This window comes from Mirounga angustirostris, unplaced genomic scaffold (assembly GCF_029215605.1).
Source record: "Mirounga angustirostris isolate CCGP_5_RB_7025 unplaced genomic scaffold, mMirAng1.0.hap1 SCAF_8, whole genome shotgun sequence".
NCBI lineage: Eukaryota > Metazoa > Chordata > Mammalia > Carnivora > Phocidae > Mirounga > Mirounga angustirostris.
Genome location: NW_026991716.1, coordinates 16,081,282 through 16,153,370, shown reverse-complemented (window position 1 = coordinate 16,153,370; position 72,089 = coordinate 16,081,282). Strand labels below are relative to the sequence as shown.

Genomic DNA, 72,089 nt, shown 5'->3' with positions numbered 1-72,089 from the left:
TAGACTCTAAGGTCTGTAAGGACAGATACTATATCTTTATGCATTTTTATATATCCAGTATCTAAAACATGGGAGATCCTCAATAAATATGTAGGAAATCAATCAATCAGTCAATGAATAAATAAAATATTTCACAGTGGCTGAGTAGGGGGAAATATGCTTACCACAAACACCAGGGAACTGCTACATGTAGGTACTGGGGAAACTTATTAATAAACTGTGATTTCTCAGTGAATGAAAAGTTCATGCAAATAGGTTTCCAATAATGGAGAAATAGCTTCTATCAAGTCAACCCACTCTCAGATAACAATATAAACTATCTGAAATATAAAATACAATAATCTAAAGGCACTCCAGAAGAACTATAAGAAACTGGAAGAACATCTACATTGGAAAGAAGTAAACGGCACAGGGTAATTTTCTTGTTTTTAGATAGTTTTTTGTTTGAGGCTAGGCTCTAGTTGCAGCTTGCTGTGTGGCTAAAATTCTAAAAGAAATTCACAGGCTTACTGGCTAGGTGAGCCACAGGACAGAGTTTGGGGAGACAACACAGCTGAAAAGTGATGAGGGAAATCCTGGAAAGTGAAAACCACAGGCAGGGCAGGGAGCGGTGAGGCCGGGCGGGGTGGGGTGGGGGTGGTTCTGTATATAAACTTGACCCAAATCTCTGATTGATCCTTGAACTACATACACCAAGGGTAAACTCCAAATAGGACCATATATATATATACTGAACTGAATTTTCAGCTGCTCCACTGCAGGGAAAACAGAATTAGAGTTTGAGTCAAAGCCAAATTAACTGCCTGCTTAAAAATAAAAAACAAACAGACAATGAAAACTTACTCTTCAGAGAGACATAACAGAATCCAGTGTCTCTACTATGTATTATTCACAATGTTCAAGCCATTCAGAATTACTGGACTTATGAAGCAACAGGAAAATGTGATATAAACTCAAGACAAATGAAATAAGTGGAGACAGATCTTTAGATGTCCTAGATGTTAGAATTAGCAGATAACGGTTTTAAAACAGCTATTATAACCATCTCAAGGGTTTAAAGGAAACATGCTCATAATAAATGAACAAATAGAGAATCTTAGCAGAAAAACTGAAACCACAAGAGAACCAAATGAAAATTCTAAAAGTGGAAAATGCAGTATTTGAAAAATTCACAAAGTGACTTTAACAGCAGACTGAAATGAGAAGAGTCAGAAATTTGAAGATAGATCAATAGAAAATATCTAAGCTGAAAAATTAAAAGAAAAGATCAGGAAAAAATGAAGAGTGCCAGTGAGCTATGAAGGCACTATGGAAAGGTTTAACATATGTGTACGTGCAGTCTCAGAATAAGAGAGAAAAAAAATTAGAAAAATCATGGTGATAATTTCCCCAAATTTGGTGAAAAGGATACATTTACACAACAAGTCCAGTGAATCCCAAGCAGAAAAAAAATACAAAGAAAACCACATCAAGGCACAACAAATAAAACTTCTGAAAACCACAAATTAAAAGAAATTCTTGAAAGCAATCACAGATTAACCACAGATTAATTTATTACATGCAGTGAAGTGATATGGATTAATAATTTCTCATCAGAGGCAATGGACAGAAGAAGATAGTGGAATGACATTTCTAAAATGCCCAAAGAAGAAAAAAGCCAACTTGATGTAGTGAAAATAACCTTCAAGAATGAAAACAATATGAAGACATTTTCAGATAGACAAAAACTAAGAGAACTTTTTTCAGCCAACTTGCAGTACAAATAAATGCAAAAGAAGTTCTTCAGGGGAGAAGAACTGATGCCAAAGGGACACTCAAGTCTTCAGAAGAGAATGAAGTACCAAAAATAGTACACGTGTAGCAATATAAAAGATTGTTTTCTTCCTTCCAATTTTTTTTAACATTTTTAAACATGACTGTTTAAAGCAAAAATTATAACAATTTATTATGAGATTTATAAGATTTGTAGATTAAATACATATGGTAACTAAAAAATGAAGGAGTTTAAAAATTTATATTTTTTAAAAAGGTTATTATACTTTATATGAAATGGTCCAATATTAAATCTAAGTTGACTGTGAATAATTAAGGGTGTGTATTGTGATCCCTAGAGGGACCACTTGAAACAATGCAAAATGATGTAATAATCAAAACCCACTAGAAGGCAATGCTCTCAAAGATTCAATTAAATCAAAGAAATTAAGAAAGTGGAATCCGAGAATCAAAGAACTTGTGATGAGCACTGGGTGTTGTATATAAGTGATGAATTGCTGAATCCAATATTGCACTGTATGTTAACTAATAAAATTTAAATAAAACCAATCAACCAACCAACCAAACACAAAAAACAAATGGAACCAACAGAAAACAATAGTAAAATAGTTGGCCTAAATCCAAACATATTAATAATTGGATTAAATGTAAATGAACTAAACAATCCAACGAGAAGTTAAGAATTCTCAGAATAGATAAAAGAGGGAGACGCATTGTAGTCTCTTCACAAGAGATGAACTTTATTTATATATTTTTTAAGAGAAGAACTTTAAATATAAACACACAGATTTGCTGAAACTAAATGACAGTAAAAGATAAATTATTCAAACAGTAAACTTAAGAAGGTTGGAGTAGCTGTATTAACATAAAATATAATAGATGCCAAGGCAGAGAGTATTACAAAGAGATAAAGAGAGACATAGTAAAACAATAAAAAGATAAATTTCCAAAAAGACATAATAATCATACATGTATATGCCTAATAAAAGAGGTTCAAAATATATTAGATAAAAAAAAATTAAAGGGAAAAAGAGTCAAATCCACAATGATAGTTGGGGTTTTCTCTCAGCAATTGATAGAGCAAATAGACAAAGATCTGAATAACACTATCAACCTCCTTACCTAATTGACATTTATAGAACACTACACTAAAAACTGCAGAATAAACATTCTTTTCAAGTACACATGGCATGTTTTTTTTTTTTTAAGATTTTATTTATTTATTTGAGACAGAGAGAATGAGAGAGACAGAGAGCACATGAGAGGGGGGAGGGTCAGAGGGAGAAGCAGGCTCCCTGCGGAGCAGGGAGCCCGATGCGGGACTCGATCCCGGGACTCCAGGATCATGACCTGAGCCGAAGGCAGTCGCTTAACCAACTGAGCCACCCAGGCGCCCTACACATGGCATGTTAACCAAGAGAAACCATACACTGGACAATAGAAAAGTCTTAACACCTTTAAAAAGATTGAAATAATGCAGATTATGTTTTCTGACAACAATGAAATTAAATTAGAAACAAATGGCAATAAGATATGTAGGAGAAATAAAGCCCAAATATTTGGAAATTAAACAACACACTTGTCAATAATCTATGGGTTAAAGAAAAAAAAATCACAAAATACATTAGAAAATATTTTAAACTGAATTATAATGAAAATATGGCCTATCAAAATTTGTGGGATATAGCTAGAGCAGTGCTTAGAGGGAAATTTATAGCTTTTAAAGGCCTAGATAAGGAAAGGATAAATATATAAATCAATGACCTAAGGTTTTACAGTAAGATCTAGAGAAAGAAGGGTAAAGTAAATCCAAAGTAAGTAGAAGGAAATAATAAAGAGGAGAAATCGATGAAACAGAAAACAAATAATAGAGAAAATGATACGTATAACAGTATTTCTAAAAGATTTATTTATTTATTTATTTATTTATTTATTTATTTATTTATTTATTTATTTATTTATTTTAGTGGAGGGCAGAGAGAGAATCCCAAGCAGACTCCCCACTGAGCACAGAGCCCATGTGGCTTAATCTCATGACCCTGAGATCATGACCTGAGTGAAACCTAGAATTGGGCGCTCAATCTACTGAGCCTCCCAGGAGCCCCTAAAAGTGTTTTTTGAAAGGATAACAAAATTGACAAGCCCTAGATAGACTGACCAAGAAAAAAATGAGAGATATTACCAATATCAGGAATAAATGTGTAAATATACTACAGAAGCTACAGGTATTATGAACAACTTTATGTTAATATATTCACCAACTTAGATAAATGGACACATTCTCTGAACAATACAACTTACTAAGACAGACACAAGATGGAATAATAAATTCAAGTAGGCCTATATCTACCAAAGAAATTGAATTTGTTGTTGAAATCTTCACTCAAATATGAAATCGTTTCCCATGGTTTCACTGGTGAATTCTGCTAAACATTAAGTGAGAGAATATATCAATCTTACACAAATGCTTCCCAAAACAGAAGAGGAGGTATGTGCTTTATGAGGCCAGCATGACCATGATACCAAATCTGACAAAGACATTTCAAAGAAAGAATATTAATACACTAGTCATGTCAAATCGGCCACCTAGCTTGGTTTCCAAATTGCTCTGAGTTTGGTTGGGGGGAGAGGAGGCTGGTGGGCTACAATATCAAACTTTTGCAGAGCCTCCAACTGAACTTGGAAGTGAGTGTAACACAATCTGAGTTTCCTCAGGTTCCTGCGAGGTCTGGACAGAAATAAGAAGGGAGTGAATTAATGTAGGACAGCTGACTTAGAAGATGAAAGTCTTGATCAGCTAAGTAAGCATTATCGCCAGATACTTTGAGAACTCTACGATTCGCAGTATTTATAGGAGAATTCTGTGAGATTATGCTATGCCGGCTATACTTAGCTTTACCAGTCATCTGAATAGTCCACGTGGTAGACATTGAAAAGGAATAAAATAATTAAATAATGATGGATTCAGAACACAAGCAGGAAAAAAAAAACAGTGAAACTTCTGAACAGGAGCAAACACATCAATAAGGAAACAACAGTAAAACTTAGAACTCCAAGGCAGGGGAAGAAGGTAAAGAACAAGATGAACACATTTTATCCCTACACTTGGCAGAAAATGAAAACAAAGATTACTTAAAATCTTTATTTGGCGTTGGATTCTTATAAAGCACATGTGTGGATTAACAGGAAGCTGACAAAATCTCAAAGATCTCTTCTGATGATTTGCTAGCGCTGCTGGAGTACAGACTATCCTGTGAGGCAGCTGTGGGCAAGCGCTTTCAGACAACAGCAGACAACACGTTGATCCCTTTGAAAACACAGCAGAAACAGGTGCTGGAGATCTGCAAGACCTCCACTAGGAAGAAACAGGGAAATGTGAGACACGTCTTTTGCACTGTCACGGACACGGTGGTAGACGTAGCTGGGAAGAGTAATCACCAGTCCTGGTGAAGTTCATCCATGAATCTCAACATCAGAGAGAGGAATATGGGCATTCTACCTTCAGGAACTGCTGTAGACATTTTGACTGCAAAATTTCACACTACACTAACTGAGAAGTAGAGAACTAACCTGGAGCGCTGGCGTGGGTTGGCTTAGGTTGTGTCTGGTGGACTCTCTCCCTCAATACTGGTCATGGTAACTTGATCCTTAGAGAAATACCCCCTACATATCCACACACTCTAGTCTTCCTTCGCCTTAAATACCTAAATGGTCAAAGGTAGTGTCTGTGGTGGGAATATCTGTTGCTTGGGAGCAATTAAAGATGTTCTTTTTTTCTATTGATCGCAACTGCTTTAGAGCTCAGTGATGGACTTCCTGTCCTCTTTCGGAACGACAAAGGAAAAAAGACAAATGAACTGAAGGAAGTTTGCCATTCTCAATGGATAGGCAGGTATGATGCTTTTGAAATTTTTGTAGAACTCCTGCAAATACTTGTTTTATGTTTGGATGGTATAAACAATGACATAAATGTTAGATGGAATAACTTCATAGCTGGTTGAAACTTTGTTCTTTATAGTGCATTAACAGATTTTGTTTTAATTATCATCATTGTTCATAAAAATGTCCTATTTTTAAAAAGAACCTTTAGAAAAAATCTCCATGGCCACACCTCCAAATGTCTTCTTTGCAGCCAGCAGATTGACTAGAGTTGCATTATGTAAAGAGATGGAAAATATTAATGTTTATTATAAATTTTGATTTGAGAACACTACAGATTTGTTACCACTTGATATTTAAATGAAATTTCCTGAGAAATTCCTCAGGGTTTAGCAAGATAATCTAGAACCTCAAGAACCCATTGCAAATTACTATGAAGAAATAGTGTTCTAACAATTAAGGACATTATTCAGGACCCTAAGGCTATTTTCTTAGAATAGCACCTCACAAGTCTTAAATGCTTACCTCAGGTAGTCTCATAGAACAGCTCACACTCAACACCATGCCAACATGTATGGAAGTAACTTATCCAATCCCAACACACTCTCTGCCAACATTCCTTGTTGGAGGATGGAACCAAAACACAGAGAAGACATAGAGCTTCCATCCACCACGTACAAAGCTCTCTGTCTCCCTTCAAGATTTTTCTTAATGTCTATGTATTGCAGAAGGGCCTATATATTCTTCCTTGATGAAGTTTAAGAATGAGAGCTATGAGGGGCGCCTGGGTGGCTCAGTTGGTTAAGCGACTGCCTTCAGCTCAGGTCATGATCCTGGAGTCCCTGGATCGAGTCCTGCATCGGGCTCCCTGCTCGGCAGGGAGTCTGCTTCTCCCTCTGACCCTCCTCCCTCTCAAGCTCTCTGTCTCTCATTCTCTCTCTCGCAAATAAATAAAATCTTAAAAAAAAAAAAAAAAGAATGAGAGCTATGAAATTAGATGAAAACATCTAAAAGCATATCTAAAAAATACTTCAACCTATCAGAGGTCAAATAACTTTGCGTAACAAGAATCTTGAAATTAAAATATGATCTTAATTTAATGGTAGGCACATATATCAAGCTATGTGTTTAAGCCAGAGCTTCCTACAAGTACTTAAAAAACCACTGGAAATACCTAAGAGAAGTTTGCAAATAGCTTTATCCTTATACTTGGTATTTGGAAGAAATATCTGTTATGTGTATGTATGTCACCAAATATTTGCCCATGGACCTTCCACTGAATACAGTAAACACTGATAAACCACCTGTCAAATGGCCACTGTCTGAACTTTCATTCTTTGAAGAACTATCTTTTCAGAAGACAGCATTGAAAGAACATTTCATTTCTGTGTGATTTCTGTTGTGGTACTCTGGAAATATTTTAGTTAAGTCATTTTGAACATAACATTATTACTGTGGTGGATCTAATCATCAGATATTAGTCTCCAATTCTTTGAAGAAGTAAATATATATTGAAGAGGTGTGGGGGAAAAGAGTATATTTTATAAAATATTACAATAAAGCTCAGGACTGACCATTGACTAGTAGGTGTTTTAATATGTTGTTATAAATCTCTAATGGGCAGTTAAGGGCATTACCAACAAGTGGAAGAAACTGTGAGCTCCAAATCGCCAAACAGAGATTTCTTTCAGTGTAGACTTTATTATAGATTCCATTAAATGAGTATAAAGAGAAAACTGAAGTTTGAATAGAAAGCAATTCACTATTGTTTTGTATCTGATTCTTATTTATATTCATTTGTTGAATTTGTACCCTAATGAGTCCTAAACTTTCTAAGAAGAGTACACCAAACACTTTTATATCATGGTCAAGACAAAATCAGAGGCCAAGGATATTGACCACATATTTGTTTTCTTTCGGTAACCATATCTCCTATCTTGTCTTGATTTATAAGAATTACCTGGGGAAAATAGAAATGTTGTTTTTATAAAAATAATATAGTAATTATTGTTATTTTTGGTGAGAAAAAGAAAATTTTACAATGTATGTTAATCTAAATAAAATGTGAATTGTTTTCTTAAATTTTCTATGTTTTCTTAAAAATTATTAAAATCCTTTATTACCTTAACAAAAACAAACCGTTGTCAAACTCTTAACAAAATATCGGCAAGTTAAATCCGGCGATATATTAAAAGAATGATACACCCAACAAAGTAGTTTATGCTGGGAATGCGAAGTTGGTATCACATTCAAAAGTCAATCAATATTACCCATCATGTTGACAGAAAAAAAGAAGCAAAACCATAGAACCTTCTCGATAGATGCATAAAATGCACTCGACATATTAAAAAACTGATTCCTGATATTAAAAAAAAAAACCTTTAAGTAAACTAGAAATAGAAGGCAACTTCCCCCACCAGATAGAGAATATTTATGTAAATCTTACAGTTAATATAATGCTCAATGGTGAGAAATGTTTTCCCTATTGAACTGGACACAGGACAAAGATTTCCCCACTTAATGTTGTAATGGAGGCTCCAGTCAGTGGAATAGGGCAAGAAAATGAAATAAAGAGCAAATGTGTATTTGTGTAGAAATTCTAAGGAACCTATAAGCAACTACAGGAATAATAAGCAAATTTTAAAATGTTGCAGGATCAATGGTCAATATTTTAAAATAATTTGTTCTTTTTATTTCATCAATTTGCTGCTAGTAAAAATTTAAAATTCCATTTTTAATAACAATTAGAAAAAGTACTTAGAAATAAGTTAAAAACATGTAAGACCTCTCCACTAAAAATTACAAAATATTGAGGAGGGAAATTAAGGAAAACTCAAATAAATGGACATATATGCCATGTTTATGGATTAGAAAACTCAGGTAAGTTTGAAAAAGAAGAAAAAGGTTGGAGGATTTATACTATCTGAACTTAAAATTTACTAAAGTTACATCAATCAAGACAGTGTGATATTGGTATAAAGATGGACAAATATCAACGGAACAGAATAGAGAACCGAAAAATAAACTCACACTCATACGATCAATTAATTTTCAATGAAGATACCAAAGAAATTCACTGTGGACAAGGAAAATCTTTTCAATGAAAGATACTGGAATAATTTGATATTGAATTGACAAATGTTTATCCAAAGGGAACCTGGATGTTCTTTAGTGTTGCTCCTGTCTAATACACTAATCTGATATGTCATCATTTTCTATTTACACCTTGGTGATGTGATATCAGCTAATCAAAGCACTGTTTCCATCATTGTAGTAATATCCCCACTGTAGGATTCGTTATCTTTTTTTTTTTTAGATTTTTTTTAAAAATTTATTTATTTGGCAGAGATAGCACAAGTAGGCAGAGTGGCAGGCAGAGGGAAAGGGAGAAGCAGGCTCTCCACTGAGCAGGGAGCCCGATGAGGGGCTCGATCCCAGGACCCTGGGATCATGACCTGAGCCGAAGGCAGCCGCTTAACTGACTGAGCCACCCAGGCACCCCGGATTCATTATCTTTTTAAGTTATAAAAGCAATAGTTTTTCATTAATGAAAGCTCCAATGTTAAAGTATAAAGTAAACAAAAACTACCCATGATCATACAACCCAGACATTTTGGGCTGGTCTTTCTAACCTTCTACATGTGATTTCATAAAATTTGTATAATGCTTTTTTAACCTAATACTGTTTTGCACGTGATTTTCTTTTTTTCAAGACTCCTTAAGAGTTTATTGTTTATGTTTGCATAGAATGTGACAATATTAACTTTGATTTCAACATATTTTCATGACATTTATAATTGCATTCTCTGAAGACGTAAATTTTAACTGCAAACTATATCCCAACTACTCTTCCAATAGACATCTATTTCTGGAGTATACACCAAACCCATAATGACCGTTCTTCTGTGGAAATGGCCCATTTCATAATCCCCCATCCAAAATTTAACTTTGTTGCTCAACAAGCATGGCTCAGAGAAGAGATCATGGAACAAATTTTATTGTAAATTATATTTTAAATTTAAACTTAAAGTTTATTTCAGATGTCTAGTTCTTCTCTTGCCCCAGTGACATTTAGGGGAGGTCACAAACTGAGCATTTCAAAATTAAATTTTATATCCTGTTAGAAGAAAAACCACAGAAGCAGTCTCTAGGCAGCCAAAGTTACAGTAAATAATCTATTCTAAGACCACAGTTGATTGTAAAATTCTGGCAACCTGAACAAAATGGGCCAATTATGCTCTCACCCAGGAATTTCAAAATGAAGCCCAGAGTAAAGTTTGCCTCTTCATGTGGCCTGCAATTAGAAACCACTTTGTGGAATGAAGGACCAGACAAAGGCAGTCTTTAGAGAGAAGGAAGCAGGAGGAAATGCACAAAGGAGAAGCAGATAAGGACCAAGAGCACTTCCTGGATTCTGTCAGCTGTCAGCTGCTGGTTTCATTTCCTTCCAGAAGGCCAGTTGCATTCCTGCCTTTGGGTTCTGTGACACCCCTCAATCATCGCAATACCCAACTCCCAACTTCTCTGGTTTTTTGGTCAAACTGAGTTTCTGTTAAAAAGGTCCCAATAATGCAAAAATAAACATGGCTTACAGGAGGTTTTCTCCTATAAACAGCCAACCCTATTCATGATCAATATATTCTTTGGCTTTGCCCATGGAAGAGGGCCCTTCTCTATTTCCTCAATCTAAGGGTCTGTGTTAGCTTTACATTGCCTGATGCTCACTCACTACTTACACTGCTCCCCAGTCAGTACGTATATGCTCCCTGCTACTCACTACTTATATGCCCTGTGCCCTATTCATTATATATATAGCCCCACTCACTACTTACATGTTCCCCACTCACACATTACTCATACGCCCTCTGCTAACTCACTAAGATGTATAGAGTATAAGAGAAGTAAGAGTATAGAGTCACTCAGATCACCTCTGCTCTTTTGCAGCTTTAATGTCAATCTTTTATCTATATTTTCCAGAGGTGGGAGAGTAGGCTGTCAGAAAATGCACAGGATTTGATATTCAGTGACTCCTTCAGATGAGTTTTTAATTTAAATCCTTTTGTGTTATTCCTAGAAAGGAAATCAAGTTTTATTTGCCTAATATTACTAGTAAGTATTTCTGACATAGTCAATAATTTGAATACTTTGACAATGAAGCACCTGTTTTCTTTGGCTTCTGAATGTCAGTAAGTTCTGTTTTCAGAAATTCTGCCCTGGGTGAAATTCAGATTTACATGTCATATTTTTAGTGACTAAGGCAAAAAAAAAAAAAAAAGGGACATTCACTCACCTTGCTAAATAAAGATGTTTCCAGTATTCCCAATATAATTTGTTTTTCTTTTTGTTGCTTCTTCACAGCTGTGTAGACTCAGGATAGTTAGATCTCTCACGTGAAGACTGGCTTCCAAGAGGTTCTCTTACAGCCTGGGATCACCTTACCAATATAATTTTTACTGGTTAGTGTAGTTCTAAGGCTATGTCTAGAAAACGAAACAGAGTAGAGAATTAGCACAACTCTAAAATGTCCTGATAATTTTTCCTCACATGATTTAGAAAATTATCTTTATAATTCATGTTGCAGACTCTGTCCACCTTGGGTGAAAAATTATTGGCTTAGAAAAGTGGTTTGTAGAACATACTAGGTTTTCAAAACTTGGTCTCTCTGCACTCTCAAACTATTGTGAAACTTTAAGTACATTAATCAAGCAAACATTATTTATCAATAAATAGCCCTGTGCTAAGTGGTATGTGTTATAGAAGCCCCGCCATGAGATGTGGACTTTGCACTCCTATGTCTTGTAAAATAGATGGGAAGAGGGGCACCTGGGTGGCTCAGATAAGGTTAAGTGTCTGCCTCTGGATCAGATTGTGATCTCTAGGTCCTGGAATCGAGCTCTGCATTGGGCTCCCAGCTCAGTGGGGAGCCTGCTTCTCCCTCTCCCTCTCCCCCTGCTTGTGCTCTCTCAGTCTCTCTCTCAAACGAATAAATTCTTAAAAATCTTTAAAAAAAGTAGATGGGAAGAAATATAAAGCACAAGTAATAAAACAGTGTAGAGTGAAAAACATATACTGATTTTTAGAAGTTTTGAGACAGGCGAGAGAGAAATGGAAAAAGTAAACACAGAAGCTAAGTTACAGAGGACAGAGAGAGAGAGAGAGAGAAAATAGTCTGTATCTCTGTCAGAGAGTACATTTGAAACCAAGTTTCGAAAACCCAGTATGTTCGAGAAACCAGGGATTTGATTTGGGGCTAGAAGGAGAAGACCGGATTTGAAAGGCTAAATTGCCACATGGACAACATAGGCCAAAGTGTGGAGATGAGAATACACTCGGTTTTGCAGAGAAGTGGTTAATCTCACCAGAGCATAAATGCATGTTGGAAGCCATGGGAAACAACACTGGGTGAGCATGGTGGATAAAGAGAAGCCAGAGGAATTTAAACATAAGGAACATTGGGAATTGCTCAGCAGAGAAAAAAACAGGATGAAAATTGGGGTTGGGGAGACTAGTTGGCAAAGGTCAAGAAAGATGCATTGGAAGGGTGGAGACTGGAGTCTGGCAAGCTAACTAGGGCATAGCTGGAATAATCCTTCCATGAAGCAATGAGGACATGGACTGGGCAGTGTCACTGTAAATGTAGTGGTTCAGTTTCATTCCTTGCATGAGGCTGTCCAGTTTTCCCAGCACCATTTATTAAAGAGACTGTCCTTTCCCCATTGTATGCACTTGGCTCTTCTAATTGACCACATATGGGTGGATTTATTTCTGGGCTCTCTATTCTGTTTCATTGATCTATGTGTCTGTTTGTATGCCAATACCATGCCATTTGATTATTATAGCTTTGTAATATAGTTTGAAATCAGGGAGAGTGATGCTTTGTTTTTTCTCGAGCTCGGTTCTTTCTCAAGATTGCTTTGGCTATTCAGAGTCCTTTGTGGTTTCATATAAATTTTAGGGTGGCTTATTCTAATCCTGTGAAAAATGCCATTGGAATTTTGATAGGGATAGCATTGTATCTGTAGATTGCTTTGGGAAGTATGGATATTTCAACAATAGTCTTTCTATCCATGAGCATGGAATATCTTCCCATTTATTTGTGTCTTCTTCAATTTCTTTCATTAATGTCTTATAAACTACATACTTCAGAGATTTACTATCTTTCTATTACCCTTCAGAGAAGACACTCTGGAAGGTTAGATTCTTATTCTAATGATGTTGCCATTACTTTGGATACTTCTTAATTTTCTTTCAAACCAAGTTATGAACTATGGAGACAAAGGTTTCACCACTTATGTTACACCTCATTTTTTAAATTTAAATTCCATTAATTATCATATAGTGTATTATTAGTTTCAGAGGTAGAGTTCAGTTATTCATCCATTGTATATAATACCCAGTGCTCATTACATCTAGTGCCCTCCTTAATGCCCATCAGTCAGTTATCCTACCCCCCCTCCCCTCCAGCAACCCTGTTTGTTTCCTATAGTTAAGAGTCTTTTATGGTTTGTCTCCCTCTCTGATTTTGTCTTATTTTATTTTTCCCTCCCTTCCCCTATGATCATCTGGTTTCTTAAATTCCATATATGAGTGAAATCATATGATAATTATCTTTCTCCAATTGACTTATTTCGCTTAGCGTAATACCCTCCAGTTCCATCCATGTCATTGCAAGTGGCAAGATTTTTCTTTTTGGTGGCTGAGTAATATTCCATTGTATATATAAACCACATCTTCTTTATCCATTCATCTGTCAATGGACATCTGGGCCTTTTCCATAATTTGGTTATTGTGGACATTGCTGCTATAAACACTGGGGTGCAGGTGCCCTTTGAATCACTATATTTGTATCCTTCGGATAAATACCCAGTAGTGCAATTGCTGGGTCGTACGGTAGCTCTATTTTCAACTTTTTGAGGAACCTCCATACTGTTTTCCAGAGTGGCTGCACCAGTTTGCATTCCCACCAACAGTGTAGGAGGGTTCCCCTTTCTCCACATCCTTGCCAACATCTGTTGCTTCCTGACTAGTTAATTTTAGCCATTCTGACTGATGTAAGGTGGTATCTCATTGTGGTTTTGATTTGTATTTTCCTGATGCCAAGTGAGGGCTAGTATCCAAAATCTATAAAGAACTTATAAAACTCAACACCCAAGGAACAAATAATCCAATCAAGAAATGGGTAGAAGACATAAACAGACATTTCTCCAAAGAAGACATACAATGGCCAACAGACACATGAAAAAATGTTACACCTTATTTTTGACCAAAAGAAATATTTTCCCAGGCTGGTCATTCAACTGATATTACACCAAACAACTTCTGACTATTTCCAAATAACAAATCCACTCTCAAATGATAAACATTAGTACCATTGATGGCCTTGTTTTTTCTTTAAAGATTTTATTTATTTACCCGACAGAGAGAGAGAGAGAGAGAGCACAAGTAGGCAGAGAGGAAGGCAGAGGGAGAGGGAGAAGCAGGCTCTCCACTGAGCAGGGAGCCTGACATGGGGCTCAATCCCAGGACTCTGGGATCTTGACCTGAGCCAAAGGCAGCTGCTTAACCAACTGAGCCACCCAGGTGCCCGCATAGATGGCATTTTAAAAAAGTGTGCTAACTATTTATCAAAGTTAACCTAAAATATCCCAATGTGAAAGGAAAGATTCTAATTGCAAATAGAAAAGCAACTTTATTGGCATAAATGCTTGACTTTATACCAGGAAAACTTTTTAACATAACTTTTTAAAAGTATATATTATACAGCAATTTGTTCCCAGATACTTAAATAGTTAGCCTTAATTGGCTACTCTTACTGAAGCAATGATGAAATTTTCAAGGATGCATTTCCAATTGAGGTCAACTCAGCAATTTCAAAGTAAGTGACCAATTTAAATACATGCATTTTTTTTCTTCCTCATCTCTTAGGCCTCAGTATGCATGAGAAGGAAATGGCCTTGTTTTTCAAAGGCTCACAAAGACTAGTAAGGAATAAACAATGATTTCAAAATGCTTAATAATCTATTCACATCATGTTCAGACTTTCAGAAAGGAAGAACGACAAGCAAAAGGAAAAAGGGTCTTTAATTTGTCCCCACTTTAAGTAACTTCCCCAGAGTTTCCAGACCACCACCACCAACAACAAAATCATTATAAAACAGTCACTCTGTTTAAAATGTGATCTTTTGAAATCGGTCCCTTAGTACACGTGGACCACAAATTTTTCACTGCTGATCCTAGCCCTGGAGTAAATTAATATGTTTATTCATCCTTCTGTATTTTATGTATCATATTTCACAGTAAAATACTAAACTGCACTTTACTTGAACTTAGAAATCCAGGACAAATACAGGGAGTTGAATTAAAGGGGAGGTTCCCTTGGAAGCCAGACTCTGAGAAGCAAGAAATGTTCCCTGGTTGCAGAGAGGAAATTGCATTTTATTGCGCAACTTGTTTGTTATACAGCACCCTTGGCCTAATTCTGAGAGATGCCACTTCAACTGTTGCCCAAACTCAGTGCCTTGCTCAATCAGTATCTGTCAATTTGATTTTAAGACACTGTCTTCTATTCCTTTGGTCATTGCGAATGAAAAATTAAGAGAGGGAACTGAGTGCTCTAGTTGATACAACCTTTTCTCAAATTTGGAATTGAGTCACATGATTTTGTCTCTGAGGAGGGCTCCGATTTATCCTATTTTTATAATTCCTTCAGCATTTATGAAATATGTACATATATGTATACGTACACTTATATTGTTTATATATATGTAATGTAATATATTTTACTGAGTACACACATATATAATGTAATATAGAAAAGTATATAATGTATATTATTCATATAATGTGTAATATATATATGTATATTACACATATTACTATACATATTGCATAAAATACATATATAATAATATACATACATATATACATAAATAATTTGATTGTATGTTACATATACATGTATAATACATGCCACATATGTATATTTCATATGCACATATTACACATGTAAATTTCATATATAATGTTAGTGTATGCTCAGTCTCAGGTTGTTTTTTACCTGTTCTTTTTTTTTTATTAATTTTTTATTTTTATTTATTTTTATTTTTTTAAAGATTTTATTTATTTATTTGACAGAGAGAGACACAGCGAGAGAGGGAACACAAGCAGGGGGAGTGGAAGAGGGAGAAGCAGGCTTCCCGCTGAGCAGGGAGCCCGACCTGGGGCTCAATCCCAGGACGCTGGGATCATGACCTGAGCTGAAGGCAGACGCTCAACGACTGAGCCACCCAGGCGCCCCTGTTCTTTTTTTTTTAAAGATTTTATTTATTTGACAGAGAGAGACACAGTGAGAGAGGGAACACAAACAGGGGGAGTGGGAGAGGGCGAAGCAGGCTTCCTGCTGAGCAGGGAGCCCGATGTGGGGCTCGAACCCAGGACCCTGGGATCATGATCTAAGCCAAAGGCAGACGCTTAATGACTGAGCCACCCAGGTGCCCCTTTTACCTGTTTCTTTATCGTTTCTAACATATGTTCTGTTCTCCCTTAAACCAATGCTGAGATCTTCAAGGATAGGAATAACAGTTTCTTTTTAAAAAACCATATATGATTAGTATAAGGAAAGAAAAATGATGAAAATTATTGAGTTCAAGGTTGTACTTAAACAATGGGCCCAAATATTCCCAGTTACCCCAGATATTTACTATATGAGCTTGAAAAAGTTATATTATCTAAGATGGCATAAAAAATGGCCACTGAAAAAATTATGTTCGGAGTTTTACTTTTCTTTATTGTGACAAGATATTTCCAGTTGACTTCGATCTATGATAGATTGGTTATGTAACTTAATTGGATGGAAATTTAACATGGACTGGAGTGGTGGAGGTAATGTTCATTCTGTATATGATATAAAAAATTAGGCAGTTGGAATGGGGGAAGGAAGGTGGTCTGGGTGAGTTCTCCAGGAAATGCCTTCACTAGCTGCAAAAGTTTTGCTTGGGTAGAAGGATTTTGTGATAAACAAGATCCACTCAAATTGTTTGGGTCTGATAGAAAATTTGGATCACCTAATTTGATTATTACATTGAATTCACCAGTAGATTCCAAGAAATAGAATTACATTGATTCCAGGAAATAGAATCAGTGAAAACATCAAGTACAAGAGAACGAAGTCCTATCAGAAAAGTGTTGGAATATTAATTAGGTTAGCTAAACTGCCAAAACAAAAGTTCCAAAATTCAATAGCTCAGAAAGTTCAAAGTAGGTTCAGGTCAGTAGGGGTGCTCTATGCTCTGTTCCATGCACCCTTCCTAGAACCTGGGCTGATGACCTCTTTGATGTCTTCAACCTGTGGCTTTCAAGGCTACCTGGGTATCACCATTCCAATGGGATAGAAAAGTGAAAGAGTATAAAGGAACTGTTATGAGAGATTTTTATATACCAGGCCTGAAAGGGGAACAAAGCACATGTGGGCACATTTCCTGGCTGTTCCTAACTCCAAGGAGGGTTGGAGAACATATCCGGCTGTGTGCCCAGGAGGAAGGGAAGAAGAGCATTTGGTGAACAGCTAACATCTCTCCACAATTATCATACAACAAGAAATTTCTTCTCCTATAGTTTCTATAAATTTCAAGTCTCAGAAATATTACTAAAAGGAGAGGGTAGTTTGGGGGAGTAACAGTTAGGTTTTGGGGGTCTGAAGTTAAATGGAATTATGCTAGATGACCTTGGCAAGTTACTGGCTGCTCAGAGCTACACTTTTCTCATTGGAAAAGTAGAATAACAGCTGAACCTTAAAAGAGCATTGTGAGGGTCATAGTCCAGCACTTGGAAGATAGGAAAAGTCAAATGATAGCTTTTAAGCTGTTTGTAAAACTTTCCTCTTTCATTTCAGAGCTTCTTTCAATAATATGAGGAATATCCCTTCTGCTGAACATTACTGTATAACACAGATGTCTTCGAGATTTCTTATTTATTTTTGAGAGAGAGAGAGAGCTAGCACAAGTGGGGGGAAAGGTGGGGGGAGGGGCAGAGGGAGAAGCAGATTCCCTGCTGAGCAGGGAGCCTGATGCAGGACTCGATCCCAGGACCCCAGGATCATGACCTGAGCCAAAGGCAGACACTTAACATACTGAGCCACCCAGATGCCCTAACCCAGATGTCTTCAAATCTCCTGAATCTCTTAGGTTACCCTTGGGATGGTTAATTTTATGTACCAACTTGACTGAGCTATGAGATGTCCAGATATTTGGTCAAATCTTATCCTGGGTATTTCTTTGAGGGTGCTTCTAGATGAGATTAAGGTTTGAATCAGTAGGCTAAGTAAAGTAGGTTGCCTTCTCTAATGTGCGTGGGCCTCATCCAATCAGGTGAGGCAATTAGGGGACCCTTTTCCTGCTCTTCAAGCCACAAGAGGACTTCTCCTGGGGCTCTCTCTGTTGGTACCCTATGTCTCTGTACAGGTTCTGTGCTGTCTTGAGCCTGGGCCAGGGAATACTGGAGGAACAAAACATGGGAAACTCATTGTCTGTTTGGTGGCACTTCAAATTCTCATCCTCTTCTCAAAGCCATCTGCTACTCTTTACTTTTCAAAGTTCTTCCTGCCTTCTCTCTAAGTGTAATAGCTGCATTCCACAGAGGACACCAGGTGAAGGGTTTACTCCATCTTACCTTGAACTGGAATGTGACTTATTATTTTTTTTACTTATTCAAGTTTTCATTTAAGTATGAAGCAAAAGCAACAACAAAAGATTTTAAGGAATTTATTGTATTTTCCATAGACATTCTTAACGTCAATGATGAAGTAATATTGTGCAACTTATAGAAGTTGAGAGGGAAGGGGGTAAAGGGAATGTTTAAACATACAGATTTCCTCATCTTTCATAGCTGGGATTGAAATGATATCTAAAATGGCTAAGATTTAGAAAGAATCCGCAGAAGAGTTAATACCAGTTGATGCCCAAGGAGTACCAAGTGGTTGGGGACCAGGGATGGAAGAAGACTTTTCATTGAACACACTTTGTATGATGAGAGTTTTCAACCATGGGGATGTATTATGTCTAAAAAAGGGGTCGGGGCGCCTGGGTGGCTCAGTCAGTTAAGGGTCTGCCTTCAGCTCAGGTCATGATACCCTCCTGAGATCGAGCCCCACGTCAGGCTCCCTGCTCAGCGGGGAGTCTGCTTTTCCCTCTCCCTCTGCCCCTCCACCTGATTCGTGCACGCTCTTTCTCAAATAAACAAATAAAATCTTAAAAAAAGGGCAGAGGGTGAGGAGAAATAGAGGTAGGTGCTTGCCCATCAAGAGAATTCCTTACAAGTCCTTTTTGCATATTCTTTAGAAGAAATATTGTTCAGAAAGTTGGCATTTCCATATAGATTTGTAAAAATCTATTAATACTTAAATAAAATAATAATAAAAGCTAGCTTTAATTAAATATTTATAGCTCCCAGACTCCATTCTGAGTACTTGTATGACCCTCACATTAGCTCTAGGAAATGTTAAAATAAAATACATAATATATAAATGAATAGTGGAAATATATGTATATATATTTCCCATTATAGGAGGAAATTGGAGATTAGACAGGTTAAGTAATTTGCCTAACGTTAAATGTTCACATCTGGAAAAACAGTCAAACTAGGATTAGATCATGTAGTTTAGCAGTAGAAGTAAAGAGTAGAAAAAATATATAATCTACTATAATCTGATGGGGAAAAGGAGGAAAAACAGATGTGAGAAGTGGAAGTAAGTCATTTTAGGATTACTTAGAGTGGTCAGGAGACACATTCTAAATAGAGGATGATGTTTATATTAGTGATGGTGATAGAGATTACAATAAGAAATAAAAGCAGAATCTACTCTTTTAAATTATAAGAAGCACATAAAGGAAATACAAACCATACTAATTAAATACCTCTTTTATTTATATTTTTTTATTCTTATGTTAATCCCCATACATTACAACATTAGTTTTAAATGAAGTGTTCCATGATTCATTGTTTGTGCATAACACCCAGTGCTCCATGCAGAATGTGCCCTCCTCAATACCCACCACCAGGCTAACCCGTCCTCCCACCCCCCTCCCCTCTAGAACCCTGCCTGCCCTTCAGAGTCCATCGTAAATACCTCTTTTAAAGAGCAACACAAATAGGAAGAATAATATAACTATGATACAACTAATACCACATACGTATTATATCAATGAATGGAAATGGCTTAAAATTTTCTATTAAAAGAGTCTAATGGTGCATCACAAAGTCAAACTCAACCACAGAACTGCTAGAGAAAGGTTGAAAAAGAATGGACAAAATTATGCTTGGCAAATACAAACAAGAACATTTCCTTTAAGGTCATGACCTTAACATTAGACAAGATTAAATTAAATGTTAAAAGCTCCTACAATACAAGTGAAGACTTTTTTTATTATTATTTTTTAAGATTTTATTCATTTATTTGACGAGAGAGAGCAAGCAGGCAGAGCATCAGGCAGAGGGGTTGGGAGAAGCAGACTCCCGATGAGCAGAGAGCCCTATGCAGAGCTTGATCCCAGGACCCTGGGACCATGACCTGAGCCGAAGGCAGATGCTTAATCGACTGAGCCACCCAGGTGCCCCAAATGAAGACATTTTAAATTGAAAAGTGTTCACCTTAAAAATAAAACTGCCAGTTATTTTACCAGCAAAAATGGGTTTATTTGGGAATAGCAGAGAATTGTAACCCTGGACAAGCAAACTAAGGCAAATACCAAAGGCAAGTCCACCGAAGAAAGCAGAGGAATGCTCTTTACAGAGGAGAGGGGGAAGTTGGGAGGCTGATACAAACAAAAAGTCCATTGGAATAAACTGGAAGTTAGAAGTATAGTGGCTCCTCATTGGCTGACGTGTGGCTGGCTCTCATTGGCTGGGCTGTTGCCAGGGGAGGGAGGAAAACCTTTCTACCTCCTGCAGGGGTAGTAAAGTAGTATCCATGAGCAAGGTCTGTCTCTTCCTGTCAGATTTGCAATTGATAAGAAGTGGTACGGCCTGAGAGCTCCTGTCATCCAACCTCCGGATTCCATTTTAGTGAGGTATACCTTTATTAGTTTTCACAAAAATAAAAGTAATAATTAAACTCTAACATACTTGAAAATCTGTTCACTGAAAAGTATAGAATCAAAATTCATAAAGCTCAAACTACAAAAATAGAAATAGGCAGACATATTGAAAGGGTTCTATTCAAAGTCCCCCTACCCCCCAAGCCAAGCTTACAGACAAATCTCACAGGGGTCTGTACTTGGCCCTAACTCTTTTGTTTTTCTAGGTCATGGTGCCTCACATTTTCAGAAAATAGACCACAACTACCAAACATATTCTTCTTTAGCTGGACCACAACCCACATCCTGGACGAACCCTGGACAAAGCCCTTTGTGAAACCTGTCACCTCCTGCTCTACCTGGCCAAGGGTTGACCTCCTCCCCACACACCCTCCCCCATGGGCACAGCTGCAACGCTCTCACATCCATAAATTCCCTTGCAGAAACTTGGGGCTGACTCCTCTCTTAATGTCTGGCCCCTCTCCTCCCTTGGAGAGTGAATAAACTCTGTCCTGCTTGTTGTTCTACTCTTGGTGCAATTCTTTGCTGCCCATGTCACTGGCCACCCTAACACATATATTATTTGTAGGAGACCGACCTCACTCAGCCTGTTTTGGACTGTATTATTTGTTCAAATTATTAGTTGCCTCCATGCACCCATCCTTCCCCTCCTTCCTTGTAGGTGGAATATACTTCTTTTTTCCTATTCATTTTGGTCTTAATTATGCAACTGCTTTGGCCAAAAGAATGTGAGTCTATGTGACATGGACCATATCTGTTCATAAACTTTAAATGCACCTGCTTAGTTTGGCCCTGCCTCTCTTGTTCCTCCTGCCAGCCCTGGGATCAGGGGTGAGGCGGGTGAGGTAGCATTACGCAAGTGCAGGATCAGATTCTGTTTTTATTTAAAACTTCTGGTATTTTGTTCATTGTGGATTTTTTATTAATATTGATTTTTTTTAAACTATTGCACGAGAACATTATTCATCTTGATTACAGAGTTTTTGGAGTCCTCTTGAAATTTGCAGGCAAGGCCAGAGCCTTCTCTGTGACCCTACTTCCTGCCCTAGACCATGAGCAGCATGAACCCAGACAGTGGCTTCTCCTCCAGCCTTGCATCTGAAATGAAAGGACCTGGAGCTGGACTGAGCCAAAGCAAACAGATAGCAGGGGAACAGCAACTGATCGGCAGTCCTTGTGCACCACAAGCAAGAAATGAGATGTGTTGTTTAAACCAATGAAAATTTGAGTTTCTTTGTTGTGTAGCATGGGCTAGTGAAACCTAATGTACAGCCTATGGAGATCTAACAGGTAAAAATAAGATTTGGAAGACTATTAGCAACACAGTAAATACGGTAGATCTTATTTGTGGATACTACACTATTTCATAAAAATAGAACACAGCTTTTTTTGTGCATACTCACCTACCAAAATAAACCATATACTGGGCCACAAAGAAAATGTTAATAAATCTCCCAAAGTAGAAACCCTATAGGTAACATTCTTTGGCAAGACTGTAATTGCATTATGAATGGCTAATACATATAAAACCTCCTCCCCCAAAAGCCAAAAATTAAATTACCTCTTTGAAATAATTTTAAAGTAGAAATCAAAACTATAATGGCAGAATTTTTGGAAGGTAATAATAGAAAATGTTAATGGAACACTACGTCTCAAAAGCTCTAGGATAGAACTGAAGTAGCGCTCAGTGAACACTCAAGCTTACGTACTTATTAAGAAACAAGAACAGCTAATGTAAAATTCATAGAAAATAACAAAACAATACAAAGGAAAGCAGAAGAAAACTGATAATGATAAAAGTAAAAAAAGTGAATGAATATATAGACACATGGAGAACTGATAAATAGCTCTAATACCTAGTAAATTGGGAGAAATATAAAATGATCAGCAAATATAATTAAGATAAAACAAGGGAATGTGTAAATTCCAAAAATAAGCAATGTGTTGGAGAAGTTAAAAGAATTACAGGAGGCACTGGTTAACAATGAAAATTATTTTTTAAAATGGTGTCAGAGAGCTAAAAATAGGTCAGAAGGATAAAAAATTATAAGAAGGAATCAAGAAGAGAAAAACATATCCAAATGGATTGATTGCCACAGGGAAAAAAATATTAAATAGAAAAAGTTGACAAAGAACTGCTTCCCCAAAGCATCAACAGCAGTTTTACAGTTGAAGTTCTCCAAACATTTAAGGAAGAGAGATACCCAAATAAGGACAGCTTCTAATTATTTTATATAAAGCCAATACAAAATTAATTAGAAAAAAAAACCCCTAAATTAAACATGTCTCTAAACAGAGAACTGCAGATCAATCTCACTTATAATATTAATGGCACAATTCTTTTTTTTTAATTTTTAAAGTTTTTTTATTTTTTAATTTTTTAGAGAGCGAGAGAGAGAAAGAGCACAGGAGTGGGGGTTGAGGAGCAGAGGGAGAGGGAGAGAATCTTAAGCTCCACACCCAGTGCGGAGCCTGATGTGGGGCTTGATCTCATGACCCTGAGATCATTACCTGAACCAGAATCAAGAGTTGGATGCTTAACCGACTGAGCTACCCAGGCGTCCCCCCTTCTTTGAAGATTTTATTTTTAAGTAATCTCTACACCCAATGTGGGACTTGAACTTACAACCCCGCAATCAAGAGTCACATGGTGTACTGACTGAGCCAGCCAGGCACCCTCAATGGCACAATTCTAGTAAAAAAATTAGGATACAGGGACACCTGGGTGGCTCAGTTGGTTAAGCATCCGCCTTCAGCTCAGGTCATGATTCCAAGGTCGTGGGATCGACCTTGCTCAGCAGGGAACCTGCTTCTCCCTCTGCCTGCCACTCCCCCTGACTCTGTTCTCTCTCTCTCTCTGACAAATAAATAAATAAAATCTTTAAAAAAATTAAGATACAAAATTGAGTAGCATATTAAAAGAATGAGAGATCATGACCAAGTGGCATTAATTGTAAGAATTCAAAGAGAATGCATTAGGAAATATATTAATATAATTCACCATGTATGGAGAACCAAAGGAAGAATCACATGGTCATATCTACAGATGTTAAACAGACATATTCAACAACTTATCAAAATCAAAATTCTTAAAATAAGAGAGGAAGATTTTTCAATTTCCCCTAAATTTATTTATAAATTTAACATGATTTCACTAAAAATATAACCAACAATGTTTTTAGAATTAGGAAGCTGATTTTAAAGTTCCTCTGGGATAATACATATTCAAGATTAATCTGAAAAAAAATTGAAAACGAAGAATAAATAAGGGGGAATTTAAATATTAAAGCATATTCTACAGTTAAAGACAGTGTAATACTGACACATGGACAGATAGATGGGACAGAAATGAAAGCCTGAAAATAGATCCAAGTATATAAAGTATATAAAGTATCCAAGTATATAAAGTATATAAAGTATCCAAATATATAAAGAATTTTGAACATGAAATAGCTGGCATTTTAGGTGTTTAGATATTTTAGGCACTTAGGTGGGAAAATGATGGATTATTCAATAAGCGTTTTGGGACAACTGAGTGGCCATCTGGAAAAAAAAATTGGATCTCTACCAAACTGCTTACATTAAAACAATTCCAAGTGGACCAAAGTTGTAAACAAAAACACTCATAAACTATTTAGAAAACTTATAAGAGACTTTAAAAATCAAATCTGAGAGAGAGGAAGACTTTCTAAAGCATGGCTGAAGACTCAGATGCCATAAAAGGAAAGCCTGACAATGTAAAGATCAGAAATTTCTGTATGACAAAAGGATTTTATTAAAATTAAAAGGCAATGGACAAACTTTATGGAAAAGATAAATGCAATGCATATTACAAATGGTGCATTTGTTAAATATCTAAAAGCTCTTACATGTAATTTTTAAAAGATATAATACCCAAAAGAAAAATGGGTAAAAGTCCCTAGAAAAGGTAATCCAAATGTTCCTATACACATGATGAAAAAATGTGTAACCTCACTCACAATCAGAAAAACGTTAATTAAAATACGAAGAAATACCATTTTCACCATTTTGTTCTTGGCATACAATGTTTGCTGATGTTTGGCTCAACAGTGAAATAATTTAACAACTGAATGCAGTGCAGATTAGGTATCACAAATCTACAGGTGCTATTCAGTCAACAGACTATTTTATGTGTTATATTTGGCCTTCCACGTATAATATGACCAGGGTGGACACAGGGTAATTTGTAGACACTGGTTTTTAGAGTGAAAACTGAGTCTTGTATGTTGTAAATGCAGGATTTAGTGTGCATGTGATTTTAGCAGTATTCTTCTTTTTATGCTCACATTTAGGCTTCAAAGTATGAATTTTTGGAGTCCAAGTATCATTATGTATTCTCTCTTTTTAAGACTTGGGATAATAAACAAGGTGGTTTGAATACACAGGTGGAGGGAGGGCACAAAAATGAGGTGGAAAATGGAGCTGGAGGCATCTATCTGTCCTTCCATCTCAAACATGCCCCCGACCCTTCATGACTGTGGATGAAGTCATAGCCCATTGCCAATGTGGAGAAGCTCTTCCTTTTCTGGGCAGCTCCGTAATGGTAGCTTGGCATCTTAAGTATGCCATATCTTACTGGGGAGATACAACAGGACACACCTTTGTATTTCCTGGTCCCAGAAATTTCAGCTTTTTAAATTCCCAAGATAGGCCAAGTGGAATGATTCTAATTGTGGTAGGTAGACTACATTTAGGATGTGAATTTCCACAATGTCATTTTGCAACATTGTTTTAGGATTGCAGCTTTTAGAGAAGGAAATACTCTCTACTCTCTACCTGCAATGTTTCTCTGATTTACTGTGATGGAAATGTCTCTCAACTGTGATAGGTGTTCTGAGAAACATTGCAACATGTAAATTTCAGTGCCATAGCTATCTTAGAATAATATATATGACTCCTTCTTCTTCTTACTTCTGTCATTTCTTCCAACTGAATTTTATTTTCTTCAGAAAACAACCAACAGTGCTCTCGCTGTGTGTGTGTGTGTGTGTGTACAAAGAAGATTTGGACAGCTTTGTGTATGGATTTTGAAAACAAAATAGTTTAATAGTGTTGTGAAATTTTAACTCATCCTTGTGAATTTGACACAAGTCAAATTTGTATTTGACACAAGGCCTGACATGAGGAAGGAGCTTGCGTTCATTATTACCATTTCTTAAAGGACACCAAAAATTTGAAGAGAGCGATAATATTATTATTACCATTTTAAAGCTAGTAAGTGTTGGAACCAGTGTTCAAACCATATTTTTCAGATAATTGGTCTATTGAACCTACTCCACCCCTCAGGGTTTGGACCCACTGAAATGTGCAAGAAGATGAAACTAGATTGCCTAAACAATGTGACTCTATGTTGTAGTACTCTAGAGCAAGAAAAGAAGATAATAAAGTGAAGGGAAAAAAATCTCAATAGTTAATGTTTTTCTCAAAGGATCAATATCATTTTATATTCCAATTGATTTCAAAAGCTTTCTTCTGGGCCCTCTCTGGACAATGAATAGGATGCCTAAGAGTTATGGATGTCCCCCACTTGCAAGTAAAAAATAAACCAGGAACTGTTTGTGAATTGGGCACAAGGGCACAAGATTGAAAGACACCTCTAGGATTCATCTGAGGCATTCCCTGACTTCTGCAGTGTGATTAAGCCATTCCTTGATTGCTACATTAATTCAATATCAAAAATCTGCAAGGAAGGAAGTTACACACGCAACTTCTATTTGCATTAACTCAGTTTGTAGTTTTAGAACTCTGGCTATTGGGAAAATGTTCAGTTCTCTTAAGAATATAGGCTTCCACACACTGAGTATCTTTAGCTTTATCAAGGCAAAGACAAATTAAATGCAATGCATTAGCCTAGAGAGTAGGGACCTTATTCATCTTCAAATTCTAGTGATGATGCCTAACATAGAACATTAGGGATAATAGGTGCCAAAAAATGCTTATTAAGTTGAACTGAAAAGGAGGGGGGAGAATTGTCGGGTTATTAAAGCACAGATCAACTTGAAGCTTCATTGCCGTTTTACTTTCTCATTTCCTGAAATTGCTTAGATTTAGTTTTAAAAAATTATGCGAGACAAGAAAAATGCCAACTTTTCTATGAAGTTCATTCAATTATTCATTCAGCTAATATTTATTGAATATCATGTGCTAGGCACTGCCCCAAGCCCTGAATGTTTTAAATGTATGCTACCAGGTTTAAATAATAGTGTGTGTAACCAGAAGAACCCCAACTGATTCCATGTAAACTGACTAAAAGTTCCTGATGTGAGAGTTTAATGGAGCTGTTGCTATAAACCCTTCACGGGATGTGCTCACGTTCTCTAATACCACTGACCAAATAATGCTAAGTCTCTTAATGCTGTCATTAGGTAACCTGCACTTCCCCATTTAGAACCTTAAATTATGGAGTTAATTAGTGAGGTGAGAAAGATAGTGTCATTTGCAAGAAAGAATTCATAGACTAGGAATTCAGAAACTGGGCTCTCAAGTGGTGTCACCTCTGTCCAATCACTTAATTCTGCAGAATTAGTTTTCTACCTATAAAATAAAATGAATTAGAAAAATATTAAAGCTTCTTTTAAGTCTGATAGTGTATAATCTTAAATTAATTAAGATCTAATACTTCTTTTTTTTTTTTTTTAAAGATTTTATTTATTTATTTGACAGAGAGAGACACAGCGAGAGAGGGAACACAAGCAGGGGGAGTGGGAGAGGGAGAAGCAGGCTCCCCGCAGAGCAGGGAGCCCGATGCGGGACTCGATCCCAGGACCCTGGGATCATGACCTGAGCTGAAGGCAGTCGCTTAACCAACTGAGCCACCCAGGCGCCCCAAGATCTAATACTTCTAAACTGTAGGAACAAGATAAACGCTACATTATGAGTTTTGGCTCAATTCCTATTAATGAGGCAAAAATTTCCCTTTCCCATGTTGTGATATCAAACTGATACACATACATATATACAACAGACAATTACATACATATAAAATTATTTTTAAAGTGGTCATCAAGACCACTATTTTACAGGTGATTCAATCCTTCTGTGCTTTGGCCAAATATACTTGGTGATTTAGCCAAAACATGAACTTCTTAACTTTTCTTCGTAGATTTTCTTTTCCAGAAGGCAGAGGGGTAGAAAAGGGCTGGAAAGGAGGAGGGGGCTGCATAGTGCATGTTTATGCTATCGCCAAAAATTAGTTTTTATTTTTCAAGTTAAAAGGTTTCATGCTTCAAGGAGGAGTTTAATTTGCTGTAGTTGTAATTTAGACAGCTCCTCGGGCTAATATTGTTTAGTTTAGTTTAATATAGTTTCAGTCATAGGGGGAAAAAATAACGGAGGCTTCCACAATTTGGATATTGCAACGAAAAGAGCGCTAGACCAGGGGATGGCGTTCAGGAGTAGGACACCTGCCGATTCCTGTGTCAATAAGTGATTTTAGATGCTAGAGCCACGGGAGGCCCAAGTTCTTGAAGCGGGAAGGACTGGATGAATGATAAAGCGGGTCTATTTCTGTTTCAGCGGCTTAAAAATATATTCTGCAGGTAGTGACCTAGCCAGATCAGCTGACTCAGTTAAAAAAAAAAACCCGCAAATTAATACATCTAAAATGTTGAGATATTTAAGCCCTAAAAAAAATCTTACACGCAAACATCTTTATCAAAAGCATTTTGAGGCCAAAAATCTGTAATGCCACAGTATCCATCACACGTGCTTCAGCACCCCCGACTCCCCACAAGGTGGGTCAGGGCTGCCCCTCACGCTCGGGCTCCAGCATCTCCGCCCCCGGCTCCGCCCGGGGCCAGACTCCAGCTCTCCCCCGGCGCGCGCCCGGGGTCTGGGGGCGGGGAGCGAGTGGAGGTGGCTCCGTTGGAGCACCCAATCAGCAGCGGGGCCGGGCGGTGGCGCTAGTGACGTAGGCCGCGTTTCCCTCCGCCCCACTGCGGGCGGACGCTCGGCGCCGTCAGCCACGCGAGCTCGCGCGCACGGGGAGGGGAAGGAGGAGGGCTTTGGGGGCCGGCAGGCTGTCGGAGGGCGGCGGGTCGCGGGGAGGAGGAGAGTGAGCATGCGCAGCGGCCCCGGGGATGGAGGGGGAGGTGGGGACCCATGCGCGCGCGCACTAGCGGCCCTCCGGCGGCCGCGGGTGGAGGGGGCGGTTCCTCGAGTGTCGGCGGCCGGAGGGTGGGCAGGCTCGCCGCAGGTGCCGCTGCGGCCGGTGCCGCAGCCTCCTCCGGGTCCCGGGTTTCCTCGTCCTCCGGCGGTGATGAGCTGGGCCCCGTCGGGGGCTGCACCTGCCGTCTGCCCATCACCCCGGGCCTCCCTGCGTGACCTCGGCCTCCTCGCGTGCCCGGCCCCCGCGGTGCGGGGCTGCCCCTGAGAGGGAGCAGCAGCGGCCTCCTCCGCCCCGAGTCCTCACTCGGGGGCCGCGCAGGGAGAGCGCCCGGCCCCCACCCCTCCCCCGTCCGCCGTCCTCAATGTCTCCCCGGCGGGGAGGGGGCTGCCTGGGAGACGCGCTGAGCTGCCCCCCCCGGAGGCCCGTCGGCGGCAGCAGCAGCGCCCGGCCCGGCGCCCCGCAGCCTTCCCCGGCGGCGGCGGCGGCGGCCTGGAGGAGCCGCGCACCCGCCGCCGCCCCCGGAGCCTCGCAGCCGCCGCCGCCACCCGGCGCCCGAGGAGAGGGCGGCGGGCGCCCCCCGGGGAAGATGAAGGCGGAAGGGGGCGACCACTCCATGATCAACCTGTCGGTGCAGCAGGTCCTGAGCCTTTGGGCCCACGGGACGGTGCTGAGGAACCTCACGGGTAATTGATGCGCCCGGGGTGGGGACGGGGATGCGGTGCCGCCCCCTGCCTCCTTTCTCCCTCGCGAGGAGGGGCCGCGCTCCTGCCGCCCCATCCCCGTGCGCGCCCCGCTGGCCGGCTGGCGGTCCCAGGTCCTGGCCAGGAAGGTGTTAACTGGGTGCATTCCGCGCGGGTCCCCGGGGCGCGGACGCCCGACCCACTCCCCAGGCGCTCCGGGGGTCCTGATCGCCCCGGAGAATCCACGACCCCCGCCTCCTGCCCGGCGCGGGGAGGGCTCCCGACGGCGGTGCCTCGTGTAGTACGCGCGGAATAGCGTTAGTGCTGAGACTCGGGCACAGTTAGCGTTGGTTTACATCCCCCCCACCCCCCGCCCCAAGCGCGCACACACACACCCTGCTTCTTGCTGCTTAAATCCTTTTCTTTCTGGCAAATCTCAAACCGAATGTGGGACTTAAATTCTCTGTTTACAATGATTAGTTTGCTTCACCTGGTAAATTGTTGTTCCTCTAGATGACTAATGAAGTAGGTTATAGTGGGTCGGGGGCTTGGGCCAAGATCTAGTGCATTCTAAGCATTTCAGCTTTAACCATGTATTTTCTCCGTCTTATTTCCTTTTGTCTGTCTGTCTCTCCCTCTAGCCTCAAGCTGCCGCTTCTGTGACATTTGCTTTTTTTTTTTTTTTTTTTTTTTTGCATTTCCCTTCATTCGTCAAGGCTGTCAAGAGGGAATTGGACTTAACTACATTATAATAATTAACCTCAATTTTAGTTGTAAAAGTGAGCAGTAATACTGATTTTTTATCGAATTTGTAGGTTTGGTTTGTGAAGGAAGTTATATGTTAATGTGGAAATTCTTTGACTTCTGAAATTAAAAAATCCTCTCTAAAGATTAGTGGTTAGAAGAAAGAGATTCAATTGCAATTTGGTGACTCCTCAGTCTCTGCTTCTCAGGGAAAAAACTTAAAAACATACTCAGGATTTAATTCTTGCAAACGTATAAAGCTAATTTTGGTAGGAACATTTAAAATACGTTATGTCAAACTGGTTAAGTGTGAAGAGTATTTTACAAATATAACCTGTCCTGACAGATTACATACACATGTGTATTACATATATGATAAATCTAGAATATCATTTATAATATAGTAATATATGTGTTTATTTATTATAAAATCTGGATATGGAGTTCAGATATCTGTAGAGAAATTTTATGGAATTTTTTTTTTTTTAAGATTTTTTACTTGACAGAGACACAGTGAAAGAGGGAACACAAGCAGGGGGAGGGGGAGAGGGAGAAGCAGGCTTCCTGCAGAGCAGGGAGCCCGATGTGGGGCTCGATCCCAGGGCTCAGGGATCATGACCTGAGCCGAAGGCTGACGCTTAACCACTGAGCCACCCAGGTGCCCCAATTTTATGGAATTTTCTACCACAGAATGACTTTAAAGACACTGACTTTCTTGAATGTGGCAACTATAAAATTTAACATAGATTCTGGATTGATTTGTGGTGTCCTCACTTCTAATCTGTGGTTATTTAACTTGGCGCAAACTGACCTTACATGATGGTTGAGGGTCAGGGACATGTTTTTATTTCTAAAAAAAATACATTGACATGAAGACCATTTCATGATTCAATTGAATTTGGAGATAGCCTACGTTATTTTACTTCTGGCTTTGCTTGTATTTATCCACTATTCATATTTCAAATGTTTTATCAATAAGTGTTTATAGGAGTGAAGTGAAAAGTAAGAACTTAATATATATTTGTATTTGTTAAGGATTGGCTTAGCTCATCATTTACTTAGAGAAAATTAGTTTGGGGAGCCATAAAGTAGTGTAAATGTAACTTACCACTTGGCTAGATTTAACAATATTTCTAAAATATTTACTTTAGGATTCTAATCATTATAGTGGCTTCCAGTTCTATGAGTTAACCAGTAGGTTGATAATAGGGGTTTCAACCCAGGGTTAGCTCTCATTATCTCTTCATATAATCTTAATAGTCTTCAGTTGTTCATCAGACTTTGCCATTTCGTAAAGGATATGCTGAACATCCAAAGCTAGTTCCTCAGGTGGGACTGAGGAACATGGGGACCGCTTCTAGGAAATAATGAGCCTGAATATGCAAAATTCTGTTTGTCAGGGTAGAAAAGGAGGAAGATGTAGGTTAGAAATATACTTCACCAGCAGGGGAGTGTACCACATGTTAGGAACCACCTCACTTCTAAAAAAGTGGGTTCTGGAAGTGGTAACATTTGATGTGGTGTGGTTCATTGTGGCCTTCTCTGCTGGTGACCTTAGTGATCCCATATGTAGCTTGGCCGTTAGTCAAGAGATGCTCGCCACAGTGCCATTTAGGATTTGGTCTATTCAAAGCAAACACACCCCTCCTAAAACAAGACTACTGCCACTTACTTCGTGAGTGCCTGCTATGTTCAGGCACTTTGCATATATTATTTCTAATCTTAAGAATAACTTTCCAAAGTAGAATTGCAGAGAAGAGAGGCAAAGTCAGTTGCCCCAAATCCTATCGCTAGTAAATGGCCGAGCGAGGCTTTCAACCCATCTTTGCTCTCAAAATACCCTTTCCCCTTTGCCACCTGCTTCTTCTCTTCCTCTTTCTTTAGGCAGAAGGAGTTACTTGCCTCACCCTGCTACTTCTGCTCCATATACATTCTTTTATTATTATATTGTTCAATGACATTATAATTTTTGTCTCTTCTAGACTGAGCTTTTGGAGGGTGGGTCATTGTCAAAATCATGGAATTCTGGAATTTTAGCATTATTCTACCTGGCACATATAAATACTCAATACGTGTTTATTGAATTGCATTTCTGAAATAATACTTAACAGTCGCATTAGTTAAACATTCTAGTTGCATTAGGTTCCAGGTTCCTCTGTTGGAGTGAATATGCTGTTACCTAGGGAATGAGTTGTTTAAGCAACTTTTATGGATAGATGTCATACCTTTGAACTACACAAATGTTTATTAAATGCACTTTTCTGTGTTAGTTACCGTGCCTTCATGTATTTAATCTTTTCAATAATCTTAAGGGAGATTATTGTTTATGGATTCAGACATTGAAGCTAAGAGTAACTTGCTCAGCTCTGATAGCTAATAAGTGAAAAATTATTACCTTTTTCCAGATTATTATAACACATTAACTCAGAAGACATGTTTGTCATCATGATAAGCTTAGAAATGAAACAGGTAGAAAGGAGCATAGTGTAGAACCAAACTAATTTGGATTTAAGAAATGACTGTGTGAAGGATTTGCAGAAATCTGGTTAATAGGACCTGTGGTTAATTAAAGAAAAGGAGAAGGTATTCTCATCTCTATTTTTTCTTTACACTAACATAAATAACAGGTGTTATTTATTCTTCTCTTTGTATTTCATCCCAAACAAAGGTGAATCAGGGAAGTTTTTATATTGACTTTTTTTTCCCTTAGACACTGACCTTTAGGAAACAACCTTGTGTATGTATTACTTTGATAGAAATACATTTTCAAAAAAGTAAAAATAAGAACTAGAAATTAGGACAGGGTTTAGAACTAGAAGTTATATAGTTTGACTACTTCATTTTAGAAATATTGATGTATCACATCATTGAAGTAACATGGCTGGGATCAGTTACTCAGTGACAGAGGCAGGCCTAGAGATGATGTTGACTGACGCTTAGTTCTGTGCCTTTCATTTTATTCCACATAGATTCTTAACTCAGGCATGTCTGGTGATAAATCTTAAGATACTTAAGGATAGCCTAGCATTGGGGCGCCTGGGTGGCTCAGATGGTTAAGTGTCTGCCTTCAGCTCAGGTCACGATTCCAGGGTCCTGGGATCGAGCCCCACATCGGGCTCCTGGCTCAGTGGGGAGCCTGCTTCTCCCTCTCCCTCTGCCTCTCTCCCTGCTCATGCTCTCTCTCTCTCTTTTCCTCTCTATTTCTGTGTCTCAGATGAATAAATAAAATCTTTTAAAAAAAAAAAGCCTAGCATTATTTGTCCCAAGGAGCCTAAGAACATGTGAGTGGAACTAATTTTTGTCCAGCAAACAAAAGATACTGGAAAATGTAAGATATTATTGAATAATAATTCTTTCCCCAAATTTTAATTTGCCATTGCCTGTGTAAAAGTTAGTGATCCATATTTATCATATATGTAGTTTTAGAAATCTACCAAGTTTGGTCTGCTATTTATTTTTTCTCCCTCCTGAAGACACTAGTGTAGGGATTCCATATAGAACAGATTAGTACCTGGAGATTCTCTCTCTTCGGTTAACCACCATTGCTAAAGTTCTCCTCTGTATCCATCACTGCCCCAAGTGTGCAATTCACAGGATTCCAAAATTACTAATGGTGTATAGGTTATATGCTTCTTCAGCTTACTAAAGTAGAGATAAATGCCTTCCTTTCTTTATGAAATAGTTTTTCTTTCTCTCCATATGTTCTAAATCCCCCTCCCTCTATCTCAAGTTACAGTCAGTATGCATGTACTCTTTCAGTTTTATGGGTAATTTGACTTAAAAAAAATAATCTAGAGTGAAATATATTCCTTTGCTTTACTTTTATTTTCTTCAACTACTTTGGCTCCCAATTTTGTGTTCTGACCCAAATTTGGTTGCAAAGAATTTAGAGAAGAATTTTTTACTTAGAAAAAGGCAGGATCCCTAAACCTGTGGGTAAACACCAGAGTGAGGCTGGTACTCGGGAAGGGGTAATCTGTCCCTGGGAAAAAAAGGCACAGGATGGCCTCAGGCTCATCTCCTTTCTCAGTGTCAGTCACAAATGTGGGGCAGGTGCCCCTCTTGACTGTTGGTACAGACATTGAGAAGCTGGGAATTCAAATGTGAATGAAGGTCAGATGTCTTTGTGTGTATATAAAATATATATGTGCTTATTTTTATGTTATACACACACTATTATAGTTCCTTTTTAGACTTTATAGTTGCTAAGCTACTTTAGTGTTAACATTGATTGTCAGCAAAAAAAAAAAAGAAAAAGAAAAAAGGTGAGGGGAAGTTTGCATCCACTGTACATAGTTGGAATTGTCCACACTCACACTGGGATAGCCAGCACCTTCCTTCAGTATGCTCCCAAGAAAGTGTGCAGCTTTCTGGGGTACCCTGCTCCCCAGCTTCCCAGTGGGTTAAGTTCTTCTTTCTAACTTTTCTAAACATCCTCTATTATAGGAGGTTTTTCTGAAATAGAGGTGAAAAATTCCTTACTCTTTTGTGGTACAGAGCCAATTAACTAGTGCTGGTATGATTTGTACTCTATAGGCTTTCACTTTATGGAAGTTTTGCCTGTATATCTTACTGAGAATGAAGCTACGGTAGTTTTTCAAAAACCAGAATTGTCATCTACAGGTTTTTATTAATCCCCAACTCATTATCTTTGAATCATGCATCCATATGATTCATCCATATCCTCTGGCAATAGCAAGTCTGAGGTCTAGCTGACATTTCTTAAACCTAAAGCAATTTCTGGGTAAGTCTTAGGACTGTGTAAGCTGTAATTCTGATGCTTTAATAGACTCTTTTTTTTTCTTTTTTTTTTTTTAAAGATTTTATTTATTTATTGGAGAGCGAGCGAGAGAGAAACAGCATGAGGGAGGAGAGGGTCAGAGGGAGAAGCAGGCTCCCCGCTGAGCCGGGAGCCCGATGTGGGACTCGATCCCAGGACCCCGGGATCATGACCTGAGCCGAAGGCAGTCGCTTAACCAACTGAGCCACCCAGGCGCCCTAATAGACTCTTAATATAAACTTACCTTTGTTTCTTTTGGTGATTGAAAGGAAGGACCAGAAAAGTAAGGTAATTCATGAAGAGGAGTTAAAATAACTAGAGGTATTTGTCTTCTAGAAAGGAAGCCTAAACAGAAGAGGAAGGGTGAGTCAGGGATGGGGAGGAGGCACTGAAACCAGGGAAGGGAATTGGGATTAAGAATAGTTAGATGTAAACTGCAGAACTTCTGGAGAAGACAGAGGCAGTAATCTTTTTGACATTGGCCATAGCAGCATTTTTCTAGATCTGTCTCCTTGGGCAGGGGAAACAAAAGCAAAATTAAACTGTTGGGACTACAGCAAAATAAAAAGCTTCTGTGCAGGGAAGGAAACCCATTAACAAAACGCAAAGGCAACCTATTGAGTGGGAGAAGATATTTGCAAATGATATATCTGATAAGGGATTAATATCCAAAATATCTAAGGAATATAAATAACACACACACACACACAAAGAATAATCCCAATTGAAAAATGGGCAGAGGACCTAAATAGACATTTTCCCAAGGAACACCTATGGATGGCCAACAGACACATGAAAAGATACTCAACATCACTCATCATCAGGGAAATGTAAATCAAAACTACAATGACATATCACCTATATCTGTCAGACTGGCTAGAATCAAAACAACAAGAAATAACAGGTGTTGGTGAGGATGTGAATAAAAAGGAGCCCCATGCACTGTTGGTAGTGATGCAAACTGATGCGGCAACTGTGGAAAACAGTATGAAGGTTCCTCAAAAAATAAAAATAGAAATACCATATGATCTAGTGATTCTACTGCTGAGTATGCAAAGGAAATGAAAACAATTGCAAAAGATACATGCAGCCCTATTGTTATTGCAGCATTATTTACAATAGCCAAGATGTGGAAGCTACCCAAGTGTCCATTGATTGATGAATGAATAGAGAAGATGTGTTATATATGTACAATGTAATATTAGCCATAAAAAAAAAGGATGAGATCTTGCCATTTGTGACAACACGGATGGACCCAGAGGATATTATACTGAGTGAAATAAGTCAGACAAATAAGTCACAGAAAGACAAATACCATATGAGAATGCTTATATGTGAATCTAAAACCAAAACAAACCAACAAATAAAAATCAGAAACAGACCCATAAATACAGAGAACAATCTGATGGTTGTCAGAGGGGAGGGAGATGGAGGCATGGGCAAAATGGTAAAGGGGATTGAGAAATACAGACCTCTGGTTATCGAATGAGTAAGTTAGCCAGATAAAAGGTATAGAATAGGGAATATAGCCAATGGTATTGTAATAGCGTTGTATGGAGACAGATGGTAGCTACACTTGTGAGCATAGTGCAGTGTATAGACTTGTCCAATCACTGTGTTGTGTACCTGAAACTAACGTAACAGTATGTGTCAACTATAATTTAAAAAAAAAGTCAGATGTAAGAAGAGAGCCCCTAGAGTATAGCATGTTGAATTTACCATAGTATCAGATGAAAAATTAAATAAATACCCAAATTCTAAAATAGTTATGTTCATGGAATATTTACTACATGCCAGATACTGTGCAAAGTATTTGGCATGCATCTCTTTTCCTATAATAGAAGTGGCCAAGTAACTTACTGCTTTATTGAATGTATGTGATTATATCAGGTATGATAGGCTAATTGTGCTTTTAGTGGCTAAGTATTTTAGCAATAAAAGTTAATCATAGAATAAACGATGGCAGTGGAAACATTTGAAAAACGTCTGATTAGACTATCAAATTCCAGTAACCTTAGCTAAGTAGATTAAACTTGGGGGAAAAAAAAGATTTTTCACCAAACTTCATACAAGTAGGAAGGACCCAAACTTTTACCTGGGTCCAGTTGCATGTGTCCTTATAAATCTTGGCATATAATCTAGGAGGACTTTTTGTAAGAGTGAAGTGATACAATAGGAGCTTTTGAAAAGCAGGGGTTACCTGTATACTACTCTCGAATATCAATGTCTAGTTAAGATGTTTTTGTCAGTGTTGTGGAACTGGATTTTCATGATAAAATTCCTCCCCTCTCCCATTCCCTATGGTGAATTACTTTAGTCCAACATAGTTTCTGAACTTTGCTGCATATCAGTATCACCTGGGTTGGGTTAAAAGTACAGATCCGGGGTCCCAGTCCGTATTTATGGAATTAGGATTTTTGAGAACAGGGTCTAAGAAACTACATTTTTAGCTAGTTCTTCTGGGTGATTTTGTTATTGAGAGCTCAAGGATTGGGAACACCCGATTTTTAAAAATTGTTTTTTGTGATCAATTTGTAGCTATATTGTGATATATATAAAGCAAATTAATATAGAGAATTTGGTATAACTAAAGACTTATTACATTTTCAGTATAAACAACTCATTTCCTGGAGGATGCTCAAACCCAGTTTTTAAAAAGTGACTATCTTTTAATATTAATTATTAATATTATTTTAATATTTTTAATATTTTAGTATTGTCTTTATATGAACTATTAGCTATAGAGAATAATTCCTATTAAATGATCGTATTTTAAAAATTCAGTATGGATTAGCTATATTAGATCTGAAGAATTTGGGAAAATTTGACATTAACAGTATTTATGTAAACACTTAGATAACATGCAGTTATTGGAATTCTCCCTTCCAGAATAATTTGGGTTCTGTCAGATTTTTGTATGCAAATAAAGAGTCTAAAAAAGCAATAGGATCCTTAAATTTATGGGTCAGGAAACTGAGTTTTATCCTTGACTACGACTAACTGGTTTTTGCACGTTAGACGAGCCACATGTTTCCCACGCTCGGGTTCCTCAGGTGGAATATAATTTGATGCTCGCCGTTCTCATGTTGATGTTAAGGGAAAGCTGATTTAGAAATCAGAAAGTTCCGAGAGAAAAGTTTAGTTAACTGTGAGTTAAGAAAAATGCTTACCACTTGCACATAAAAATTAAATGTTTACTCTTTAATCTTTAAAATTGAGAAATTTTCTTTCTTAAGTGGTGCTTCGTCAGACTTAATAGGCTGATTCGTAAGGTGAGGCCTAAGACCTAGAAAATCTTTGTTCTCTCAACAGCATTTAATAGCTCTTAAAGATTGGGCCTTCTTAAAACTTGGTTTAGGAAACTCTGGATTCAGTATCTGAAATGATGTCTTTGTTTAATTTTGTCTTGTTTAGCCGTGTGTGGTGTAACTACTTCCTCAGGATTACTGAGGTGCAACAGTTCTGACCATGCATGTGTATTACTTGCTAAACTTTCTTGGTTGTGCTTTTACTTTCTGATCTGTCATTCATTTGGTCCTGTATTTAGATTTAACTTTAGGAATTTGTTACATCCAGAATTTCCTTGTAAGTTATGCTCATTGGTGTAAAAAGTTCATTTTTGAGTGTTCGGTGTCAGTATCCCTTGGAAATACTATGTCATGAGATTTTAAAACATTTTATCAATTGCTGACAAGATTTTTTAGATCAGTGACTGATTCAAACAAACATGTTGTTACCGACTTACTTTTTTTTTTTTAGTATGACATGTATAATTTAAGACACTTGAGGGCATACAAGTAATAACAATTAAAACCATTGTATAATGCTATGTTATAATTTCATAATAGATTCAGATTTTGACATTTAATTCTTATACTTTTGTAACTGAGTAGTTAATCAGTTATGAGGAAGAACAAGTTGAATGACATCTTTTAGGAAGACAGTACTATGGCTTGAATATAGAACAGTTTTTGAACTATTTTAAATAGCCTTAACCTGATTTCTTTAAAGCAGTGATATTCTGATTGTTTTAAATTAAAAAACTTGCTTTTAAAAAAAATTTTTTTTTTAAGATTTTATTTATTTATTTGACAGAGAGAGATAGAGAGAAAGAGAACAAGTAGGCAGAGAGGCAGGCAGAGGGAGAGGGAGAAGCAGGCTTCCTGCAGAGCAGGGAGCCCGATGCGGGGCTCGATCCCAGGACCCCAGCATCATGACCTGAGCCGAAGGCAGCCGCTTAGCCAACTGAGCCACCCAGGTGCTCCTAAAAAACTTGCTTTTAAAAGAAATTTCTTTTACTAATCAATGATAAGTACTGTAATTTATGGTTTGAAATTATATAATTAGCTGGCAAAAGGGTAATTTAGTGTAAGTGGGTAATAAGTGTTGCCATAAGCTTTGAGAAAGGCAGTGAATTAAGGCAACCCTTGAAAGTATCACCATTAAGTTTAAAAACTAGTGTTTTTGCTCTCTTTAAGAAGCAGAAGAAGACAGCTATTAAATATTTACAGTAGCTTCAACTTCTATGTTAAATGAGGTTTCAAGTGGACAAACACAGGAACTTATTTTTAAATCTGGTTAATATGGTAAGAATGATTAAAAATAAGAAAAAAATGTCCTTTACATTTACCTTCATTTTAACTTTCTTTTTTGTTCATTTCTTTGTATAGAGTTAAGCTTCCATCTAATACCATATTCCTTCTGTCTGAAGAGCTTCCTTTAATAGGTCTTATAGGTCCACCAGCAATTAGTTCTCCCAGCTTTTCTTTTTTCTGAAAAAAGTCTTCATTTCACCTTCAGTTTTGAAAGCTATTTCTCCGGAATATAGATTTCTGGCTTTACAGGTGTTCTCCCCGCCACCACCCCCTCCCCCAGCATGTTCAGTCTTTAAGAAAATGTCGCTCTATTGTTTTCTGGTTTGATAGGTTCTGATGAGAAGTTTGCTATATTTTTTATCTTTGTTCCTCTATATGTAAAGTGTTTTTCCCCTCTCTCACTACTTTCAGTATTTCCCCTTTATTTTTGATTTTTAATTGTTTCACTATGATGTATCTAGATATGTGTGTGTGGCTTATTTTTATTTCATTATGTTTTGGTTATTTTGGGAAGTCTTTATCTTGCTTGAGATTTGTGGTTTGGTATCTTTCATTATTTTTAGAAAATTTTCAGCCACTAACCCTTCAAATATTTTTCTTCTCCATTCTCTTTTTCTTCTCCTTCTGAGACTCCAATTACATGTATGTTAAACCATTTGAAATTGTTCCATAGCTCTTAAATGGATGATTCCTCTTTTCCCTTACCCTCCTCCTTTTGTCCTATTCTTTTTTCTCTCATATTTTAGTTTGAATAATTTCTTTTGGTTCTTCTTTAAGTTTACTGATTCTTTGCTTAACTATGTCAGGTCTATTGGTGAGACCATTAAAGGAATTTTTTTTATCTCGGATATTATGGGTTTTGTTGTTAACTTTTAAAAAAATTTCTAGCATTTCCATTTGAATTTTACTTGGGATTTCCATTTTTCTGCTGAAATTACCCATCTGTTCATGTGAGTTTTCCACCTTTTCCATGAGAGCCTTTAACATGTAAATTATAGTAATTTTAAAGTCCCTATCTGGTTGTTGTAAAGTCTGGGTCATTCCTGAGTTTGGCTCTATTAATTGCTTTATTTCTTGACAGTGAATTGTTTTTCCTATTTTCTTTACCCTCATTCCATCTCTAATATGTTTATCATTTGGTTAAATTAAATTTATTTTTAAAACTTCATATGTGACAGTGAATCCTCTTGGGACCTTTCTTGACATTGTCCTTCTTGTTCAAGCCTCTGTTCCCCATAACATCAGCTACATACTGTGCTCTGAAGAACCTGAGGTATTAGAATATATGCCATCGAAGTATCATTAACTAAACACTCGAAGTGTCAGCTCTTGCTAATATATAGAAGTACTATGTTAAATTAAAGTACTACAGTAAATATTTTCAGCTATGCAGGCCATATGATCTCTGTCATAACTACTCAGCTTTGCTTTTATAGCATGAAAGTAGCCATAGACAGTCTGGATGAGTATGACTACGTTTCAGTAAAACTTTATGGGCACTGAAATTCAAATTCTGTGTAATTTTGATGTGTCATGAAATATTGTTCTTTTGATTTTCAACCACTTCAAGATGCAGTACCATTCTTAGCTCACAGACTATACAGAAACTGGTGGTGGGCCAGCTACAGCTCATGGACCCTACTTTGCTGACCTCTGATCTAGGGGACTTTTTCAAATTATAAGTGCATCATCTCTCTGAGAGTCTAATAAGCCACCTATGTGAGACGCATCCCCAAACTGAGAATTGATGTTGGAAACTTAGGGGAGTGATTTCCACACTTTAGATTTGCTGGAATGACACCAAAGCTTGAGATAATCTAATGTGAACACAGACTATTTAAACATACAACGTGGACCATTTCTATAAAGAAGGTAGAAATCATGAACAGCTTCAACATATGGTCTTACTGGCATGGTATTTTCAGCTTGAGGCTTAGACTATATTGAGCACACAGTAAGGGCTCAGTATCTGTTAATTATTTTATTAGAAGAGTGAGATACTCTCTAGAGGATTAAAAATACATTTAGTGTTTGTCTAATGAGATGGTTTTGTTGTTTTTATGACTTTTGGATTTTTTAATAAGTATCTCTTATGTAACTTTAGCCTAGAATAGTGATTTCTATTTCTATTGCAAATTGTAGTTATTTGGTAGAGTTGACAAAAATGTTGTTGTTTAGGTCCCACCTCCAGAGATTGCTTTAGTTTAGGGTAATTCTTGTGAACAGCCTGGGTTGAGAACTTTTGTTTAGGGTAATTCTTGTGAGCAGTCTGGGTTGAGAACCTTTGGCCTAGTAGAGCATCTTCTTTGATGAATTTTAGAATGAAAAACTACTTTTTAAAAACAGTATGTTTGCAGCAAAATTTAAAAAATACATATTTCAGGCAGATGCTGAAAAATAAAAAGCAAAGGATGTATAAAATAATATCACCCATCTCTTATCTTTAAAAGATAGCCATTGACAAGTTTTCTGTTTGTGCATTTTTCTGTACATAAACATATTTTTAAGCAAATAGGATAGTACAGTATGTACCATTCTTTGACTTGTTTTTACTCATTTAATACATTTTAGACAACTAGAGAAAAACATTTCTCATAAATAATTTTGTCCAAGGATGAAAAACAAAAGCACAGAAGATAATTTTTGAGCAACTTGGCAACGGGAGCTGATGAGAGGTACAGATTGGGAGCAAGGCTATTTCTAGTATTGTTTGGAGGCCGGGACACATCACAGTTCTCCGGTGCAACAATCCAGGCAAAATTTGTTTAGGATGAAGATTATGGACAGCTTTGAATAGGGAAAAATAACCAGACATTATGAGATGTGCCCAGGAAGAAGGGGTATTTCCTTCCAGTGAATTAAGGCAAGTGTGTGGATGGCAGGCTTCAGAGTTTTCTGTTTCGTGCATTGTATTTTTAAAATTTTGTTTTGCATCTTGTTTAGCACTAGCAAAGTCTCTCTCTGGCCTATCTTCCTTTCACTGTTGCTCAATTGCTGGAAGCTTGGATTAGGTGGGCTATGGGTGGACAGGGACCCCTAAGCCTGTGGATGTCCACATTAGCTGTATGGCCTAGACAGTTGAAGAAAAGGTAGTATTCCACACCTGTCCTCTTAGCCCCTGTCCTTCCTCTAGGGCTCTTGGACATCTGTTCCTGCTCTGCTCTTAGGATCCTGCAGTTCTCTTCACCTGAACTAACCTGGTAGGTTTCCTGTGTTTGCCAGTGGTGAGCAGGGCCTGAGATTGACTTTCTTATGCAGAGTAGATCAAGATCTTCAGAGGCCCCGCCCACGGACCAGGTTGTGTGCATCCATTAGGTAATTCACAATCATAGTGATAACATGAAACCTAAGTTAGCTATAGATATTCTTAGCAGAGTTCAGTTTTTTCTTTCTTTTTTTTTTTTTTTTTTAAAGATTTATTTATTTATTTATTTATTTATTTATTTGACAGAAAGAGAGACACAGCGAGAGAGGGAACACAAGCAGGGGGAGTGGGAGAGGGAGAAGCAGGCTTCCCACGGAGCAGGGAGCCCGATGCAGGACTCGATCCCAGGACCCTGGGATCATGACCTGAGCCGAAGGCAGACGCTGAACGACTGAGCCACCCAGGCGCCCCAGAGTTCAGTTTTTTCTAAGATAAATAATATGATTTTTAAAAAAAAGAAATACGAAAATAAATTTGAATTTAGGCAGTTTGTGCTCAGTCTGCTTAAGGGATAACTCTGGTCTGGTCACTAGAGGACTATTTGAGGTTCTATTTTAGTTGTATAATTCTTTGATATCTTGGGGCTTTATAAAACATTAAACTTAAAATTTACATTTCCAAATGCTCAAGCAGAGTTTTTGTTGAGGCCAATAACTATGTATTCACTAAGCAAACACCATTACTTATAATGTCAAATAATCCCTCACTCATAGTCTTAAATATAGTCAAGAATTTTTTCATTCTATTTGTATTTCAAGGACAACAAAGAAAAGTGCTTTCTGGGGTAGATTGGTAAGCTATCAGAAGTGGGCTTGGGCTAAGAGGCAGATGATTGACCTCTTTCTTAAGAGTATGTGCCTCTTGCTGTGGAGCCTTTCTGGTCTCAGAGATCCCTTGATGAAAATGCCTCCATAGGATTATTCCCTTATATTCCCACCTTGAAAAATTAACATCTTTTAAAATAGAAATATCTTCTGAGCCGCTTAAGCTTTTTTGTCCTTAATGCATTTATTATAAATTGAAGCTATTTGTTTGGGAGCGACAGCATAAAAACATTTTGCTGAAACCTAGAAGAGAAAAACCTTAAAAGGCAAGCTTTGTCTACTTTTCCTTAATGACCAGCATCTGTCTCTTATGCCATTGAGAAGCATGCATGGTCCTTCAGCACACATTAGAGAATATACCCGATGTCCCTGCCTTCAAATGATTTCACATTAACTGAGTCCAGTCTAAGTGTTAATTCTTAAGAATTTGGCAGGCTGAAAATGATTTTATTTTTTAAATCTGTTTTCTGTGTATCCTCCCTTTTTTTAAAAAAAAAAAAACTTTTTACTTTGAGATGATTGTAGATTCAGATGTGTTTGTAAGAAATAATGTGGAGAGAACCCATGTACCCTTTACCCAGTTTACCCAATGAGGACATCTTGGAAAACCACAGTGTAATATCAAAACCATGATATTGACATTGATCCACCAGCCTTATTCAGATTCACCAGTATTACTTGTATATGTGTACTAATTTATGTGTGTTTGTATTTATTTCTGTACAGTGTTGTCACTTATATAAGTATCCACCACTATAGTCAAACTACAGAATAGTTCCATTGCCCCAAAGACCCCTAGTATTTACCTTCTATCCACACCTTCCTTCCTTCATGAGTTTTTTTTTAAAGAGTTTATTTATTTTTTTGAGAGAGGGTTGGTGGGGGAAGCAGAGGGAGAAGGACAAGGAGACTCCCTGCTGAACGTGGAACCAGAAATGACCTGAGTGGAAATCAAGAGTCGGGCGCCTAACCGACTGAGCCACCCAGGCACCCCACTTCACAAGATTTGTTCGTTTCTCATTTATGGTCATGACTTAATTATCTTTGAAATTTATACCCATACTTTAAAAAGTTTATTTTTTTAGTGTGGTTAAAAAAACACAAAATTTTCCATCATAACTATTTTAAGGGTATATATAGTTCAGTAGTGTTAAGTACCTTCACATTGTTGTATAACAGATCTCCACATCTTTTTAGTCTTGAGGAACTGCAGCTCTGTACCCATTTCCCTCTCACCCAAGCCCCTGGCAACCATCATTCTGTGTTCTCTCTGTGAATTGGACTGCTTTAGATATACCTCATGTGAATGGAATCATACAGTATTTATCATTCTGTGAATGGCTTACTTTACTCAGTATAAAGTCCTCGTGGTTCAGCCCTGTCATGGCATGTCCCAGGGTTTCTTTCCTTTTTTTTTTTTTTTAAAGGTTTTATTTATTTATTTGACAGAGAGAGACACAGCGAGAGAGGGAACACAAGCAGGGGGAGTGGGAGAGGGAGAAGCAGGCTTCCCGCAGAGCAGGGAGCCCGATGTGGGGCTCAATCCCAGGACCCTGGGATCGTGACCTGAGCCGAAGGCAGACGCTTAATGACTGAGCCACCCAGGCACCCCGGTTTCTTTCCTTTTTTAAACTGAATAATATTCCATTGTGTGTGCCGTCCGCAGTTTGCTCATTCATTCATTCGTTGGGGGACACTCGAGCTGCTTCCCTTTCTTGGCTGTTGTGAGTAATACTGCTAAGAGCATGGGTGTGCAGATAGCTCTTCGTGATCCTGCTTTTAATTCTTTTCGCTATATATGCAGAAGTGGAATTGCTGGATTGTATGGTAGTTCTTTTTCAAAGTTTTTGAGGAACCACTGTACTCCATAGAAGCTACACCATTTTACATTCCCATCAACAGTGTAATATCTGTAATGATGTTGGGATAGATATGTTTTTATTCATCCATTTTTGTTCTCTTTATTTCATGACTGTTTTATTGACCTTTCTTTTCCACTTGATAGAGAGTGAATACTAGCACCGATGGCAGATACTTTGCATTACAGAATGTTTGCATACCAAGGATGATCCTCAAGGTGACATCCCCACATTTGGAGTCCACTCTTTCAGCTATAAGTAACAGAAGACTTCCCTGAGCTAGTTTACATAAAAAGGAATTTTATTAAAAGGAAACTGGGATGTTACATTGAAACTAAGGGTAGTAATGTGGCAGGCCTTAGAAATCACTGGAATGAGGGATTTGGTTGTCTCTTGTCTTTGATGGATACGTTTTTCTTTCATCCTGTTCCGTGGCTCTCATCACGTGATGCAGAAATGGCTCTTCACAAATCCTTCAGCCACCCAAAGACTGTGGTGCTCCCTGGGGCCCAATCCAGAATTCCCAGGGGAAGGGAATGATCGGCCCAGCGGGGATCAGTTGCCTCCCCTGATGGACCTCACCACAGGCCTGGGCAGGGAGGTGGAGTCAATGCAAAGACCTGGCAAAGCCTACAGGAGCTGTACGGGCTGACTGGAAGGGCACAGGTGGCCAGAAAGAAAGGGAATGAGTGCTAGAGAGACAATGGAAGGTGCGCTCATCCACCGTAACCTAAACCAAAATGAACAGTAATTGAGGACACTTTGAAGAAAGAACAATGGAGCTTGGAAAGGTCTGGGTAAGGACTATTAAAATGACCCGAGAAAAAGAATTAAAAAAAAAAATTCTGAGTGATGCTTTAGTATATAAAGTTGAGAGCCAAGAGGGGAATTGCCTGAAATTCCTAAAATCATAAAAGATAAAATTGTTGATTTCTGGAACAACTTGAATTAAGGAGTAGATTTCAAAAATGTCTTAACACAGTTATTTAGTGTAGAAAATCATATCTCAACTTTATTCCAAGAGATTTGTAAATTAATTAGGGATTTGTTAGACACATTGATGGATTATAGCTATATGATGGAGACATTTAGAGCCAATCAGAGGGTATCCTTAATATTCTGAAGTTCTGGAACTCTTTCCCCATCGAGCATCAGTGATGATGATCATCGTTAACTTTCATTTAGTGTTGCTATGTATGAGGCACTGTGCTGGCCATTTTTATATCCTTTATCTCATTTACCCTTCCTCCAAACCCTGGGGGCTCCCTATTTGTTAAACCGAATTTTCTAGGATGTTTTCAACAGAATTATTAACCCTTTGCTTTTCCTTTCAGAGATGTGGTACTGGATCTTTCTGTGGGCTCTCTTCTCCTCTCTGTTTGTCCATGGTGCTGCGGGCGTGTTGATGTTTGTGATGCTGCAGAGACATAGGCAGGGGAGAGTAATCTCGCTCGTTGCAGTCAGCATCGGATTTCTGGCTTCTGTAACTGGAGCAATGATTACTAGTAAGTTGCTTTTGTTTTGTTTAAGGACCTGATTGTATATGCACTTTATTCTTATGATGACTGTGACACTAGGGTTATCTCCCACGGAGAATATTTTCAGCACTGATCACACTTCACCTGGAAGGTAGAGACCAGTTCATTTACGCACTGAACGGATAGTTTTTGTATTTCTCTGTGAAGACTCATTATGCAAGGTTCTGTGGGAAATAGAACAACTTGTTAAAATTGGCAAGGGGCGCAGAAATCCGTGGGGAAAGTTATTTTCTGGTGGACATAGTTTTTGCCTTAAGGGAACTCCCGATCTAGCCAGGGAGAGAGGTAGGCACACAAATTGCCAGTGATAATTGTCATAAAAAAAAAAGTGAAAACATAGCCCATAGGTCCTCGATGCAATCTGCCTGGGTCTGCAAAGTAAAATCACACTTTCTTCTTAAACACAAATTGTTACGGCATAAATCTCCCCTGACCTACTAGAGATCAGCCACATGAGAGTATCCTCGAGCTGTGTGTGGCTTCCCTCCTGAGCTGCCTGAAGCGCGCCGCACACAGGCCTTGGGTCGTTCCCTTTGCCTTTCCTTAACCCCGGACCGGGGCCCCCACTCCACCTTGGGTTCAGAGACGTGGTTCTAGTTTTTGCTGTGCTGGGTGAACCAGGACTTAGATGCGTCCTGTTGAGACCCAAGGGTGCTGCGGCCGCTTTCTGGGTGCAGTTCTAGCTGCTTCTCTATGCTGCTGGTGATTTCTGCCACAGCCGGGGTACTGGAGGCCGAGGCCGCCATTCTCTTCTGGCCTGGCACAGCTCACTGCTGCCACGGGAAGGACATCTTCCTTTCTGGTTGGTTCCTAGCCCCCCAGATAAGAATAAGTCCTTTTCCCCCTGTAGTTCCAAGGCCTCCTTTTGTGTGGGACAGTCACCTTTTCCCAGAGGGATTGGCACACCTTGCCTTGGGAGGAAAACCCCTGTCCCCTCGTTTCTGTGTCTGTCCTGACACTGACAGGACATTCATAAAATAGTTGTGGGACGAAGTAGAACTATGATTTTTATTGGGACTTAAGCGAATGGAGAGGTTAATTTGGGAAGAACTGGCATAGTAAACTGTACCACCCAAGAACATGTATCAGATTTCCATGTAGTCATCAGTTTTTTCATCCTTTCTCCACTCCCCGTTTGGGTTTTCTGTGTTACTCTGTGTTGGGTTTTTGTTGTTGCTGCATGCAGCCTGTAACCTTATCCTATAACACCTTATCAAAACCTCATCCATTTTGCCACAGATAGGGTTTCAAACGAGTACTCAGGTTTAGCCAAAGCACAGGATATGCATAGTGAAGGTGGAGATTCTGCTGGAAAGGCAGAGTGGAGCCAAATCCTAGAGGGTCTTAGAAGGTGAGCCAGAATATTTGGACTTTTTCCCTGCAGGCCGCGGAAAACAAGTAAGATTGTTTTGAATGGGGTTGGCAAGGGACAAAGCAGGCCAATGGAAAAATTTACTTTAATAGCTGAATATAGTTATATGTAAAAAAACAAGAGAAAACTCTGAAAGCACAGGGACCTCGTCTGTCTTCACCACTGCTGTATTCCTAACAATAAAGCAGTACCTGGATCATAACAGATACTCAGAAAATACTGGTTGGAGAGATGGGTGGAGTAGGGGAGGAGGTGCAGAGGAAAGAAAGGAAGAAACGGGGGAGGGAAGAAGGGAGAAACTGGGGGAAGGAAGAGGAAAGGAGGCCTTACCTGTGATCTGAACTTGAGCCTGGGAGCTGAACAAGAGTAGCGGCTGTGGTTAGACATGAAGTAAGGACTATGGCAAAAGGAAACAATCCGAATTAGTTTTATTCACTGTGGTGGCATACAGTGAGGCTTGAAAGGGACTGCCAGTGTTTTTGATGGGCCCCGCTGCTGTAAGTGTGAACCCATGAACAGAGGATGAAAGAAGGAACAGCCCGCTCAGGATTTGTAAGTAGTTGTGCGGATATGTGTATTTATTGGCATAAATTATTGTAAAAGCTAAGAGAGCAGGAGAAATGTCACTGTCCTTCAGTTTATCTCTAATGATGCATTTGTACATATATTACCTAGTTTTAGTTCAGCCAAGAATAAAATAAGCCAGTGATTTTAGAAACTACAGTGTTATATTTTAAATCCTTAAAAAGAAAGTCTGACATAATTTCAAGTAAAAATTTGTATCCGGGTTAGCAATAAAGTATTTAAATTTTTCTGGCTAGTCTTTGACCTGCAGATACTTGAATTAAGAAAACTAGCCATAATGAGACTATATTATCTATATTTGTTTTCTTAATGCAATTTGTGAGTGTCAGTATGCTCTCAACTGTGTATTCAAGTCTGCAAATGATTGCTTCATATCTCTTCTGAATAAGATATTGACTGAATATAGACATATATCTGTTATATTTTGCTCCTTCTTAGGTTTTATTTCCAATACAGTGATTTTTCATTTTAGTTGGTATTGATGGTTAATACCAAAATTGGGAGAAACCAGCTGTCTGTATAGTGCCATCAGTTGGCATTACATACCTGACTAATTTTAGCAAATCTGAAGGTATAAAATGTTATCTCTTTGTTGGATTAATTTCCATTTCTCTAATCACTAAGGAGTTTGAACAGCTCTTCCTGTGCTTATTATATATTTAGATTTCTTTCTCTGCAAATTGCTTCTTTAAGTTATATGCTTACTTTTCTTTTGGGGTTCTTGCTTCCTTCTCATTAAATTATAGGGGTTTCTTATACATTCGAGGTATTGGTCTCTTGTTGGTTTTAGACTTTGCAAGTAACTTCTCAGTCTTTTATCAGTTACCATCATCTATGATATCTGTTGAGCAGAAAGCCTTAATTTCTGTGTTATCAGCACAAAGAGTTTTTTGCCTTATGGTTTATAATTTAAGAAGTTCTCCCCCACACCAAGGTCAAAAGATATGCTAGTATATTTTCTAATGTTAATTTTACAGTTTTACCTTTAATACTAAGGCCTTTAATTCCTCTAGAACAGGAGTCAGCAAACATTTTCTTATTAAGGGCTAGATAGGAAATAGGTTAAACTTTGCAAGCCCGGTGGTCTCTGTCACAGCTCTTCAACTCTGCCATTGTGGTGTGAAAGTAGGTATAGACATGTGTAAATGAATAGGCATAACTTTTTCCAATAAAACTTTATTTATAAAAACAGGGATCTAGCATTCAGGCATAATTTCATAAATTCCTGATTTGTGGCCTGGTTTAGAGTCTAACTTTGTATTTGGTATTAGATAGGATTCCAGGTGTATTTATTTTTCTTCCCACGTAATAAGTCAGTTTTGACCACACCACCCACTAAAAACACCCATCATTTCCTCATTGACTCACCTTGTTTGCATATTATGCTCAAGGCACAAGGATCTGTCTCTGAACCCTGTGCTTATTTGTTAGTCTTTTTATGTGTCCTTGCAGCATTTTTTTTTTTTTAATCCCTGTGGTTTTTTGGTATTTCTTAATACCTGGTTGGGCTAGATTCCTCTCATTTCTTTCTCAAAGTTAGCGTAGCTGTTTAGTGGCTTTTATTCTTTCACAAAGATTTTAGAATTTGTCTACTCAGTTTCTCAAAAAGTATAACTGATTTTTATTCGGATTTAATTGGATGGAGAGGTTAATTTGGGAAGAACTGGCATAGTAAACTGTCCTACCCAAGAACATGTATTAGATTTCCATGTCTTCAGATCATCTTCTGTATCTTCTGTTAGAGTTTTAAAATGTCTTTCTCAACAAGAGGGTTGTATATTTTTGGTTAATTCTTGAGCTCTTTTGTCATGGTTGTTGCGCATGGTATCTTCCAATGACGTTGGTTAGTTTTTTTTGTTTTGTTTTTTTTTAAGATTTTATTTATTTATCTGACAGAGAGAGACACAGCGAGAGAGGGAACACAAGCAGGGGGAGTGGGAGAGGGAGAAGCAGGCTCCTTGCAGAGCAGGGGCCCGATGCGGGACTCGATCCCAGGACCCTGGGATCATGACCTGAGCTGAAGGCAGTCGCTTAACCAACTGAGCCACCCAGGCGCCCTGACGTTGATTAGTTTTATTGGTGTAGAGAAACGCTGTTCAGTTTTCTGAGTTGAGTCTATGAAAGATAAAGCAAAAAACTAGTTTTTGGAAAGATACTAAGATGAATAGATTGCTGGCAAACTAATTTTTAATACAAAGTTAAGGCAGAAAATTATAGAAAAAAATAGAATAACTACAGACCCAATAATAGAGATAGAATAAAGAATTATAAAAATAACAGTTTTGCGAGCAGGGATATATTCCTAAGTATAAAATGTCAAAATTGGCATAAGAAGAAACAAAATATGAATAGGACAATAAGTATATTTAAACAGTTGAAATGTTGAAGACCCTCCCCTCCCAAAGGAACTCCAGGCTCAAATGGAGTTTGAAGAAGCAATTTAGTTCCTGTTTTATCCAAATTATTGAGGAAATGGAAAGAGTAAAGCCGTGCACAGCTTATTTGCTGAGGCCAAAGTAATCTTGTTAAGCAAGAAAAAGACCGTGCAGGAGCGGAAAAGTGTAGGCTCATTTAGCTTTTGAGTGTTACCCTAGGAATACAAAGATAATTCAGGATCCGGCCTGACTATGGCTGTATGCCAATAAAACGTTATTTATGGAAACCGAAATTTAAATTTTGTAAAATTTTCATGTATCATGAGGTATTCTTCTTTTGATTTTTAAAAAACCATTTAAAAATGTAAAAACCATTCTTCACTCCTGTGCCACGTCCGTGTGATGTGGTATGTAGGCTGGACCTGTGGACCACAACTCGCTGGCCCCTCCTCTGACCACACAGGCTGATAGAACCAACGCTGTTAAAACCAAACCTGCCGTTGCCTTCGCATCTACTTTCTCTCAGGAAATATGGAGGGCAAATCAGATCACTTTCTTTGGTGTGTCGCTGTATATTGACATCTTTTGTCCACTGGTGGCTCTTCTTCTAGCCTCTCTTGACCTTGTAGGTTCATATCTTTCACTAAAGTCGCATCAGCTCAGCAGTGTTGCTTTCTCCCCGTCGTCTTCACTGTGCCAGCATTTGCTAGTTCCTCAGTCCTCCGGAGTACTTCACTTATTTCTAAGTGATTCTTTCTGCCCTTGTGGGTAGTGGGGATTCCAGACATGCAGCGTTTATTTCAAGCATCTTGTTCCACTTGGGTCTTCTTCATTCTTGCTTAACTTAGCTGAGTCTTTCACCAAAAAAACAAAGACCATAATATTTGTGCTCTTTCATCTGGCAAGTTCAGCAAAATATATTGTAGAGAGAGGGAAAACTAAAGCAAAAATTAGAGGGAAGACATTTGTGAACACATATAAATATAACAAGATTCATACCCGAAGCATATTTTAAAAACCCTATGAATCAAATAATAAGAAAACTCAATAGAAAAAAGGAAAAAAGATTTGACAAGCATTTCGTAAAAGTAGAAAACCCTCCTGGCTTCTTAATATGTGAAGAAAAGTTCAGTCACATTAATTATCAGGGAAATGAAAATTGATCATAGAGATGACATCTCTTACTTACCAGGTTGACAAAAATTTAAAAAAAAAAAGATACTAACTGCTTCTGAAGATAATGGAGTAACTGGAATATAAATTGGTTCAACTACTTTGGAAGACAGTTTGGCATTACTTAGTAAAGTTGAAAATGCCCATAACATAAGACTGAGCAGTTCTACTTTTACCCAAGTATTGAAGAGAAATTTTTGACTGTGTATGTGGGCCAGGGGTCACACACAAGGATATTCATAGAATCAGTGTTTGCCATTGTTAAGGATTGGAAATAAATGTTATTGGCAGTAGAATGGATAAATTGTGGTATATTCATGCTTAGAATTCTATGCAGTAGTGAAAATGCATGAATTACAGCTACACACAACAACGTGGGTAGCTTTTAGACCTATGATATTGAACCCAAATTCCAGAATACTTATAGTGTCAATTTACATAAAATTAATTTATTTAAAAAACCAAATAATATATGTTTTTAGGATACATGAAGGTGGTAAAGCTGACAAAAAGCAAGGGAATGATAAAAAACAAATTCAAGGAGGAAATGGGATATAATTGAGCAGAGTCCACGGGAATTTCAAAGGAAGTAGTGATGTTCTTCTCTTCAGTTGGATGATGGTACTTGGGAATTTGTTGTCATTTTATAATCTACATATATATAAAAAATACATATTTTAAAGATTTATTTGGGGGGGGGGCTGAGGGAGAGGGAGGGAGAACCCCCAAGCAGGCTCCACACTGAGCATGGAGTACGACGTGGGGGCTGGATCCCACAACCCTGAGATTATGACCCAAGCCAAGACCAAGAGTCAGACACTTAACCAACTGAGACACCAAGGAGCCTCTACATATATTTTTATAAATACTCTTTCGTATCTGCTCAATATTCATTAGCAGTGCTTCCAAATTCATTTATTAGGCACACAAAATTGTTTTCTTGCAGATCTTTTAGATTGAGAGTTCCACTGGTACACTCTTTTCTGACCAGTGCTTCTGGGTGTGAGATTCTGCAACGCAGTGGGGACTTCTGTAAATCTACTTCTTTTGGAGGGAAGTTGTAACTTCAGAATTGTTTCCTAACTCATTATCCACTGGAAAGAAAACGGTGGCTTGTTTTATTTTCTGTCTAACACTATATAGGCTTGAAGGGCTTGTCCTCTGTTCCTTGAAAGATTTTAAAGAAGAATGGGTTATTTAGGAGTTTTGTTTGTTTTCCATCGAACATCAGGGCCTTCCAGCGTGAAATCCATTTTAATCACCAGACCAGCCAAATACTCGATAAAGGAGTCAGCTTATTTGGGAAAGAAGATGACAGTAGAGTGGAAAGGTTCTCAGTACTCATTTTCTATTCCTTAAATCATTTTCTTATTCCCTTTCACTTGTCTCTTCGGGTGTGTCTCCATGGCTCCTGACCTCCATTAAATTCTAAACCCCTACAGGAGATGCCTGAAACGCTTTCCTGGGCCCTCCATCTACAGCCAAAGGACCCCACCCTGAACTTCGGAGGCACAGAAATACTAAATATAAGCACCACCTCTTCTAGTCACATAGGAAACACTTGACATTGAACATGTACACAATTTTTCTTATTCTATGAGTATTTGCTACCTAGCTTAAAGTATAATTTATTCCTTACTATTTTATATGAAGAGTTCAGTGAGCTTTGTCATTATGTACAAGTATTTTAGTTTGGAAAAGAGGATTGAAAGATATTCTGACCTTGAAGATGAAAGTTTCTTGGAATTAAAGAGAAGTGTAGGCAAGTTGGTGTGGAAATTGTTAGATTTTTAAAATTAATTTTAGTTACATAAGTAATATATGATGGCATATTCTCCTTGTAAAATGCAAAACATTATGGATAAGGCAAAGGTCTCTTTGGACTAGCACTCCCAAACTAGTGCTCTCTTCTCAGTTGTAATCCCTATTTTCAGTTTGGCTTATATGCCCCCGGATTGTATGTATATATGAATATTACATTCATTCATATTTACATATATAAATGTTTACATACATGCACACATGCATAGGATGGATGCATATACTAGTAGAGAATATATATAGTTTTAGGTTTTATTTGTTGCATAAATAATGTCTTAGGTTCTCTCTGTCAGTTCATAAGGTTTTTATTTTTCTTTTGAAATTGTATGGGTTTCGTAGTGTGGGCTTGATATAGTTCACACACTCCACACTGAAGGATATTGGCTTCTTGCTTTTGACTTTGTGGTGTTTTGTTTTTGTTTTTGTTTTTTTGCTACTACAGTAAGTACTGCCTTGGTTATTATACGTGTATATATGTGTGTGTCTGTACTCTGGACATGGATCAAGTATTTTTCTCATCTGTCCCTTTAGTTTTTTTTTTTTTTTTTTAAGATTTTATTTATTTATTTGACAGCGAGAGAGGGAACACAAGCAGGGAGAGCGGGAGAGGGAGAAGCAGGCTTCCCGCCGAGCAGGGAGCCCAATGTGGGGCTCGATCCCAGGACCCTGGGATCGTGACCTGAGCCGAAGGCAGACGCTTAACCGACTGAGCCACTCAGGCGCCCCATGTCCCGTTAGGGGTTTTGCTCTTTTTTATGCAGCCCTCTTTTCCTAAGATCATAGATCTATTCTCTTCTGTTTTAAAGTTTACATTTACAGCTTTGTTTTTAATATTTTGTTCTTTAACCCATCTGAAATTTATTCTGGGGAGTGATGTGAAGTAGGGACCTAGATTTATTCTTTCCAATGTCTGCTCATTGTTCCAACACCATTTACTGAATGCTGAATCACTGATTGGAAATACCTTTCTCATTTACTACGATGACAACTCTTAGCCAAAATTCAGAGTGCATACTAGGACCAGTCACTCTTCATCTTCATTCCCACCCATTTTACAGTTGAGGAAATAAGGCACAGAAAGGTTAAGTGATTGCCCCATGTAGCACATCTGCTAGGGAGTGGATTTCGGAGTTTGATCCACAAGTCTGACTCCAAAACCCATGCTCTTCACCTCATATGAGCATGAGATGTTTGACTTGACACATTTGCTTACCATTTCCTAGGAAGCCTGAGCTCGTAAGTGCTTAGATTTTCCACTTCTTGGATCATTTTCTAAAACTTAGTGCTGGAGAGGCATACTCTAATTTAAATGTTTCAGTATATATAGTATATTAATAAGGTGAAGTGTTGAATCAGATGGGCTCTGAGACTCCTGTAACTCTGGGATTCTCGAATTCTTGGAAGTGTGCATGATCTAAACATTTTTCCCGGAACAGATGTCAGGTGCATCTTCCATTTTTATTGGATGTCAAGATACTAGTCTCTAAATAACTTTATGGTTGTATGCTTTATTAAAAAGACTTGGTAAACTACTTTATATGGTAGATTCTGCAATGTGGTAGTCAACTATTCTGATATTTTATACACATTTAAGATTAATTTTTTAAAAATTACTTGAATAATTTAGAAACTGCATTAAATTGTGTAGTTCCTGTATTTTCATTTATAATTATCAATATGGGTAGTTGTATGTTTATAAAAACAGACATGTTTGTTTTGTCTGTCCAATTCAATGCCCAGGTGAGAGATTACAATAACAAATTATTCATGGTTTATGAACATGTTTGATGTCAAGTAAACAGCATGTACTGTAAATACGTATTTTGCAGCCGAATAGCAAAGCCTGTCTTTCAGTGAAGTGGGCGACGGTCAAGTGCGACTTGAACCGATCACACGGAAACTTCCGTGGACAGTTTAGAAGAGGAGCAGGATGGAGGACTCTGGGGTGCTGAGATGGAAAGCGATCTGACGTCCCCGGTGCAGCGTGTTGCGAAGGGAATGAACGTGTTGGTTTGTTTCTCTGCCCCTTCTCGTGCAGGCGCAGCAGTCGCGGGCATCTACCGAGTCGCAGGGAAGAACATGGCCCCTCTGGAGGCGCTGGTGTGGGGCGTGGGACAGACTGTATTGACATTAATCATCTCCTTCTCGAGGATCCTCGCCACACTCTGAGCTTGCGGTGGGAATGTCTTACTTCGCATAAGGAAACATGTACAGATTCTCAGAACACGGCGTTGTGAAGGAGCGGGAATGAAACGTACGAGGAGAACGTGGAAGGAGCAGGGCGCCCCCGAAGGCCTTGAGCTGTGTGCAGAGATCGCCCTCTGGCGTCCAAGTGGTTGCACTACCGCACTGCGCCTTACGTGCCTCCGGCCCGGGCCGGGCGCATCACGGGACCGGAAGCTCCAGGAAGAAGCGCCTTGCTTAGCTGCCAATCAGGTTAACACGGTGTTGACTCGTCGTTCTTAACAGTGTTGTGTTGAGTTACAGGGACGTTTTGAGGAATTGATGTATGTGCCAAACTCTTCTCTTTTTTTAACATGGATCATGTGACAGTTTGCAAGCGTAGATGTAGATGAGTGCTGTGAACCATACTTGACATGAATTCAGGTAACGTAGTGAGATTTTTGTTCTGTGACGCTAAATCCCGTATGAGTGCTGAACAGCGAATCATTGAATGTGAGGTGGACGGTTTGGTTTCCAGTGCTGAACGTTTCTGGGATTTAGGGCTTTAATATGTTTAGGCATTATTGTCATTTAATTTATGCGGAAAATAATACTTAATGGAAAACTAGCTAAACTCTTTTAAGGACTCAAAGTAGACCCGTAGGGTGCATCCTTTCCACTCAAGTAACACTCTTTCAGTAGTTTCCCTCCTGTGTAACTATTCTGTTGAGACGAATTCAAAAACTTATGGGTCACACACATTGACTGTAGTTTGTGTGTCATAAAAATATAATTTGAAAGTTTTCTTATAAACTTTGTAAGAAAAGAAGTCTGAAATGCATGTTGCATTCTTTGACCCTTCTAAAGAAAGTTTTTGCCATGTATCTCATGGAGAAAACATCTTTATAGCTACTATCTCGGTGGGATTATATTACTTGTTGCATATATCTTGATTTTTGGCAAAACAAACAATCTTTCATTCTGGAGTATTACCTATATTTAAAGAGTGGCCTAAATTAGGCTGTGAAAACAAAGAGCCTCATTTGTAGATAAGTAACAAGTAAGTTATGTAAGAAGAGTAATTGCATTACACTGGGCATGTGGTAACAATTTCACTAAGTAAAAATTGGGGAATATAAGAAATAATTTAAAAATTTGGCAGTTAATCTCAGCATATCAGTACAGTACTGAACATATATTAGAGTGATTCCGTTGTTCGGTTCTCGATTTGCGCTGTTAAGTTTCCTAGAATCAGTGACAACATTTATTAGAATGAAAAATCCTTAGTAATACAACATTTTAAGAGGTTTTGGCAAGATGCAGTTGTTTTTAAGAGTGCAGGGAGCAAGGGAAACAGAACCTGGTTGAATTTGTCTCCTACTGAGATTGTTTTAAAGACCAGGTCCCTTTATAAATGTGGTAATTCAAAAAGCCACTGCAGAAAATATGAAGTTAAGGGCAGTCCAAAAAATAATCTGCATACTCTAGCCTCATTGTTTTATGACCCGATTTGGTAAAAAGTACGTTTCTATTAGGTCCCATTCAAATTTAAGACCTCCATTACCCACACCACTTTTTCTCCACCGAAAAGCAGAATGTGTTTCAATGACGTAAAAGTAGGGAGTTGGGGAAGGGGATACTTTTACCAGTATGGAAGCCAGTTTTGGGGGTTTACTAATGCTGGGCTTGGAGATCTGTTTTTAAAGACACCATTAAGCAACTATGCATCCCTAGAGATCTTTGAAGTAAATCTTAAAATTGGTTCTTTTTATTATGTACAAGCCTAAAATTATTTGTTCTTTATGTTCCTGATGTGTTCCCAAATTAAATTTAGGCATAAACTTTCCCAGTCCATTTGATTTCTCCTTTTCTTTTAGACTTGAATTGTGTTCTTCCTTTACTTTGGCTCTTCTGTTGGTAATTTCAAGTGTTCATATTCTTTGAGAGGAGTTACCAATAATGTGTTCACATTGTTTCAGATCTACAATATGAATATTTATTTTAACATATGGTTGTTTCATGATTTACGAAAGTTATCATGGTAAGGGAATACGGAGCACATGGTTTAGAATCCAAAATTAGCTGGAAAATAACCTGGACACATTAAATCCATCAATGTGTGGACCAAAGAGGTTTTAACTCCTGTTTTTACTCTAGAAAGGGAGTATAATTGGATGGTTAATAATTAGTCTTAGAGTGTCCTGCAGCTAGCTATCCCCATCATGTTGCTTTACTTTATGAATTGAGTCTACGTGTGTACTTTTAACCATTGGGGGCAATTGTTGGTTTCTTTGCTGTTTTCAGTTCTTTCCATTGAGATTTTTGTGCAAATGTCACTCTCTTGATGTTTTGAAATGCAGTTGAATAGTGTGAGTTGATGAAATTGTCTTAATAGCTACCTTTAGGCTGAGATTTTTTTTTTTTTAAATCAGTGGTTTTCCTACAGACGACAAATCCTTAATGATATATATCCACACACACATATATCATTATATACATATGTGTAAAGCTGCTATATATGAATATAGTCTAATTGGAAAGCTTTTGTTCAGTGAACACTTTCATGTTCTAGTAGAGAATTTTTTATATTTGTTCAGTTGAATGATCTTTTAAATAAGTAAGGATGTTTGAGATTTTTGAATATGGAGAAATTTTTCTTGGTTTATTAGTGCTGGAGACCCTTGTCTGTGATATGACAAAAGCCCTTATTGATGTATTTGGGTCACACTGTCTTAAAATTTATGTATGATTTAGCAGTAAACTTTCTTTGTGATAAATACAGGAAGGAAGGGGGGAAATCCTTTAGAGTTTACACTCCTTTATTTAAAAAAAAGTTTACTAAAATACTACTGATGTTGAAATCAATTCCCCAAAGAAGAGATCTATGCCGATACGCCCAAACTAATTATTATTTAACATACTGGTTAGAACTGTCCGTAGATCAGAATCAATCAGGGGGACCCCTTGAGGCTACAAATAATATGTAAAACTTTTAAATGAAGGAGGTGTGAGTGCTCTGCCCCACAGGATGGCTCCACTGGTTTCCTAGAATAAGGACATTTCTAAATGGTGTAGAGCTATTCTGTGCCCGCAGCTTAATCATTCTTACTTTAGATCTTACTGTGTACTAAGCAGTCCTATAGTCTGGTACCCGATGTACTTCCTTAGTATTTGCAACATACATTTCCACAGCCCAAAAAAGCCTAAGGGTTTTGTTTGTACTTTAAGTGAGAAATAAGGAAATGAGCTGCCCCGTATATCATGCATCTGTGACAGAAGGAATAGGGGTAAGTGGAAATCAAAGAGTGTTGTTGAAAAGGCCTTTAAAGAAGGTCTAATTAAGAGACAAATGGCGCTGCCACATTACTCTGCTCATGCCGGCACTTCCATGCCAACTAATTCAATCTGGTAAACATGGGTCTGCTGTTTTCAAAGTGCTGTACTGAGTATTTCTATAGTAAGTACAAGGATGACCGAGAGGAGATCCCTGCCCTTGAGTCCACCAAGAGCTAGCAAGGTGATTGTAAATCCTAAAAAGGTTGGGACATTTTACTTCCCGATTCTGTTTGAGAGTTTAAGTCCTGTTCCCCTTGCCCCCTGCCCCCAAATTCTGGTGTTCCCAGGTTATCCACCAAATGGACTTTCTGTAACAGAGCTGTCATTACTGTGACAGAGTGGACAGAATTCTAGACGCTAAGCCCACCACGTCAACTCGAACCCAGGGCCCGTCGCTTGTTGAATGCAAAGCAGTACTCACTTGGCAGTAGATGGTCAAGAAGAGAGTCATTAGAATTGTTTTAATTACATTTTTAACACCAATTAATATGTTGTTTTGTAAAATTCATCTATTTTCTTCCATTTTCACGTTTTCCCCTACATATATTTTAAGAAGGAAACTTAGAATCTTGCTTCCCTTACCTCCTCTCCACCTCTTTATTTCCAAAACGAGCAGATTCTCCAAGACCATTTCTGGGCTTTGGGGAGGGGGTGGAGATGGCCGGGGCAAGCAGGATTGAATTTCTGTGTTTGTTTATCGCCCGTTAAACTAGGAAAAGGGTGAGAGGGTAGCCACACTCACTCCTCTGCCTTTGCCTTATCCTGCTCGCTTCCCTTGGACCACTTGGCCAACATCCATTGAACGTCTGCCGCATGCGACTTAACTGTCCTCCTTCCAGGGATGGGAAACAGTGTCCTCCGTGTGTGGGGTCCTCTCCTCCGCCACCCTGGGCTGCGGGCTTCAGGGGTCCTGTGGGTTCTGCAGGAAGTAGACCTGGGCTTCAGTGCCTCCCGCGTCCTTCCTCCCACCGACCAGGGGTGCTTACGCCCTACCCGCTTGTTTCTAACTGCAAGGAGAAACTGTACTTTCCGATTTATGTCCAGGTGATAATCCACGAAGTCACAAGACACAGAGGGTATTTTCGGAAATATTCTCAAACTACTTCCCTCTTGCTGTTACCATTTTTCCCTCTCAGAACGTCTTTTTTCTTTTTTTTAAAGATTTTATTTATTTATTTGAAAGCGAGAGAGGGAACACAAGCAGGGGGAGTGGGAGAGGGAGAAGCAGGCCTCCCGCCGAGCAGGGAGCCCGACACGGGGCTCGATCCCAGGACCCTGGGACCATGACCTGAGCCGAAGGCAGACGCTTAACGACTGAGCCACCCAGGCGCCCCTCCCTCTCAGAACGTCTTAATCAGAATCTCTTCAAAGAGTCCTTACTTGTTTGTAAGATGTGAAGAACACGGAACGTCCCGAAGAAATTCTGGTAGATCTCAGTGGCAGCGAAGCTGGGTCGCCGTGTAAATAAAAACCAGGGGTGAGACTCTCAGTGCTGAAAATCGGCTAGTGAGCCCATCAGTTGGCTCATGATTTCTTCTAACTCCTAGTCCTTTTTTATAACATCTTGAGGAGCGACTCTTCAGGTGCAAAAGGACATTATTTGATTAAAGATGGTAAGGTTTTTCAAACATGTGGTAGTTGTAGGAGCGGGCAGTTTAAAGGCAGGAAGAGGCGCTGGAGGGCAAGGTGCGCAAGCTGGGGCAAACGCAGCTGCCCCCTGGTGGTAGGTCTGTACACTACACGGCGCGAAGGTGCTGCATGTTTCCCACATGCTGGGGAGCATTGCAATCCGTGTGTGTGTGTGTGTGTGTGTGTGTTTTGCATGTTTCCGACATGCTGGGGAGCATTGCAATCCGTGTGTGTGTGTGTGTGTGTGTGTTTTGCATGTTTCCGACATGCTGGGGAGCATTTGCATTCTGTGTGTGTGTGTGTGTGTTTTGCATGTTTCCGACATGCTGGGGAGCATTGCAATCCGTGTGTGTGTGTGTGTGTGTTTTGCATGTTTCCGACATGCTGGGGAGCATTTGCAATCCGTGTGTGTGTGTGTGTGTGTGTGGTGATGGGTTTGCTCTTCTCATGGAAGGATCTCTGTTCAGTGTAGACAGTACAGTGTTTTTAAGGAGGTTGCTAAAGTAGTTATCTAAAAACGTATCTGTGAATTTGGGGAAATAGTGCTTAATATGTGAAGTATTTTCAGTAAATATGGAGACGTACCAGTTAATAACTTTATTAAATTGATGGAAGCGCCCACATTTCTGAATGAACTGAGCTCTGAACTGTAACTATCTCCTCCTCCGAGTTTAGAGGACTCGGCTTTACATTCATTGCACATATGTTGAACTTACATAATGACCCTTGGTCGATTTCGAGAACTAATTTTGCAGTTTCTTAAAAATCTCCCTCTTCCTTCCATACCGATGTCATATGTTATAGTTTAAACATATGTACAATTTGTTGATAGACTCAGAAATGCTGGTTCAGAAGAAGATGTTCTTAACACCTTATGGTTATGCAGTTATAATCTTACTGAAAATTAAATGCTATAGGCAAGCCAAGAGAGCATGAACCTCTTACATATTTTTTGGATTATATACTGCACCCATATCGATCTCCCCTCAATGGTAATGTGACTGCCCCCTCTTCGGGAATGTATTTAGGTATGTAACTGAAACTGGGAAGCATAACAAATATATAGAAGAAGGAACTATATCATTCATAATTACCATAACTGTAGCACTTTCTCTTCTAAATACATACTGATAATTTCCGAAGTTCATCTCTTGTTTTAGAGCCCTGTGCAAATGAATGTTAACTTGACAGTGCAACTGACGATGAGAAAATTCTCTTCTTTTTAAACTAAAATGTTTGCACATCATCACTAAGTATCTTGGGGGAAGGAACGTTTTAAAGTTTTCTCCACAGAGAGCGAAATAGAGGCACTTGTTTGAAAAGTAATTTAAAAATGATTTACTTTCAGTACTGGATGAGTTGATGGTCTCATTGTTGACACTTTCTTGGTATTTGTGGTATCAGATGCATTTATGATGGAGAAATTTTTACAGTTTCGACCCTCTACTCAATACACACAACAACACACACACACGAGTTGTACACATTTAGATGAACAAATAAAGTTCCGCAGTATTTTTCATTATAGTCCTATAACTTGCTAAGATTCATAGGATTCTACCATGAAGTATTAACCCCTGACTCTAATCATTTGAAGATGAGGGGATCAACTTGAAGTTAACCAACAAAAATGGCTTGATTTAAATAGCAAAAATAGTTTACCCGATAGGTATTAAAAATTCACTTTCAAATTGTGTTAACTCTCAGACCACTGATGAATCATTTAGTAAAACACAAGTAGTTTTTAAAAGCTAAAAGCTAAATGATGCCTTAGTGCCTTTGACAGGATTCAGGATTGGCATACTTGTCACTGGGGATTTAGAGTTTAGGGACCGTATAATTGAATTAACTCCTTATGGTGAATAAAAATCAGCCATTTTGCCATTGACTGACAGATGACAACTACTTTCCTTACATTTTCATGATGTGGTATATGTCTATAATTTTTTCTTTTTACAAGTACGTTTGAAATGGAGAAAAATGTAGTCAAGACAATTAAGTGTGGGATTTTAAAATTTAGTTTTGTCGTAAACTAGAAATTCTAGTGTGAACAGTGTTAGTTTTATATCGTAGTTTAAGGGCAGAAACTTTATGTAACCTTTAGGAATATGTTTACCATCAGGGATTTCTTTTTACTATAGAAATACTTAATGTACTGTGAAGTTTAAAGACAGGAAGAATAAATGTTGGATGGGGTCACGCACAAAGGCAAAGGCGTATGTGATGAAGTACCCTACATTATGTGAACACAGTTCCCCTCCCTTTCTGTTAAGACTATAAACTACACTGTATGAGTATGTGTACTGCATGTTTACATAATACAGTTTAATTTTGAAGGGTTATTTTAAAAACTATGTTTATGTATCATACCTAACGAGCTGTAAATATTGTATACTATTGATTTTTAATTTTATATAAGCGATTTTTTAATTTCCCAATTCATGTACAAATCTCATTGTGTATATAGCAGAATTTCCTGGAGAACACAAATTTTGCAGTGAACTTTAATTATTTTAATTGTGGTAAGCATCAGGTTAGCCTTAGGGATGTTGGTCTTTATTTTAATTTATTTTTCACCACTCATTTTCTTCAAAGGGCAGCAATAAACATACGCAAGTTATTTTTGACTATAGAAAGTCGGTCTGCAAACTCAAGATCTAGGTTCCAATTCATTGCTTTAAAGAAAAGATGCACAGTTAATATCATCCACTGTCTAATCACAGGACCGTTTCTGAGGTCCGTGTGTCTCTCCTCTTTGTAATATACAGGGTGAACTCTTTACTGACTCACACAGGACAACTGTTAAAAGTGAATCCAGCACTTAAACATCATTACACAGAATTTATTGGATTAAAAATTTGTAAAATACAGTATTTTAATAAAATTTCTGTATCAATTTCATGCACTTATATATAAATAAACCTGTCTTTAAAAGCTTTATGGGGCGTTTTGACTCTTGATGACATAGCTTCTCAACTCATTCACTGCAGACTGGAATGTTTTCTCTTTACCCTTCGGTCAGGTTTTCTCGGCCGGTTTTACATGTGGATTTTGGAGGTAGTCCTGCAAAAGTAAGCAAGAAGTCCAAAAGACAGATTTGGTTGAGTTTATTGTTTTACCTAGGACTAGTCATAGGCCAAATAAACATCATCTTCTAAGAATTATTGTTTTAAAAGGCACACTATCACTTTTATTAATAAATGACTACCGTTTATTGAGTGCTTATTATCCGTTAGACACTTTATATGTATTCTTTAACATGGTGATCCTTCAAGTTAAGTGGATTACTAAGGTTTACAAAGGTAATCCTTCACAGATAAAGCATTGGAGGTTCTGAGAAGGTGAGAAACTTCTCAAGGTCACACAACTAATACTGCTGTGCTGGGGTTTTCTTACTCTCTTACCTGTGTGTTTTCTCTAATATGCTCTATTGGCTTCTACAGAGCATTGTGGGAGCTCCTACCTGCAGTAAGAGAAAATCTCATTCTTGACCAAGACCAGATGGCCTCATGGGGATTTGAGAAATTATCAACTCAGGATTTGTATTGTCAAATTTATGAATATTTTGAGTTTTTGTTAGGGATTTCCAGGGGCTGGTACTAGGTACCCAGTCAGGCTCATCTATTCTCCTGCCTGAGAAAAGACCGGGACTGACAGAGCCAGTCACTGTAATTGTTACAAACCCCATGGGAATAAAAACTAGGTAACTTTAAAAACTGTGCAAGCAAAATGGAAGTAAACAATTTTTTTTTCACCATACATGGACATATTAATTACTGAACTGGAATACAGTTTTTTTTCTAGGTAACTTTTTCATTCAACCATAAGAATTATAAAATTGGTATATTTCCCTTTCATTATGTCTTAAAAAGTTCTTGAGCTAAACATGAATCTTTAGATTAAAAACACATTTTCTATGTTGCTTCTATTATTTTTGGCTCTTGAAGTAATATTTTTATAACATTTTTCTAATGGGTAAGCTATCTATGGGTATTTTGATATTTACTGAGCATTGAGAGAAAATGTCAAAGTTCAAACTTACTGCAGCTGGTGCAGAACAAGAGCAGAGGGAAAGGTAATCTGGAGGAAGGATGTTCAGGTGTTCGGCTGAGCTCCATGACGGAGCATGAGTCCTAGTCAGACTCGTGGAGGAAGAATAGCTCAGACTTACTGAATAAGTACCAATGTGATCTGTGTGCCGAAATGGAACCCTTGTTAGTTAATAAACTAGTACCTAAAGTTTCAGGGTACGGGGAGAAAGGTGGACAGGACCTGCGGCTGATCTTTAAGGAGTAGAATTTGGGTTCACCTCCAGCTTCTAATGGAATCTTACCAGGAGAATTTTGACAGAAGAATCGTTTCTGTGCCATTGTTCTTGTTGAACGGCCATTAATTTCCCATTATTTGTTGTTATCAGACATCTGTGTTTTGGCCAGTTTTATGAATATTCTTCAGGCTCAGAGACTCCTGGGGACTGATTCGCAAAATGGAATCACCATCGGGTGGTTTTCTTGCAAAGCAAGAGTTTTATCACTAGATGGCACAATGGCTCTATTTTATTTTCCCCTGCTTTTGTCTTCTCCGTTACCTACCAACGCAGCCTGTAATTTTGGACTTAATTCTGTAGGATATATCTAATGTTCTTTTTTTTTTTCTGATAAAAATACATGTGAGGAAATTAGATATGAGAAAAATCAAGAGCTACATATTATCATTAACAAATTTATCTTTCCAAAGAAGGTTAAGATCATGTTCAGGGGTTATTGGCAAATCAGAAAAATCACATTAATTGCATGATTTTGGTAAGTCGTTAATCTGGACCTGGATTTATGTATTTTTCTCAAATTTGTAATTCTAACTCTTAACACGTAATGTTTTTTTTTTTTTTTAATCTACCAGTTAATGCTTTAGTGACATTTAGTTATCTAGTTGGTCAACTTGTTGAATAAAAGGGAAAACACCAACATAAGGCCATGGGCCTTGTTGTATCATGAGACTTGGTTATAGATTCCTGCTCTGCCATTTAGTATGTGAACTTGGCCAAGTTATTTTCCTTCTGTGATCTTCAGTTTTCTCCACAGTAAACCGTGACAAGATCTTCTGTTGCATATAATGGGTGTTCAGCAAATACTTGACCTGCCCGGATTCTTCCTCTCGTGTATTGTGTGCACATGGAAGGATGATGTACTTCCAGACTTTGCCCTAAGTTTTGGTAGTAAGTTCAGATACCTCCATTTCAAAGTCAGAGCTGGATCCTGTTTTCATACAGCGCACAGTGTATTTTTAGAGAGGATCTGTTTCAGGTTCAAACCGTCCCGCTGAACCGTTTGCTTCTTTGGCAAAGGTCCACTGAGGGAATTTCTCAGAGACATACCTCAGTAGAAAAGAGCCTGGTTAGAAAAAAAGAATGGATAAACTTGCCCAGCAAGCAAATTCCTTGCATTCTGCAAACCAAATATGTACAAGATGAGGAAGTCACAGTGGCCAACATCAATTAAATCCCCCGGCGACGGTCATGACTCGCCTCTCAGCTGCACAGAGAGTCCTCAGCCACCTCAGATCCTGTTGCAAGGGGGCTTCTTGGCTTTGTTTATCGTTCTGCAGAGACAGCTTAGAGTTAAAGCCCAGGGAACTGTTGGGCTTTTCAGCTCCAGATTAAAAGCACAGGCCTTCGTACACGGTCTGGTCTGTAGGGGCCATGGAGACGAACATGCCTACGCCCTCAGGGTCTTAAAGAAATCGAGACCGAAGACCAGAGAATGTGCCAAACTGATTTTCACAAAACGACACCACTCCCATACCCTTTGCTTCGTTTTTGTGGGAATTGGTGGTGGTGGGTGAGTCCAACTGGTGACGCAAGACACTTGTGTTATCTTTGGTGTGGAAAACAGGAGGGACAGAGACGGGAGGCTGGGGGAAGATGTAGGGTTGAGGGAACAACAAGTCTTGAGAGACTTAGGACTTCTGAAAGCCCCGTGCGTGTGGACTGATGGGGAAGGGATCAGATCTGGGTCTTCTCCCTGGTTCTGACCCTTGTGCCCATGAGACCTCACGTTAGAGTGAATCTCTTTGTGCCAATTTCTTCTGGAAAATCCTTTGGCTCTTTTTGTCTTCTCTTAAATGCAGGTTGAAACTTTCCATGGGACAACATCAGTACAGATCCATCATTCATGGATCTTACTAGACCCAGACCAGTTTGGCATCATGGACCTGACATTTGCCTTATCTGTTAGAGTCCTAAGCTTTGGTCCACCTTTCGATTTCTTATTTGAAGCTCATTTAACTTGGAGACTTTTTGCAAGGTGAAGGAGAAGGGATGAAATGTTCAAATCTAAGGTATAACTTGTTTTTTGTTTTTTTTAAACAAGTATTTGGAGGAAATGTGTAAAGCCTGTATGGGTAGTCCTTGTAATAACGTTGATATTCAACTTTTACTCTCAAACCGTTTTTCACATTTATAATCTCATTTTATCCTCATAATTTGTCCTTATTTGAGGAAAAGATAAAATGCTTTTTCTTTTTTCTTTTTTTTTTTTTAAATCAAAGCCATTTGCTTGGTTAAATACAGGTTATTATGGACAGTGGTTTGGACAGATGCTAATAAGAACAGACCGGAAATGGCCACAGTAGCCCAGTTGCCTGGACTCAGGTGACCCTCAGACGCCTGAAGAGATGGAAACTGATTCCCCTTGGAAACTGATTACTTTCTGCATAACCCATGACTAGATCATTCTTCTTCCACAATGCTTCGGCCTAGGACATTTTCAGAAAGGACGCAAGCGGCCCATATGTGTCCTCTTGAGATTTTATTAGAGGGTCAACCTATTTTCTTCCATCAGAAATATCTTTCTTGTGATGACCATTTTTAGTCCTAAGACTTCCATGCCAGTGTTGATAGAATGGTCATGGGGAGGGGGGTGGGAGGATGGGCTAGCCTGGTGGTGGGTATTGAGGAGGGCACATTCTGCATGGAGCACTGGGTGTTATGCACAAACAATGAATCATGGAACACTTCATCTAAAACTAATGATGTAATGTATGGGGATTAACATAAGAATAAAAAAAAAAAGTGCCACCATATTTAATTAAGGTTTTCCCATGAGTGAGCCTCACTAAGCAGACAATTCCTTTCATGAATAAAACAGCATGATTGTCAGAGACTCTTGTTTTCACCTTAACTGGTTGAATGCACACCACAAATTATCTGGACAGGAAAACTTGCCACGTTGAAGCAAAACAGTAAGTCTTCCTAGACATTTCGCGTCCAAAAGAGACCAAAGAAAAGGTGTGATTTTGGTGTCACAGAGATGGGAAGCAGTGTGTTCGGGACATCTGTAGGTTAGGGCGGGCAATATGCCAGTAGCAGACTCGTTGGCTAGGACAGGAGAAGTGGACGGTGTGAATCAGGATTAAGTGAAAACCTATCCACTCATAACATCAGGAATCTGTCTGTGGTATTTGAGACTGTATTTGGAAAATTACTAAAAACTTGAACCAAAATTTAGATTACAACAGTGTCCATAAATAAAGACCAGCTCAACATTATGTCAACCCCTTCACAATGGAGGAAACAAGAGGCAGAGATAATAAATCGGTGAATAACCCCCAAAGAATTTTTGCCTGACATTGAAATGTGCACCACTTTATAAACATCACTTTATATCTTAAGGCATTTCTTTCTCAAATGTATATAAACTTTGTCTCCACTCACCATCTCTGGAAGGGGCAGAGGTGGTTAAGCGTCAAAGGATTTCGTTACATGCAGAATACAGAATTAAGACGGATCAAGTAGATAAGATTTTTTTTTTTTTGTCAAAACAATCCCAAAAGTTTATGAAGTAGGCCCTTGAAATAGATTCTGTCACAAGAGCAGGGCTTCTTCCATGAGCTAAAATGAGAACAATCAAGCTAAAAATAAGTGCAAATTGTTTTTTTTAAAGAAATATCCATTTAGTGTCTCTATTATTAGAAAATATCAGATGTCAACTGGAGAAATGTATCAAATCATTTGGTAAGTGTCCAGTTTTTCGATGTGTTCCTTTAAGTGTTCTGTAATTATCTTGGCTGTGATTAATCCAGGCTGGACTCATTTCATCTGAAGCTACCAATAACTTGAGCTTTTGATACACTAAAAATTTGGTAAAGAAGGCCCAATCTCTCTAAAATTTCCCAGTCTCACTGCTTTTTGAGTCACAGAGAAACATGGGTTTCACATAGATGTAAATAGCATTTTTTAAGAGTATTCCAAAGATCACTCATTGGGAGGGGCTCTTGAGAAAAAGAATTCCCAGGACAAATAAGTGACAAAATTTGCCTCCCATATTCCTTATTTAGACCGTCACAATTCACACGTGCCTATTAAGGACTTTGAAAAGCTTTGAGTTAAGAACCCTATTTGGCTTTGCTTTATTGCCATGAATCCTCTGAAAAGTTGTCCGTGGCTTTAAGAGAAATCCTGCTGGCTGATTTTGTGGTCTTTGGAAAGCATTTCCAAATGTATTTTTAAAATTTCCACCTGGTGTGCCCATCCCAAAGATCTCTGGCTCAATCATGCTAAATATGAAGTAAGGTTTTAATATCTAAGTTTTAGCCTAAGTTTTTAACCCCACGGCCCAGGGTTGCTCCTCGCTGGCTTCCGATATATGCTGACCTTCTGGATCCTCAACCTCTGCCCGGCCCAGGGACTTCTGGCCACAGGTGCCTTCCTGGCCCTGTGATGTCATGCTTGGTGGATGTATGTCAGGCATTTTTGTAACTAGCATGCCCTTCTGGGGCTTCCCATTCCCATGTTCTCAGGCTCGCATTTGCCATCCATGACCCAGGCTCAAGTTAGTCATATTCACTGGGATCTTCATGTAGACTCCAAGGTTGCATCTGGCAAGTGTCATGTGAGAAGTACAAGCTGGATGTCACCACATTTCCAGGGGCCGGGAAGGTCAGGGACAGCTTCCCAAGTGACATGGCATTAGGACAGGACTCTGAAGGGTGTTTCTCCAGGCAGAAGGAGCCACCTCTGTTGAGGAGGAAAAGGATAGAGCCAGATAGCGCAGGGGGAAGAACAACAGAGACCCAGGCGGGGGTCGGGTGAAGTGGGAGACAGCAGAAGGGGGGCCTGGAAGGTGCATAGACACCACATGGAAGAGCCCTCACCTGGGCACATGAACTTGACTTTTATCCTAGAGTCAGAGGGAGCCATTGAAACTTCTGGAGAAAGAAAAGCACACCTCCGTCTGAGATGAGAGGGAAGGAGAGCCATGCTCCGGCTGCTCCCCCATCATTCCAGTGTCCCCTTTGTGCTATTCGAGGGAAGAGCAAGGACTTCTGGCTTCTGGTCAGACTCCTCCTCCTGATCCCACGTAGTATTGCCACTTATGATCTTGAGAAACTTACTTCATCTCACAAAAATCTCAGTTTCCCCGTGTATGAAAGAATTGCAAAAACTACCTCGTCGGGGACCCAGTTCTTGTGAGGGGACGAGTTCCACACTCCTCAAGCAGCTGTGCTGTTGGAAGAAGACACGGCAGTCCACCATTTGCACTGATGTGGATGGAACTGGAGGGGATTATGCTGAGCGAAATCAGTCAGGGAAAGACCATTATCCTATGGTTTCACTCATGTGGAATATAAGAAATAACGCAGAGAATCATAGGGGAAGGGAGGGAAAACTGAATGGGAAGAAATCAGAGAGGGAGACAAACCATGAGAGACTCTGTACTCTGGGAAACAAACCGAGAGTTGCTGGAGGGGAGGTGGGTGGGGGGATGGGCATTAAGGAGGGCACATGATGTGATGAGCACTGGGTGTTACACACAACTGATGAATTATTGAACACTACATCTGAGACTAATGATGTACTCTATGTTGGCTAATTGAATATAAAAATAATAATAAATAATAATAATTAAAAAAGACACGGCTGCAGACAGACCTGGGAGAGCCGTGCCCTTGGCCATCACCCTGCTCTGCTGGATACAGAGACACTGATGGACGTGCGGCTGGCTCAGCTGTGTCATCCCTGAGCCCACACGGCGCGAAGTGCCCACGACGGACAGGATCCTGCCCCTCCTGTGCTTTCCCTTCTTGAGCTGCTGCGTTAGTCTGTTTGCCATGAGCCCCTTACCTCTGCTCTCTTCAGCAGCATTAGCCTTAGCTTTAGCTGTCGTCAGGAGAAAAGCAGCCACCTGGGCTGGCTCTGGGAGCAGGACTCCTGAAACCCAATCTGCCCAATTACCTCCCATGCAGAGGAGACAGTCAGAGGGAGGTGAAACCCATTGACCCCAGTCTGGCTGTTTTCGCCTAAAGCTGGAAAATCTCAATTCCCTCTTGGCTTTCCCCTTTCTTCTTTCTGAAGTTCCTTAATTGGGGGAGGGAATGCCTGATGGGAATTGTCTGTAATAGTTCTTACCTGGATGCTACCTGGGGCCCAAGGTGTTGAAAATAAGCAAAAGTAGACTCTCATCTGAGAGAGTTTATTTTAAACTGTAAGACATTTAGTAAATGGTTATTACTAGCCAACATTTTATTTATGTGCCTTCTGTCCT

At 38.7% G+C, this 72,089-nt stretch overlaps 1 protein-coding gene across 2 annotated transcripts; it reads left to right on the top strand.

Moving 5' to 3' along the window:
* The first annotated feature begins 28,810 nt into the window (after positions 1-28,810).
* Positions 28,811-64,486, top strand: TMEM170B (transmembrane protein 170B). 2 transcript variants are annotated; one of them, XM_054505736.2, is made up of 3 exons: positions 28,811-29,552; positions 46,891-47,061; positions 56,250-64,486. In XM_054505736.2, the coding sequence occupies exons 1-3, from the start codon at positions 29,231-29,233 to the stop codon at positions 56,255-56,257; spliced, it is 501 nt and encodes a 166-aa protein (XP_054361711.1). In that variant the 5' UTR covers positions 28,811-29,230; the 3' UTR covers positions 56,258-64,486. The 2 variants fall into 2 exon arrangements, with proteins under 2 accessions (XP_054361711.1, XP_045722328.2); XM_045866372.3 differs by having other exon boundaries at positions 28,841-29,552; positions 56,459-64,486.
* The last annotated feature ends 7,603 nt before the right edge of the window (positions 64,487-72,089 follow it).

Excerpts from the sequence above, each read along its gene's own strand:
- TMEM170B (XM_045866372.3), top strand. The coding sequence starts at position 29,231 with ATGTCTCCCCGGCGGGGAGGGGGCTGCCTGGGAGACGCGCTGAGCTGC. Across the intron at positions 29,553-46,890 it reads GGTGCTGAGGAACCTCACGG|AGATGTGGTACTGGATCTTT; the intron begins GTAATTGATGCG and ends TTTTCCTTTCAG. Across the intron at positions 47,062-56,458 it reads AACTGGAGCAATGATTACTA|GCGCAGCAGTCGCGGGCATC; the intron begins GTAAGTTGCTTT and ends CTTCTCGTGCAG.